At 36.4% G+C, this 60,948-nt stretch overlaps 1 protein-coding gene across 6 annotated transcripts; it reads right to left on the bottom strand.

Moving 5' to 3' along the window:
• Positions 1-4,219: 4,219 nt before the first annotated feature.
• On the bottom strand, positions 4,220-53,347 carry IL6ST (interleukin 6 cytokine family signal transducer). 6 transcript variants are annotated; one of them, XM_057743352.1, is made up of 18 exons: positions 53,143-53,347; positions 44,906-46,892; positions 41,197-41,284; positions 35,708-35,786; positions 30,701-31,006; positions 29,681-29,801; positions 26,251-26,417; positions 25,530-25,684; positions 23,559-23,718; positions 21,401-21,483; positions 20,502-20,712; positions 19,754-19,936; positions 17,881-17,982; positions 17,550-17,696; positions 17,128-17,268; positions 13,838-13,934; positions 10,580-10,661; positions 4,220-9,736 (listed from the first exon to the last, which is right to left on the bottom strand). In XM_057743352.1, exons 4-18 carry the CDS (start codon positions 35,769-35,771, stop codon positions 8,999-9,001), a joined length of 2,757 nt encoding a protein of 918 aa, XP_057599335.1. In that variant the 5' UTR covers positions 35,772-35,786; positions 41,197-41,284; positions 44,906-46,892; positions 53,143-53,347; the 3' UTR covers positions 4,220-8,998. The 6 variants fall into 6 exon arrangements, with proteins under 6 accessions (XP_057599335.1, XP_057599339.1, XP_057599349.1 ...); XM_057743356.1 differs by having other exon boundaries at positions 46,678-46,892; XM_057743366.1 differs by lacking the exon at positions 44,906-46,892 and adding an exon at positions 37,225-37,350.
• Between the last annotated feature and the right edge of the window lie 7,601 nt (positions 53,348-60,948).

Raw genomic sequence — 60,948 nt, 5'->3', positions numbered from 1 at the left:
TAAAATATGGACTGTAGGTTGACATCTGACTATGTAATCAACATCTCTGAAATTTAAACATTCTAGGTATCCACATTTTTTCTTTAGGATATTCTCATTGAGAAATTGGGGTATCACTCTATATTTGGGGCTGTCTCATTGTATAGCCTGGAGATGACTCAGAGCCTGGTGCATGGCTTGGGCTTATTTGCCTTTTCTGACATGTTCTTTTTTTAAGGCTAAGCCTGATCCTGAGCCTGTTTATTTCATTTTCCTTTTCAGGCAATGACTTCTGAGGGCAGCGCTGTCCTCTTTTTCTATTAGAACCCTCTGATTGAGTTTTTTCTTCCTGAAGTGTTGGAAAGTTCACTTGTTTGTTTTCTCATTTTCCTTGTCTGCAGGATGATAAGATTAAGATAGTTGTAAGGATCCATACTGACTTTACTTTTTTTCTTGAATTTTTGTTTTTTGATTCACTGAGTATACATGTTGCGTTAAAAAACCTTTTGCCTTTGGTGGAGGTGGAAGTGGGGTGGGGATGGGAATCAGGAGATGCTTTCATGTTGGAGATGAGAAGAAGGCAGATTCCTAACTTCCCATGGCACTGTACAACTCTGGGTAGAACAAAATCTGAGACACATGCTAAAAATTAAAAAAAAATTCACTAACAAATTAAAATGTCTGTTCTGTCTATTCATCCATCCAGCTCTTTCTATAAACAAGATTTATCAAGCACCTATGAATACCCAACACTGTGCTAGGTGCCAGGGACGCAGAGACGAATAAGACAGTGACCCTGCCTCCAGGGGGTTCAGCTCCTAAGTCAGAGAGAGACAAACACTAGTCTGGTCTCAGGACACAGAAGGCCCTTAACTCTGCAGGGAAGGACAGAGGAGGAGAATGGAAGGTCTCACCCAGGAGAATCTGTTGGAGGCTATTACTGGTGAATAGGTAAGAATTTTCCAGCTGAGCTACGGATTGGGGCCAGGAGGACATTTTAGGAGAGGAAGTCACATGCATGGGCTGGGAGGTAGGAAGAAACACAGTATGCTCTGGAAACTGGGGAATGTGTACCTGGAGAGGAGGCTAAATGAGGTTGGAAATACAGTACCAGGAAGGAAGATGGAGCCTGAAAAACATGTTGGCAGTTTGGTCAGAGCAGCAGGACCTCAGCAGGTCCTTCATGCTGCCAATGCTGCCCCCTAGTGGATTAGCAGGAGATGGGCAGAAGCAGCTGGAAAGCACGATGAAGAAAAGGCCCCAGAGGCAGACAGGCTGGGAGGTGGGTACCTGCACTCCGCAGCAGACCTGGCAAGTCTGTGGCAGAACCACCTGGGACAGGAGGAGTGTAATCTGAGCGCTCAGTAAAGATGCCCTGCCCCCAGATTCTTTTGTCACCGCCTGCAGTTGCCAGACTCCACCATTAGAGTTTTTGTTTTTTTCTCCCCAAAGTAGTGAGACTGTAGGAGTTGTGTTAACATGCGTTCTGCTCAGGGAAGAGTGACACCTTTACCTTTCTTTTAGGAGTTTCTATATGTGTTTGGAGCAAATGCATGTGCTGGCGGGAGGGGAGGGCAGGCTTCAGAGCGACCTCAGATAAGGGCATAAAGGGAGAGATTCTGATTAAGAAGCTACTCTGGGCTCAGGATGCTTTGAAGTGGTCAGTTGGGGATGGGGGAAGTGTGAGGTGCTGGGATGGGGAGGAAAGGATGAGGACAGGGTGAGAAACTCAGAAGTTAGCAAGATCTGGGAAACAGAAGTGCATCCCTGTACAAGCTGGCCTCCGGCATGCCCCTCATCCAGGTTTTTGCTAAGAGCGGTTGGGTACAATTGGGCAGAGAATATGGGCTTTGGAGTCAGGCTGGAGTTGGAGCCTTCTGGTCTCTGTCAACCATAAGACCCTGAGAGGGTTGTTCAACTTCTCTGAGCCTATGAGTCTGCAAAAGGTTCTGGTGTTTACCTCTTAAAGAGTTTTTCTAAAGGATTTAATGACCCACAGTGAACATTCCATAGATGATATGCATTTGTTAACCTGTGTACACCCTGCACCAGCATGGTCCCCAGTTGATCAGAAGCGTCTTGGACAGGGAAGGGTCCCTCACCCCAGCAACATGACAATTTCTAGTCACAGTTCCAAATGTGGAATATAGATGTTCTCAGAGGTCCCTTCCTGGGCTCTCATGCCTGCTGGTAACGCGGGTGTTTGTATGTCTAGTTTGAACATTGAGCAAAATCCACATTGCCTTTGACCTATAGTGAAGAGTGGCTGCCTTTTCATTCTTTAGATGCTCCTGCAGAGTTACTTTCTGTTGTCAGAATCTCAGGGCCTTCGACTACCTTTTTACTTAAATATTCTCTTTCAGGCCATTCATTTAAAACCATGATCCCCTTTCTGGAAGTGTACAGAACCAATTCCAGAGAGGTTTATATCAATCCATTTAAAAGCTATCACTAGTCACCAGGTTTTTTTCTGACTTTAGCCATACCTGTAGGGAAAACAATTTCTTATAGGGACAGCATCCAGGTGTGTACTTACTAGTTTTAACCATTAAGAGTCTTCTAGTAAAGGGAGCCTGGACTGAGTCAAGCGGTAGGATCTCATCCACTGTTTGAACAAGTGTGGGGGCGGGGGGGGGGGGGGGGGGGGAGACGCTTCTGATGCTTGGTTGCTCTGGCTACTCTGTATCAAAAGAACTGTTCACAGCACTAGCCGATGAGACAGCTGGAGTGAGAAATGCTTGATCTGAGTTTTCTTTTTCCACTTTTATTTTTGGCTGTGAGGATTCCCACTGTGTATCTCACCACATTTTTCCAGAAGGATTCTAATTTCAACAAATGCATAAATGTATAAACAAAAACCATTTAAGTGGGGGATAATTCTCACTAAAAAAATGTTCAAGAATTAGAAAAGATAATTCTAGTTATACTTTTCTGGCATGTAAAATGACACCATAGTCACAAGGGATAAATGTAAAAGAATTGGGTTTTAAACATCCACAGATTCCTAAAATTGAGCTACGCCTTCCCATCTGTTTAAAACCTTTAGCAGTTGGGAAAAAAATAACTATAATCTAAAAATAAATTTTGAACTTTGAATTTAAAGGTAGGTTTTTCTCGCTCAGTGGAGATAGAACTGTTTTAAGCTCTTAAGGAACCAAGTAGCCTTTCCAAGGTCTTTCTAGGTCGGCCAGCAGCCAACCTAAATGAGCAGCAATGGGGCATATGCTGTGGACCTGGGGCCAGTATCTGCTTCCCACTGCTTCTCCACTCTTCCTTCTCTTTCTACCTCAGGGCTCCTTTTCTCCTTCTCTTCTGTACTCTATTAAGCAGCCAGAGCACGTTTAATTAGACTTAAACGTGTATGTAAGAGCGCAGTTTTTTGTAATGCTTCTTGTTTATATTTTGAAAGCATGGAAGGAATGTTTTATATTAATTTAAAAGCAAAAAGTTAAAACCAGAAGTTAAAATTTTTTCTCTGTCTCTGAATGTTGAAGAAACTCTGTAATCTTTTGGCAGTAGGATGGAATGGATCCATAATATAAATTAGGGTAAGACAAGAGGTACCACAAAGAAGTCAGGCTGAACCTGTAAGAGCCACAGCCAAAGATTTTAAACAAACACACAGTCCAAAGCCAAGATGCTATTTCTACAACCTTCAGTATGTATGTGAAGGGATGAAGTTAACTTGCGTATTTGTGGATTTTTTCACTCACTGCATACTTAGATAAAATCACAATGTGAAGACACACAAATCTAGGAGTTCAGATGTCCTTGCAGGTGGAATTGTCACTTTCATACACTACTACTCAGCAGCCTCAGCGGGTAGCAGTGGGATGTTGTGGCTCAATTTGCTTCATGCCTTCCTGTGACAAGTCTCTCGTAGAGTGTGGGCAGACAGGCCACAAGGTGGCACCTCTGTACTTGGTTGGTCCCCTGGCAACCCAGCTGAAAAACATCCACTGGGAGGTAAGATTCTGGGATTCCAGAAATCATCTTAGTAAATGCAGAAAACTGGTAAATAATTTTGCCATCTTCAAGTCTATTCTATGTTTATTAAGGCCAAGATAGGGTATTGATTTTCTTCTAAATCCCAATCCATTATGCTAAATGAGCATTTAAAAAGCCACAGAACCCTCAAAAAAGCAACTCATTTACACAAAGCCCCAACGCCAGGAATGATACATACTGTTACCTTAAACATTATGTGTAATGACATCAAATGGTACTGACCACACCCAGAAAAATTTGAGTAAAAATTTATTAAATTTACTTAAAGGATTAGAGTGGATATATAAGAGAACATTAGAGTTATGTCAACATAAAAACAATAGCTGTGGTTACGATTCGCACATGCAATTCACTCTGCAAAAGTAAAAATACATACAATACTCTTTCTACACAAGCCTTCTATATGAAGTTAGATTAGGTCGGCGTAAAAGAGCAAGTGAACTTGAAAGGATTGCACTTACAATTAAATGGGATGCAGCTAGAGTATAAAGAGGAGACCTACCTAATGCTAATCACTGTATTGTAGTACTAGCAAATTGCACACTTATTTTTAGAATATACTATTCAATATACATATATACTAAGACTAAGGAATTCTCAAATATCCACCTTTAAATTATCCCTTTACTTCTGACACATCACATTTTAAGATTCATGTAACAGCATCTGAAACATAGTTATCATTGTCAAAGCTTATGTTTAAGAGATAAAAGGTCTGTAACATCTATCACCATTGGCCTTAAATGCACTTTCATCAGCATCTACCAACTTTAAAGAACTGGGTGGGGAAGTTAAACTAACCCGTAAAGGAACTACTGAGTACAAAAAGCCTTTAAAAATTTAGGAACAAATAGGTAACAAAAAAGAGCTCATCCAGAGCTGCCTTTTTATTTTTAATGCAATGTATATTTTAGAATATCATTGAACACACACATAAGTAGCCTATACAATGAAAAAAATAGATAAACCCCAAAGACAGTACATTTGGCTTTGGAAAGTTTTGTTTTGACATACACCTAAATTCTGTTTATAAGTAGCCTGAGAAGGAACTGCTATCAAGGACCAGTCTAAAGAATTAGGCTGTAGGTTTGCTAGTTTAAAGTTTCTTAAACCTAATTATCTTGCCATTTTATGGCTTCATGTTCTTTTAATTTACAAAAAGTGTAAAAGCATCTTTAATCTTACCTGGGCAAGAATCTAACACAACCTACAACAGAAAGCTATCCCAATATTTTTAAACAATCGAACTTTGTTTTATGTAGCTTATTATTTTGACATTTTACCCATTTCAACAAAAAACTACTAAAACAGAAGTGTGTGGTATAGAAATTTGTTCTTAACACCAAACCGAGGAGGAGACTGGTGTGGAATATAATGGAATAGACTAGGAAGAGCCCTCCTACTTGATTTGTAGTTGGTCAATACATGCCAGTTAACAGAAATATTTTAGGAAATTCTATAATAATTCTATTTCTAAATTTATGTCATGATTTTAACTACTTAACTATGTAAGTAGAAAAAAGACAGCTTTTAAAATTTGATTTCTATTTATAGAGCTATTTTAGATGTTCCACTTTAAATGCGAATTTTCATAAATAAATGTTTTAAAAGTATATTTCAACTTCATTAACCCTTAACTTCACAATAAACTAGGGTTGTTGGATGACTTCATGTGTAAAAAAAAAAAAAATCTTATCAAAGAAAAAGACTGAAATTAAACAACTAGGTAGAGAATAGATGTGAACACAAAACGTGAATGATTCTTTTTCCCTTGCTTCTGCTCCCAGTGCAGAATGATCCAGGTTAAAAAAGAATTAAACTTTCAGATTTTAGTGGGTTTGAAGTCCGACAGTTTTCCAACAGTTATCCAGCATCATGCCTTTATGGAGGAGGAGGGCAGGATACCAAAAACACCAGTAACAAATAATCAAATTACAATAACAATTCCGGTAACATATGCTTATTATTCTTCTAATCTTACAAGATTAGAATCAAATTTTTGGGTACTGGATATTTAATGAGTAAAAAACCCACAATCTTAAACAGTCTAATTTTCACATAAAATAGCTGGATTTGTTTCTGTGCCTACCAAAAATACAACTGACATGTATCAATACAGATTTATTCAAGACATGCCTTTTGAAAGTAATTTTGTACTTAAGTTTCATGACTACTTTTCTCTTTTAGGGCAAAGATGTATGTTACATAAATATATTTATTTCCTGAATGAATTTTTGCACAGTAACTATATATGTATTTAATATGCCTAAAGTGCTTTTGTGGCTGGGGGCATTCACTCACTGCACCATCTTTTATACAAGTTTCAACACACAAATCTGCTTCTATGATGTCCTTATTTGTTCTCATTCCCTTAGATCGTGAGTTCACATCTTAAAACTGCCCACCCCACAGACAATCTTCACACTGAAAATGTTCTTCACAACACTGCTATTTGTTAGGGGGAAGGTTAGCGCTAAACATGGTTATAACAACATGACTACTGATTCCGAGGAAATGAAAAATATAATACGAGGGTGAGTCAAAAATCATCTGTACTCTGGCTGTAGAATTTATTTAAATTTACTTTTAGAAAAGGCAAATACATCATTTTTTGACAACCTCCTTGTTTTTCAATACACCTTGTCCATCTGTCAACAAGCTTTCGTATTCCCTCATTAAAAACTATTTTAGACTGAGTTGCGAGCCACGAATGCACCGCTACCTTCATTTCTTCATTAGAAGTGAATCTTCATCCTCGTAGGGCTGCTTGATGGCTAACACTTGTGTGACTTTCCCTGAACTTCTCTATCCATCCATACACACTTCTTTGCAACAAAACACTTCTCTCCATACTGTGTGCAAAGTCTTCGATAAATAAGGGCACCAGGTACACCCTCAGACCACAGAAAACGAATCACTGCACGCTGCTCTTCTTTCATGCAAATCACAAGTGGGGCATCCATTTTTGCTTGCACCGCCCTTACAAATGAACTGATGTAACACGTTCACGCCTGCACAGCAGTCACTGGGAAGATAAGCCTTGAACAGAAAGCTCTGATAAGACAGTGTGGCCAACAGAAGTTTTAATATAACCGGAATTTGGATAGTTTTTGACTCACCCTCGTAGATATAAATTTGTTGACATTTAGCAAGATAAATCTTGTCCTGATTTGGACCAGCCTTTGATGACCAACTTAAATGGTGGTGATGCTATTACCTTGTAGTGTGTGTGAGCTTGGGGTCTCTCTGTCCCTACTTGACCTCTCTGTGCCTAGTCTTCCTCCTCTACTTCTAATTCTGACATTCTACCAATCTCATGTTGGTTTTGCCTAACATAGAACTTGATACATCAGAATAAAGCATCTGCTCTGTCTCACAAAGACCATATATGTGAAGGAACTCTGAAAAGTATTAGGCAAGAATACAAAGGATAAAGCATAAGAGGAAGTCAAATGTGAACAATATTAATGAGAGGGTGATGAGCTGAATTACATCCCAACTGTAAATGTGTACTAATTTTTCTCAGCCTTTTATTCTTCAATAACCTCTACAAACCATTTTAAATTGGCCTGGTTTCTGTAACTTAAATATGACAGAAAAACAGAAAACTTACTTGATACCAGTAGTCAACCACATGATTTATGACAATTTCTTCTTACTTACTCATCTCCTAACTTTAGCCCCTGCCTCCTTGTCAAACATGGTGGGCAGGGGATAACATAAATGCGGAAGTGAGTTTAGCACTAAGCTCTGGAGGCCTGACTCTCCATTCCCCTGAAGAAAAGAACATGTGGGAAGAGGTTTAAAATGTTCCTAAATCATCACGTAGCACTAAGTTCCACCGACCTCAGACAGACATTAAAATATGATCTCTTCATTAAGTGCCTCTACAATAAGGATATTTGCTAACTGTGATATTTACTAAGATCTGTGTGTGCATTTTGGGGGTGGTGCTTTGTTTATTTTGATAAGTATTGCCCAGGTCCTCTAACTTATTAGTCTGCTTCAAACACCTACTAGAAAAAAAAAAAAAAAAACTCGATCTTGGCCTACTTAAAAACAAAGCATATTAAACCAAAACACATTTTAAGGTGAAGACATATTGTATAAAGTGCTTCATCAACCAAATTCTCTGATGTCTTAACAAAAAGGGTCAATAATGTTTATATACATGTATAGAAAAGCGTTAACAATGTACGCCTTTCTAAATGGCAAAGAATTTTTTAAATTTGAGTTTGTTGCATTCATTCCTAGCTCTTATCTGGACACTCTGCTGAGTTTGTGAAATTGATCTCCAGAGGCTGTCAGTAATGACAGAAAGCAAATGTTTGAAAATTTACTTAATTATGGATTGTCTAATTTTCAGAAATTAATATTTTTAGTTTGCCAAGTTAAAACTCCAGAATTCCTTTCTTCCAGTAACTGGCAGCATCATTACCAATGGACGAGAACTAATACTTTATGTTGGTATGATTATAAATGAGCCCAATTTTTTTCTTTTTTCTTTTTGTCACACAACAAAAGCTGGGCTCATATTAGTTGTACCATCTGGACTCTTTTTAAATTTTGTTGTCAGCTGAAGTAGAGGGTCTAGACCTTGCTCCTCTTTTATATTAATTCTCCCTAAGAGTTGATATTTGATGACTATTCTCATTAAAATCAGTATAGCTGTGCTAAGTTTATCACTGCTTTTAATTTAAATACCCTCTGTTTTCTAAATAGCAAAACAAAAAGCTTCTCTTTATAAATTTTAGACAAGCTTTTTCTTCAGTGCAAACATCCTGAAACAGCACAAAGTCATTCAGCTATTCAGAGGATGGAGTCAGTTTCTGTAGTGCTTAAAGTCGAATCCCAGATATTCTGGAATGGAAATAGCCCATGCGGGAGGACAGTACATTCTTGTCCTTAAGGGCAAATGATCATCTTCAGTGAGTGAAGATCCGAAATCACAGATAAAATATCTTTAGCTTTACTTTACAGGTTCTTCGGAAACTGTAACAGGAGCTAGCTGTCACTGAGGCATGTAGCCGCCTCGTCTTACAGTCTGCGGTAAGTAACTTTTAGGCATTCCTTCATCAATTGCAGCCTCCATCCCAACTGTTTCAAATCTCTCTACTTGTCCCTCAATGCCTGGACTGAAAGCATTGGCTGCAGGAACTTCCTGAAACATTTTCATTTGCCCAGATCCATAGGGCTGTGAAATATGATCTGAAATCTGCTGCTGTTTAAGTCTAACAAAATCTTCTTCATTGACTGATGAAACTTGCTTTGACCTTTCAAAATGCGAAATATCTGGACTGGTTTCATGTTGACTGCAGTTTTGTTTGAAATACTGTTGCCTGGGCATAATGCCATCACTGCCATCTACATTATCTATCAGCTGTAGATCTTCTGGCCGCTCTTCAGAATCTAACAAGGGCTGGGTGGACTCGGATCTTGAGAAGACCTGGACCGACGGCACTTGGTGTCTGTACCCACTATGCACCACAGTGGAATACTGGACGGTGCTCGAAGTGTTCTGGGCAGACTCGTTTTCATCACTGCTAGAAATGCTTGGCCGAGAAGAAGACATGCATGAAGACCCTCCAATACCACTGCTGTGTCCTTCAGTATTAATTTTTTCCTTCTTGAATAGGTCCAACGATTTTAGATCTTCCGGGAAAGGCTTTTTGTCATTTGCTTCTATTTCTACAACACTTACATCAGTGAAATTGCCATCTGGATACATTTGATCTTTTGAATTAAAATGCTAAGAAAGAGAGAAAATGAATTACTACCTATGGTGCACATTCATTTAGAAACTGAAATAATTATATATGACATATTAGTTAAAGCCACAGAGCTAATGAGTCTCTGAAACTTCTCAGTAACTTTTAATGGTGCAGAGATAATCTATATCACTAACCAAATCACTTGAATCATGAATATTGTGAAATGATTCTAAAAAGTATGAACTAGGCTCTATTTCCTCAGGATTCTAAATCAATATTGTTGGTGTTACATTTTGATAAATTAAAGGTCTGGAAAGAAAATTTCATATTTCATGCCTAGTCTAGGCAGCCTAGGATTAACTGGATAGAAAAATGAGGAAAACATTAAGAAATCAAACTCAGATGACTGAAGTTTCATAGGATATAAAGTACACAACACATTTCAATCTGTTAATATAAAATTCAAGGACTGTCAGAAGGTAATAAATACAAATCACTTCCCCTTTAGGGAAGTTCAAGGAATTTACTATAGGTTTCTAGAAGTCATTTAGTCATGTTAAAATGGTAGGTTTTAAATTTGATTTTAATATACAATCTAAAATTCTTGTCTTACAACAGAATTATCACAAAACACTAGGTTTTCAACTTACAAGTTCAATCAAATATTTTTAATGTATACTAAATAGAATTAGGACTATAAGGACAAATATGCTATGGTAATAATAAACTCCTAGAATACAGTTTTAAATTTTGACTAAAATTCTCATTTATGTACTATTTTCATATACTTTTCGATTCAGTCTGATTATCTTTGCTTGAATGCTACAATATATCCTAGTATGCATGTGTATTACAAGTAAGTCAGAAACACTTTCTCTTACCCTTGGAGGTGTATGAGGTGACCACTGGGCAATATGACTCTTTGAAGGATCTGGAACATTAGGCCAGATGTGTTTTTTAATTCTGGAGATAAAAGAAATATTGCATATGTAGAACCACATGTAATAAATAATAGTCCCTATTTCTAAATATGATCATCTAAGAATCTTAAGAATCAAACCAATAAACAAAAAATACCTACTGTACCCCAAAGCTAACAAAAACATTATTTCTCTTGTAACCAGTAGAAAAAAAGTACCGTTAAAAATGCATAAGGATGTTAATCTTTATCCTTAAAGAAAAAGTGTTTGTTTATAAGACTAAAGCTGGTAATCAATATTCAATTTTTAAAAAATCCCTGAAATCAAATCCTGCAATTAAAACCACTTAAGAACTTTAGCCAGGGTCACAAAACGTTGTGGTACACACCTTCTCCCCAAAACAAAAACCTAAAAATGTTCAGTTTCCAACTAAAAGAATCTAGATAATGAATCAATGTTCACATGGGTACAAAATAAAATAAATTTGATTTTCACAAGGAAGAAAAGGCTAACAATATTAAAAATAACCAATTAATTCAGGCTACCCCCCATCATCAAAAACCTACTTAAATATGTTTACCTTAATATAGTCCCTGGCCCAACATCGGCGGTCTATAGGTGTACATAAGTATATAGGAAATGAGTCATTCTGAGAATAAGTTCAAATAAAAAAGATGACTAATAAGATCCTAACAGACTGTCTTGTAGGAACAACTATGAAATCTGGACATAATATAAAAAGCAATAAAGTTAGGGGCTTCCAAGGTGGCGCAGTGGTTAAGAATCCACCTGCCAATGCAGGGGACACGGGTTCAATCCCTGCTCCAGGAAGATCCCACATGCCGTGGAGCAACTAAGCCCGTGCGCCACAACTATTAAGCCTGAGCTTTAGAGCCCGTGCGCCACAACTATTGAGCCCATGTGCTACAACTACTGAAGCCCACGCACCTAGAGCCCGTGCTCCACAACAAGAGAAGCCATGGCAATGAGGAGTCCGCGCACCACAATGAAGAGTAGCCCCCACTCACTGCAACTAAAAGAAAGCCCGCACACAGCAAAAAAGACCCAACACAGCCAATAAAATAAATAAATTAATTAATTAAAAAAATTAAAAAAAAAAACTTCCTCAACTTACAGCTAACATAACATGCAATGGTATAAGACTGAATGCTTTCTCCCCTAAGATTGGGAATAATGGAAAGGTGTCGGCTCTTACCACTTCTATTCACCATTGTACTAAAGGTCTTAGCCAGTACAATAAGGAAAAGAACTAAAAGCATAAAGACTGGAATAACCATCTTTACTTGCAGGCAGCATGTCTGTGTATGTAGAAAATCCAAAAAGTGACTAGAGTAAATTAATTTATCAAGATCTCAGTATACAAGATCAGTATATTTAAAAGATCAATTGCATTTTTCTATATACTAGCAACAAACAATTAGAAAGTAAATTTTAAATTCCATTTATAGTAGCATTAAAAAAACACTTAGGAAGGAATAAATTTAACATAAGATGTGCAAGGCCCGAAAACTACAAAACATTGCAAAAGGAACCAAGATAAGTAAATATCATATTGAATCCATGTACCATGTTCATACTGAAAGATTAATGTGACTCATGAACATGTGAACTCGTGTTCAGACTGCATTTTCCCTGAACTGATGGACAGATTCAATAAAATTCCAATAAAAATTCTAACAGATTTTTAAAGGAAACTTACAAGCTGATATTAAAATTTATATGAAAAGGTAAAGAACCTAGCAAAAATAATTTTGAAAAAAAATATTGGAGGAATTCTACCACCTGGTCTCAAAATTTACTATAGAGCCATAATAAGACTATGTGTTAGCATGAATAGACATGTAGACCAATGGAACAGGACTGAGTCCACGAACAGATCCAGACTTATATAGATAATTGATTTTGGCAAAGGTTCAAGGCAATTCAACAGGAAAAGACAGTCTTTTCAATAAATGATGCTAGAATGACTAGATACGGAAAAAAACCTTTGACCCTGACTTCACACCATGCACAAAAATCTATTCTAAATAGATCACAGCACAGAACTAAAATGATGAAACTTCTAAAGGAAAATATAGGAGAACACATTTGTGACACTGGGTTAGGCAAAGATTTCTTAAACAGGACATAAAAAGCAAGAACCATTAAAAAAAAAAAAACTCTGATAAAATGAACTTGATCAAGATTAAACTTTTGCTTTTCTAAAGTCACAGTTAAGAAAATAAAAAGGCAAGTCACAGTCCAGAATTTGCAAAACATATATTTGACAAAAATTTTGTAACCAGGTATATAAAGAACTCTTAAAGCTCAATATTAACAAGACAAATCACCCAATTTAAAAATGGGCAAAATATTTCAAAAGACACCACAAAAGAAGATGTGTAACTAGCACATGAAAAGATCTATTACTAGTTATCAGGGAAACAGAAGTTACAACCACATTGAGATAGCACTACAAACCCAAGAGAAAGAATGGCTAAAATTAAAAACCTCGACAGTACCAAGAATTGGGGATGATATGGAACAAATGGAACTCTCACACTGCTGGTGGGAATACAAGATGGCACAGCCATTTTGAAAAACTGTTCGACAGTTTCTTATAAAGTTATGTACGCACTTATATGACGCAGCAATCCCACTACTAAGTATGTACTCAAGATAAATGATAATATATGACCATACAATGATCTGTATGTGAATGTTCATAGCAACATTATTTATAATAGCCAAAAATAAAAAAAAAAACCCTAAACTTTCATAACAGATGTACAGGTAAACAAATTTTGATATCTTCTATACTACAGAATATTCTTCAGCAATAAAAAGAAAAAATATCAGCATATGCAACATGGATGAATCTCAAAAATATGTCAAGTGGAAGACGTCATACACAAAAAATTAGATGCTGTTTGATTCTATATATGTGAAACCCCAGAAAAGGGAGAGTTACAACCAGAGAAAGTAGGTCAGTGATTGCTGGGGCCAGGGGCTGAGGGGGAGGACCGATTGCAAAACAGAATGAGGAAAGTTTCTAGTGATGGAAATGTTCTCTATCTTGAGTGTGGTGGTAGTTATATATCTATACACAGTTATAAAAATTCATCAAACTGTACAGTTAAGATGGATGAATTTCACTGCATGGAAATTACAGATCAATAAAGGTGGGGAAAATGCAAAAATATGAATAAGGGTACTTACAGGTCTCGCTTATTAAAGCAGAATAATACTCCCAAAAGGGTTGTCAATAGGAATGCTAAGCAAACAGGTACAACAATAGCTTCAATTTCTCCTTGAGCTAGAAAAAGCAGGCAGGGGAAAGAAGGAAAATAACTGTTGACACATATGCTAAAGAGAAATAATGTAACTTCTCAACCAGATTACTGCTGAAAAGATGAAATACCATCTTTTTTTTTTTTTTTACAATGTTTTCAAACTTAAAGGTGTTTCTCTTTCCCCAACCCTCCCTCTTGGTGAATCATAGCTACTCATGCTTTACAAAGTAACCTGACCACACAGTATGCATACAATATATGCTGGTTGGGGGAATAAACTGATTAGTTCAGTTTATTGGACAGATAATCTCCCTGGTAAGAGCTTTCAAACCTATTTATTACACTTACGGTCTCACAGCAGAATCTTAGCAAAAGCTTATCTCTGAGTTCTAGGAGTACTGGGTAGAACCGGAAAAGCTTTCAACAATATCAATAACTGAACTACAAATGTAATCTTCTATAAGAAATAAAAATGTAAAATTCAGGCAAAATTTTTAATAGTTATTTACTATTTTCAAAAAGATGATAAATCTGATATAGGGCTAATCATTTTAGGAGAATCTTAAAAGCCATAAGGAGCGGCAGAAGTAGAAATAATGTCATCTAAAAAAGCAGCAAGCCTAAGATTGCTAAATACCATATGAACCCCTATCCGCATTTAAAAAAGAGCTTATTAATCAAATGAATCATTTATTGGGACAATTTAAAATAGAGATATTTTTTAATGACTTACCTTATGGATGTTTCTGGTTAACTCTTCCAGCCCCCCTTTAATTAGTCTTTTATAGGAAAAATGTATGAAAGTAGTACTACAGTTATAAACTATCCACTTAGTCTTATCTTTCCACCACACATATCCCTTCGTAAGTAACTTTACATCCTACAAAAGCATAATAGGAACCAAGAAATCAGATAAATGCTCAGGAATAAACTACAGGTTGGAAAACATTAATTCCTGAATGCTAAGGTTCTCATACATACGCCAAATCAAATTCAGGCAGAACTTTTCCTTTATTGGTGCTGAACTTCTGCTTACTGTGTTTTCATGCCTTGGGCCTTTGCTCATGCTGTGCTAAGATGCCTTCTTCTTCCTATGTGTCTACATCTTAACTTCAAGGCTCAAGTATTGTCTTCTCCACAAAATCTTTGAAGGTAAAACTCTCCACTACAGATATCTTTAAATTCCTGCTCTATTTATTATCTATATGGCTCAAATGGCTCTTTGTTTTGTTTACTGAGACCGTATTTCTTCAACAAAGCTATATGATCCTTGGGAGCAAAGTCCGTGTCATGTGAAGTAGCCATGATGGATCCATAAGACAACAGATAGGTCAGAGCAAAAAGCAGATGATGAAGTAATATTAATAAGTATGATCTCATTTTTGGAAAATAAAATGTATGCATAGAAAAGACTAGAAGGATAATATAAATGTTAAGAGATTATTTTGGATGAGGGATCAGGAGTGCTTTTTCTTCCTCTTTGTATTTTACTGTATAGTCTAAATTCCCTATAATGAACACAACTTTTATAATCAGGATAATATTTTTAAAGTTTATTATTACTTTTTTAAAGACCATGGCACAAAGTTTTATTCCAAATATTACAGGTATCCCCCCACTTTTGGGAAATTCACATTACACCACTTCACTTTCAGGAAAGACCAGTATACTAACAAGCTTTTTTCACAAATTACATTAATGTCTGTTTTTGCTAAGGGAAATAAATTTATGAAAAAAGCTTGTTAGTGTACTAAAACAGATCTTTTGTGAAAGTGAAGTGGCATAATGTGAACTTTCCAAAAGTGGGGGATACCCTTTGCTCTACACCGTCTGGGCTTATGAAAGGCTTCGCAAGAATGCTCTACTTTTGGATAGCCAGGGAAACCTGTGTTTGTTACATATGTATTCTACAAACATGTCACCACAAGTTTTATCCCATAGACTATATTCGTTACTGGCCATCACAGCAAAGCTCAGGCTCTTTTACTATCTATCTTATGTAGTCACCTATCCACTTGTGTGGTCACCTAGCAATCATTCAACCAGCAAGGAACATGGAGCTTACTGTTTATCATTCACTGTGTTGGTGCTTGGGTGTGGGGGTTATAAACACAATTACAGTAAAATAAGGTAATTTCTATGATGATTCAAAATGTAGTAGTTACCGGAAAGAATGCAGTTTATGTCTGCTTCAGGGAGGCTATAGGAACAGCCAAAAGAAGAAAAGGTATAGGGCAACATACTGGGAAAAGACATAAAGATGGGGAAAATGTAAGTTTAGGGTCAAAGAAAGAGATTATGAAAGGGTATACACAAGCAGTGATTAGAAGGCGCGATCAACTGGACTTGATGCTTGGTTATGTGGGCGAAAAAGATGAAGACACTTACTACAACTGCACCTAAGTTTCTGGCTTTGGCAAAGAGCTGCGGCATGGAACAAAGAAAGAGAAATCTGGGAAGGGAAGAAAGTATGGCTGAAGTCAGAGACAGGGAATTTGAACAGGCAAATAAGAAAACAGTGCCAAGAACAGAGCTCTCGAGAATACAAAGCATTTAAAAGAGCAGAAAAGGAGACCAAGAAGAAAGTACTAGACTGGGAGGAGACTCTGGAGAGTGCTATTAGAAAAACAAACCCAGGGAAGAGACAGTTTCAAGGATGAACAGACCAACAGGGTCAAACACTGGGAAGCACAGAAAAAAAGATGACCAAAAAGCAGGCACTGGATAGGACAACGAAGGGGTCTTCTATGAATGACACGAGAGAGGTTTCAGTGGAGTGATGGGTTGGAAGCCTGGTTTCAGCAGGTTAAAGACTGAGCTAGGGGTATGGAAATGAGACTGCAAGGGTGGACTAATCATTATAGCAACCTGCCCATAAAAAGAAGAACAAGAGAAGAAAGAGACCATGTCCAAGTTCTGCCAGTGAAAAAATGAACCCATTTAGGAAGATAGATAAATTCTTTTGGGATTTACAGAATACAGGTGAAATTAGAAACAGTTGAAACAACAAAAAAGGAAAAAATTTTCTGTAGTTTACAGAAATAACCAAAACCAGATAAACAATAATAAAAAATCATAACTATGAACACTTCATTTATATGAATCCAAAGATGCACTTTAAACAAAATTTTAGCATATAAATTAAGCCCATTTTTAATCTGAATAGATTTTAAAAAGAAAAAAGAGAGAAAAGAAAGATCAAACATTATTTCTTACCAAACTTTGGTGTAGTAAAAGTGAATTCTGGACCATCCTTTCCACCTTCATCTGTATATGCTGCCATTCGTACCATATATAAAGTGTCACTAGTCAAAGAGGACAGTGTATATTCTGTGTGGGAAGAATCCACATTCACAGCTGGAAGAAATCAACGAGTGTGCTTTACTCAACTACTCTTGCTTGGTCTGGCCTATATTTGACATTGTGAGAGTATTAAAAAGGAATCAAAACATAGTTTACTAGAAAACAATGTTTCTTTAATAGGACCATGAAAGCAACCATAAAGCATATTCTCAGGTATCTCTTTTCTGAGGATAATATGCTATCCTAAGATGTATAACACAAGATGAGACTTAAATGAGTATTTAAAAGCTTAAGAAAAAACACCTGTTTTTTAATAACTGATAAAGTTTTATTACCAGTTTCATTTCCAATGATGGTTCTATAAAATATAGTATAATTTCTGATAAATCCATTCTGAACATCAACAGGAAGTTGGTCCCACTCTAAGACAGCTTCATTTTTCCCCACTTTTTTTGTCCGGACAGTAGGTCCTTTGGAAGGTGCTGAAACAGAATACGGCATTTACTAACGGAAAATCATTAGAATTTAGTAAATCATTAGAACTTGGTAAAATTTTATTATCATGAAATTATTTGAACATAATGAGACATAATCTTATTTAAAAGGGATAAAATGTTTTTGTTAATAACAAACAACATTTTTCAAAGACAGTCGGTCTGGACTTACGAGCTTGTTTAAGGTATGCCTTTATAGACTCGGGGCTTCCTGGTCCATCAGCATATACTGGAATGACTGTTATCAAATAACATTTGCTCTCTGCTAAGTTTCCTAAAGTAAAAATAGTAGATTAAACATTTTTTTCCCCTATAATGAAAAAAACTAATTCCACTACTGACTTTTTTACATTATAATTTCATGACCACTGCACTTTCCTTTATCTGTTTTCATTCATTTATTTTTTAAAATTGAAATATAGATGTACAATAGAATATTTCAGGTGTACTCAATAATGATTTGACATTTGTATACATTATGAAATGATTACCACTGAACTTTCCTTTCTTTTAAAATTGCAACTTTTAAAGTAAGCATTGTCTTTTGTATACCGGATTCAAGCTTAACAGAGTAAAACTGTTCATGAAAATAAAAGGTTACTTTTATTGCCAATACAGTGAATAAAAAATATTCCTACTGTCAATAAAAGTAATGATTGCATTTATATTCAGGATTTAGAAAACACTGACCTCAAATTATCCTGGGCCTTACTTATAGTTTGACATTTTTTGTACATTTAACCTAATTCTCTGAGAACTGCCTATGAGCAAGATGTCACTAATCAAAGCTAGGGAAAGCACGAATGGCTGTGGTTTGTAAGATGACTGGGAAAGAAAGAATTAGTGCTATTTCCACCAGAAAGTAACATAATTTTAAAATAAAAAATTATCTTAAATACTTCCTTTATTTATAACCTTTCCAAATTAATAAAGTAATCTATCTATCCCTTTAGCATGCAATAGCAAAAAATTTCTTTGTTATACTGAAGTATATACCTTCAATAAGAACTTATATTTCCTTAACTATTATTCATGAAGTTACATATGCTTCTTTGCCTTCTTAAAAAGAGTAATTTTCTTGATGATTCAATATTATCAAGAAGATAACTTTTATATTCTGCTGTAATACAGTGATGCTTTATAAGGCCTACTGAACTATGTGGAGATACCTGCACAACATGAAGGTCTCCAGAGCCTATGCTATGTTATATTAAAAGTTTCTATCTTCTCTCTAGCTCCACCTTGCTTTTATTTGGGTAAGATTGATAAACTAGACAACCAGGATTAGTAAAATTATATATTAAATAATAGGTTAATGAGGGTCAAACAGCCTATGTTATGAATAAAGCTCATTAACTTTATAGCTATATATAAAGATACATGGCATATTTTTGTTAACAGGTTTTTTCTGATTAATCATTATTTGCAGCTGAATTCTAATGGTTATCCTCCTTTACACACACACAAACTGAGTGCTTTGTTTTCTCTTTAAAATTGTTGTATCACTTGATAAGTAGTACCTTACAATGAGAGCGACTCATTTTGGAGCTCTGTAATATGCTATTTTCTGTCCTTCATTAGGACTTCCAGTTTAAAAGACAAGGAAACCTAAGTTCTAGTTCTGCTTCCCGTGTTCAACAAGGCATTCAGATGTTCAGGGAAAATATTTTCTCATTAAAGGATGAGGGAGTTCAATCAGGTACAGAGAACATACTAGTTAGCAGCAGAGGTTGGATTATCTTATATTTCTTACTTAAGAAGTTTTGTGAACATCTCTTTGATGATCAAAACAACAGTGGAGTATTACAAGAAGATACTATTAACCCCACTTAGTCCATAAACAGACCCTGCAGTTTAGAGAAGTTAAGTGTGACTTGCTGAGGGTCGCAAATCTAGTAAACAAGATGTAACTAGTAACTATGATAAACCTGAAGTCTTTTCAATGGACCACAAAACCTACAAAGCAGCAAAGAATATGTAAAAGAAAAATCTGTCTAAAGAGCTAGAAAAAGGACATCAACTTAAATGTTTCTAGCCAGGTATACCTCTTAAATAGGTGCGATGTACAGTACCGTCTTCTTGTTGCCAGTCTGGGATACAGGGCAATTTATCCGATAATACACACCACTCAAGTATGTATCTGTTTACAGATTCATTTGGAGCAGTCCATTCTACCCAAAGCATGTTATCTTTCGGAAATGCTTTAAGATCCGTTATGGGGTGAGAAGCTTTAAAACAAAGTTTGAATACGGATATGATAAATGAACATTTAAAAATTTGATATTCCAATATTTTACATTCATTTCCATAACCATGTGATCTACCTTGCTATCATGTTTTCGTAGCATATAATATCAACACGTATTTACATGAATAAAAGCACTTTATTATAATTTATATGTAAATAGTCCATTTTGGAACTTAAATTCTTCCTTTCCCAAAATTCTTCAAGTGTTTTGTTACATAGTTGCAATTTTTTCTTCTTTGAAAGCTACAGATGAAGCTATAGAAAAACAATATATTTAAGTCATATGCATATAAAGTTCCTAAAGCCTTAAAAATATATTTTTAAAAAAGATAAATAATCAGAAAATGTTTAAATGAATTAAGTAGCTTACTGCAAAGTTTAAGTGAGACACAAAATGATGGAACAGATTTGGCTGCTAACTGATTTCTAAAAATATGATCACTGTTGATACAGTCTTAGAATACTTATGTTTTTTACAGGAGCCTTGTCCATATCTAACTACCCTTTCCCATTCATAAGTCAGGCTCCATCTCAGGGACACAAACCTTGAAAGTCCCAGGCAGGGATAGTTAAAACAGATGCATCTGATTTGCCAACCAGATTTCTTGCTGTCAGAGTTGCTATATAGCGATCATTTGTGAGGTTTATGGTCAGTTTTGTGTCATTAACTGTGTAATTTTGTAAACGTGATTTCCATCTTGTGAGAGTCACTTCATAATCCAAGATTTTTCCATTGGCTTCAAAAGGAGGCAATGTCTGTAATAAAATAATTTATTTTAGAAATGTACTTCATAAATCTTGAATAATGTTAATCAGTTTTGCTTCATGTTCACAAATTCTGCTATTATGTCAAATCTCTAAATATTTAATTGGAAAGGACTGGCAACCTTACTTTGAACTCACTACTGAAGTAAAGCTAGTACACACTGAATGAAGAGTAAAAGCATGACTTTAACTAATAGGGAAAGTAGCACCATTCTGTTAGCTTTTAGTTTTCTATACAATTCTGCACTGAGGCTATGTTGGCCTAAATTATATTATGTCTGAGTATGTTTCTTTGTATTTTATTTTCTTTGTATCTTATTTTATCTTATTTATCTTATTTGCACTCATAAACATTTATGGAGTGCCAACAATTTTATTTCCTATTACCAGCATACATTCTGATTACCTAAAACATTTATTAATTATTTTCTGTGAGGCACTGAGGAAAGTTCGATAAAAAACAAGGCCCCTCTTCTCATAGAACTTTCACAGAACTATGCTGAAATATCTGAGGTGCCAATGAACCCGACTTCTTTATAGTATATATAAAGCTTTGTGTTTCTATTTATTAAAAAGTTATCAAATACTATTTGATACCAAAAATTAAGCTCCACTCATAATACCATATAAAATACAGTTATAAGAAATAAAAGAATATAAATAGGCAATTTTTTTTTACCTTCCATATGAGTTGTACAGATCTACAGCCATGAACATGGGATGGCTCTATCTTATACCAGAAACTTGGTGCCTTGGATGGTCCTAAAGAGATGATATAAACTTTTTAAAATAAAAGTTTTTATTATAGCCGTAAAATAAAATCCTAGAAATTATTCTCTTACTTTGTTCTTAATATTCTTGCCCTCCAATCATATGGTGTCTCTAACTCTTTCTTTATACCAGCATTTTCCCATCCCAGCATGATATGCCTGGGTCTTTCTTTAGTCAGGGTGATAGCTTGATGATTTAGATTGTATTGAAACTCTTTTGTAATCTTAAAATTTTAAAGGAACAAATACATCCTAAGCAATAACCAAAGCTGTGTCACTATTTCTTACTGCTAAAAATCAAACTGAAATATCATATTTAAATACATGCTTAAAACCCCTAAATGCATACATTTAAGAATATAAGGCAAATGAAAATAAACGGAGTTAAATGTAGTATAAGTTTATTACCTTATGCTGCGTGAGTCAATGTAATGGGATATTATGAACATAAATTCACAGGATTGTTGTAATAATCACCAACCATATGAAAAAGCACTTTACAAAACATCAAACGCTGATAATTATGTTTTAAGAATTCAAAATTTTTATAAATGTAACTGAAATATGGTATTCAACAGAATAAAAAAGGATCTGAATAAAATCTAAGCAGTGATGTGCTCACCATGAAGAGGCAATCACAGGTGACAACACAGAGAGAAGAGGAAAGGCAGACCAGGAAGGCTGGGGGAAAAGCAGCTGGTACAGGGGGTTCAAATAGATATACACCTGAGTGCAGTGCAGCACCCCGAGAGAATCAAGAGCATGAAGTTATAAAGGAAATTTTATGGGCTGGAAATGGTGCCTAATATAAAGAGGACCTAGAAGCGTCTTTCACTGATTTGAAGAAATGTATAATCCAATGATTCACAACTTTTTGGACACCAGATATCTCTTTGATTTGACAAAGGTTATGTACCATCTCTCCAGAAAATTCAAATACTAACTACAATATTTTGTCTACATTTTTTTTATAGTTGTAATAAGAATATAACTTTATTCTGCTTTCTCACTGAACATTACTTGATAATCTTTTGTGATTATAGACTTTATACACACAATTTAAAAGTCTGCCTTGTCTACATTTTAAAGTAGTTCAGGAACTCCCCCAAACTGACCCAAGTACTTTTAAAGGCCCCAAGAATATCAGTGTCAGAATTCCTGGCCAAGACAAAGGAATGTGATTAAGGACTCCCAAGCCAGCAATAGTAGGATTACTTTGTCTCCTGGCATGTATCAGAAGGAGAGAAAATTCTTCACGGAGAAGGGTACTTTACTTTTCTGCCTTCGACATTCTCAATTCACGTAACTCTCACAAAACCTCTGGTAGAGCTCCATGGAAGTGAAGGGATATAGGTGGTAGGGAAGGTTTTAAAGCCTTGGCTGCTGCCACTGACACCTAAAAAGGGTGACCAAGATAGGAAAATGTTCCCAAAAAACCCCAAAAACTATACGCCATAGGATTATTTCTTGATGGTTACAGAAGAAATTAGCAACGGCTGCGTTGGGGAAGGAATCTTACTTTAACATTGTGTATCCTTTTATGCCTTTTGGATTCTACACTATATACATTGTATTATCATGAGAGAAAAATGGAAAACGAAAATAAACCAACTGACCAAAATGCCAGGATGCTTTCTTTTCCAGGAGCTTATCAAGTACTGATAAAAAAGAAATGAATAAAAACTATAGTACAAATATCTTTTTGACAGTGGGGGTCTAAAGCACGTTTGCTAGATAGTGTGATTTTAATGATTCAGAATATGAACCATTAGAGATATTTCTGGACTTCTCTCTCTTAATAACATTTTCTGGGCTTATCAACCATTAAGTTACTGGTTTTTTCATGGCATCTAAGACACTAATCCATAATTTTCTTTAATTAGGTATCAGATTTATACTATCAATAATGCATATTAAATTTTATACCTTCATATATTTTAAAAAGTGTAAAATGTGAGTTTGAATAAAATGATTACAAAATAAGCAATGAGGTCTATATTATTAAAACCAGACATAATTAGTAATCAGAATTCCAATGTTTTTTTCTTCACATACTTATTTACTTACTATCTTCATATGTGATCCCACTTGCTTCTTCACTCCAGTCACTCCAAAATCCTTTACCATCTTCCTTCATACAACGAATACGAAACACATATTCTGTAAAAGGTTTAAGGTCCTGGACAGTGAATGAAGATCGGGTAGATGCTGTATCTTCAGGAGGAATCTGAAAACAAAGCAAATTGACCAACAAAAAACTCAAAAGTATTTATTATACATCTTCTAAACTGCCTAAGATTTTAAAAGCTAATTAACGAAACAAGACTAATAACTAATGAAAGAAGACTAATTTGACTCAAGCTCTGGACAGAAATAAATGCAAGTGAAAAAGCAGTCAAAATCAGCAAAGTTAATAGGTTTGGGAAATATGGAGGCATCTATTATTAATCCTTTCTTTTCTTTATTTCTTCTATGTCCCTGTAACACTCAGGGTCTCAGCAGGAAAAGGATGGAAATTGCAATGAGAATTTAGTTCGAGGAGGGTTTACTAAAGGAAACATGGGCAGAGTGTAGGGAAACCTTAGATAGTACAGGAAGTACTCTGGGGCTTGTAGATGCTACCACCTTTAGACCCAAAGGGATGAGGGGCAGTACTAGAACCTGGAAGAACAGGGTCACAAAGGGTTAACTTTAGAGAAGCAGTGACCTTAGGTTGAGACAGGAAAGCTCCAGGGAGGAAGCAGGGAAAATGAATATGCTGACCTCACTTCTCTCTCTCCTCTCTCTGCCAGGACCCCTCCTCCCATCAACTAGGAACCCACTAGGAAACTAGAGAGAACCAACAGATAAATCCATACAGATCAGCATCCCAAGACAAAGAGTAGGGTGGAGAAGGGTAGAGTGTAGATCTAGGCAAAAGGAAGATAACCAGCCCAATTAAGAAAAACAAAAGCTATCTTTGTAGATAAACTTGGTTTTGAGGAAATAAAGAGTAGACTAAACATAGATAAATAACAGGTTCTTTCTACCACTCTGAGATTTCAATATTGAATACAAAATAGGTGTCAGTCTTTTGTACCAATGAATTAAGATTCTATGATATTAAAAAATATTTTGAAGAACTTCTGGTATGTACCCTCTCTGTACAATCCTCATGTACAACATGAAGCATTAATCCATTTTGGTTTGTCGCTTTTTCTTATTATATCCTGAGCCCTTTAGATAAGTGGAATGGACGACAGAAGCAGGAAGGTCATGGGCTCAATTTCCTTCTAAGCTCAGTTTTTGCAACCAGAGAAGCAAAGCAAAAGCATACTGTTAAGTGGTAAATGGAGTTACAACAATGAATAGTATGCGGAGCTCAATGCTATGATGATAGCCTTTCAAAAAGCTCCAAGTTTTTCTTTTGCTGATATCATCTTTGGGTAGATGTCTTTTCCCTTTTCAGTGTCTTTTTCCTTTTCAGTCTTACAATCCCCTCCTCTAACTCATGGGTTGGCAAACTTTCTATACAGGGCTAGACTGTAAATATTTTAGACTGTGGGTCAGACGTTCTCTGTTGCAACTACTCAACACTTTCTATGTAGCACAAAAAAAGTCAGAGAATATGTAAACAAATGTGTGTGGCTGCGTTCCAATAAAACTTTATTTACAAAAACAGGTGACAGGCTGAATTTGGCCTGCAGGTGTGGTCTGCTAATCCCTGCTCTACCTTACCCATATAATCTCTTAATTTTTATTCCTCTACTTAATCTGCTTCCTGTTATTTGTGGTCCTTTCACCTCTTGTCAAAAATGCTATTCCCTATCATCCTGCATCACTTTTATATTTCACTTAAAAGCTACTGTATTGAGCAAAACTGTATCTTCTATCTGGATGGCTTCCTGTTGGTCCTTGCTTGAAATACAGATCTAGAAGAGGTGTCAAGCAAAATACTTCACATAACCAGAAACTTAAGACATTCAGAAAATGATTGAGACTTTTAGGTTAGTGGGTTGCAAGAAAGACTGTTTGAATAAATAGTAACTTTCAATTTACCTGGTTCCAAGTTGAAGCATCTTTGGTCCTATATTGAATGTTATATTTCAGTCTTATAAAACTCTTAATACTTGAGTTGATCCATGTCAATTTTAAAATACTAGATAGTTCCTCTGAGTTGCTGACTGATAAATTATGTGGTGGATTGGGTTTCACTGAAGAATAAAATAGATTCTAATGTTTATCCTGTTTTACTTTTACAACTTCTTATACAAAGGCAAGTATACTCTTTATATTTTACTTCCCAGTATTCATTTACTCTCACCAAATGAGCTCCTTTCTCTAAAAGCAATGCTATGCCGTACTGTCTTAAGGGAAAGGAAAGGTTCATAAAGAACCTCTCGTTTTCTTTCCCTGTCAGTGTATTACATCTGTCAATCTTTTCAGGTTCAGATATTGAAAGACAGTTAAATATTTATGATATAAGAAATTAAAAAAAACAAAAATGGAGCAGGTATACCAAGATTACAATGCTACAAAATGTTTGATATTTAGACAAATACCAGAAGATAATATTCAAAGTGAAAACAGCTGTGAGTGTGGTTGGATTAGAGATATTTTTCTTTTTCCAAATTATTTTTAATTAATGTTGATGAAGTGAATTTGTAAAAGTCACTAAGACAATAAAATAAATGCTTATTTCTACATTAAACTTAAAACTACTTTAATTTATAAACCACTGTATATTCTAATAAATTCTCAAATTTAGGTTTATAACTACCTTTATCTACAGGGTCAAAATTGATATGATCTGAGGTAACCTTCCCAAGGGCATTCTCTGCTTCTACCCAGACTTCAATGTTGACAAAATACACAGGAGAATAATCAACAGTGCATGAGGTGGGGGTGTCACGTTTTGCTTTACAATCATCAAACTTCTCTGTTGCCCTAAATACAAAAATGGTAGAATCAGTCATTAAAAATAGATTTGAAAAAATTAGAGTGAAAAAGGTTACTTCAAAAGAGTTTGATGAGACCCAGATTATTATAGTTTAGAATAAAAAAGTTAATTCCAATAAGTTTAGAATAAACCGTTGAACAATAAAAACAACTTGTTAAATATTCACCCGTTTTTCTTTAAAACTGAGTTTGATCTATATCTTAAAATACAAAATTATTTTCAAAATTTTACTCCAAGAATATCACATTTAGAATGTTATGCTCCATCCCCATTGACAGTTCTCCAAAAATTATTCATTTCCTGTGATATCAGTACTGAAACAGAATTTCCTTCCTTTTCTTTCCTGAAACAGAATCCTTACTGTACCAGCAATGTCTTTCTTTAAGCACAGTATGCTTTTTCAAAGCACAATACGCTAGGAGGTGATAGGGTAGGGATAAGAATTTCTGTCACCCCAGAAAATTCCTTCAGCCCCTTTCCAGTCAAACCCAGGCAACCACTTTCTGATTTCTATCACCATAAAAATTTCAAGTGACATGACCATATTTACTCACATATGTTTAAATTATGCATCAATTAGGAATATATATATATATATATATATATATATATATATATATATATATGCTACTTTTTAAAATAGAAGGATAAATCAAAACCAAACCAAAACAGGTAAGCTCTAGAGGGAGGGAGGAAATAATGTAAAGGAGACAGAGAACAGAGACTTCTGTGAACATATCTTGTCTTAGAAATTTGTGTGGATTAATTTATTATTTTATACAATGAAGAAAATTCTTAAAAACCAAAAGCAAAAATATGAATTCTTGTACTGAGTTGGTGGTATAACACATAGGAAGGAACTATTTCAAGTAACTTAATTATGTCCTTAGTGAGAGAAAGAACAATCTTAACATTCTTTTTAGTAATCACATTGTTGGTGCTAATATTGGAATTGTTACTCTTTCGCTGTTGTGTTTACTGTGGAATAAAGCAAATGAATAATTACGTTGGTATTGCTGGGAACTAAGGTTTTCAGCATAGATGAAAGGAGATATAGATGTTAGATAGATGAATTAAAAACCCTGGAAATACCAGCATGAGTTCATGATGTATTTTATCTTAAAAACATTCTTAGCTCCTTCCACTGAAGAAGCCTAGAAATAACAACCCAGTAGCAATGAGATCCCCAACACCCAGACTGCAGTCTCTAAATAGTATTTCACACTAAGTGGAACCACGACTACTCACGAAATGGTTGAGTCTAGGTCTGGGGCAGAAAACATATTAAGATGAACCTGGAACATCATGTCACTTCAGAAATCAGGAAGCTATCAAAGACTAATGAAGCTGTGTTGAAAGGATGAGCCAATCTGAAAAGTTCCCACTCATCAAAGATGGGACAATTTAAGTACTAAGAATAATAACTGTAATGGATTAAAACACATCAAATATGTTTAAATATGAATTCATAATGAGGAGAAAAACCCTTTATATCTACCATTGGAGGATGGATGCTAGGGAACCAACTTATAAAACTGATTAATAAAGAGAAAATATTAACACCATTTTGCTTCTCTTATATGAACTGTACCTCAGGGTAACCAATAGTTGATGGAGAAAAGCTTTCTTTAAGTAATTTAGGTGAAAAAAAAAAAGAAAAAGAATACCATTATTTTGTACCTCATATATAAATAATGATCATTGATGACTGCTTGAACATTTAAGTGAAAAACTAATGGGAAACAACATGGTTAAATTCCAAAACCATTCTGCTGAGTAGTAAGTCCTTTCACAAAAAGAGCACATACTTTATGATTACATTTATGACATTCTGGAATAAGCAAAAATCTATAGGGAAGAAATGAGACAAGTAATTGCCTTGTGGAATGGGGTGAAATAGGGTGGTGGTTGCGATTGACTGGGAAGGGGCATGAGGGTGTAATAGTATACAAACGTTCTATATCTTAATAGGGGTTTGAGTTATACACTAGTCAAAACTCACTGAATAACACACTTAAGATATGTAAGTATATCTTGAGAAATACATAAATTTTCTTTTTTTTGGCCACACCATGCAAGCATGCAGAATCTTAGTTCCCCAACCAGGGATCAAACCCACACCCCCTGCAGTGGAAGCGCAGAGTTTTAACCACTGGATCGCCAAGGAAGTCCCAAGGGATACTGATAAATTTTTACCTAAAAACAAAAACATACCTGTTTTTGTAAACATCTAGTTAATGAATCTAATTAATGGTATAAATGCTGAAGTGATTAAGGATGAAGTATATGAATGTCTGTAACTCACTTTGAAATGCATTAAAAAAAAGATGGATTGGTAGATGGAGGCAAGGATGCTCAGATAAATAAGTATGTGACAAAGCACATATAGTAAAATGTTAACTGCAGAATCTAGGTAATGAGTATGTATAAATGTTCACTGTAAAATTCTTTCAACTTTTCTTTATGTTTGAAAAAAAAAACTAACGGGGAACTTTATAATACCCAAAACCACTGCTCAAACTTAGTATAAGAAAAACAATCAAACATATGGTCGTTCCTAATGGATGTACATATTACTCCTATGAATAATTTTTGGGAAAAAAAAAATTAAACCCAAATCTGATTAAGTGTCTAGATCTAATGGCAAGTTTTAGGAAATAAAAGGACTGAGAAATGTGTTAAATAATGCATAGCCATTATTTTAACAACTATATTGCAAAGAGAAAGAAGAGAGAAGGAGGTGGAACCTATGGTTAAGAGAGACAAGACATACGAACTGGCAATATATAGTGATTATTTAAATCTTGATTTGAACAAATGTAAAAAAATATACATGTATTTATGAGACAACTGGGAAAATTTGAACACCAGTTAAAAATATGATGATATGAAAGTATTATATTTGGGTATGTAGTCATGTTTTTAAAAAAAGTGTCATCTTTTAGACAGATGTACTAAAATATTTATGGATGAGATGAGATGATGTCTAGATTTTCTTTAAAATAATCTGGGGTGGGGTATATATAAAATAAGACTGGTCATGAGTGGATCATTACTAAAGCTGGATGATGAGCACATGAGGATTTCTTATACTAGTCTTTCTACTTTCATGTTTCAGATGTTCTAAAATAAAAAGTTAAATAAAATGTTTAAAACTTTGCATTTAATATTACTACTTGACAAAATAAAAATTCTAGCACAAAAGGCTAACCTGATAAATTCAATGTATAACAAATATAAAATAACTTGCCATTCAGATTTTAAAGTGTAGTTTGTTTCCAGGTGTGTTTCCTTTCCAGGGTCCCACTGACACATCATTTTCTTTCCTTCATTCACAATACAACCCAAATTTTTAGGTTTCTCTGGAGGCACTAAAAGGGAGAAATCAGCAATTTTCAAAAAGCTTTATATTCACAAGTAACATGAATTTATATACTACTTTATAAATTTAAAACAACCTAAATCAGATAGAAAAAAACAAACCCAAGAAAAAAGAAAATAATGAAAGACTGGTGATTAAAAATTAATTTATTTTCTATTTAAATTCAAACCTTTTAGATAGAACATACATTTTCTATCATAATTATCATTAATAGGTATGTTTCAAATTAATTTTCTACACAAAATCAACTTTCATTTATAGCTGGACAGCATTATAGACTGACTTCTCCATTAAGTGTATCTTAAAATAATATTTGAATGTTAGTGAGAGGCAATTAAATAGAAGCAAAAATGATTCATTTATATTTCTCTCCCTATTGCCTTCCCAAACTCTGCTGGAAAAAGCAAATGCCAAAATTGTAGTTTTGGGTGATCCACAAATTTGGTAATCCACTCTTAGATCACACTAAGTTTACTTATTTACTTCAACACAGAAGAAGGACTCTCTCCAGTGTTTATTCACCTTCCTCAGGCAGTTGCTTTATACTACATTTTCTCAGCAACCAAGGGATATTGAAAGTTACTATGAATATAGTCACAGATTTCAATTCAACATTTTCTAGGGGTGTTTCATGTCAGAATATTTTTCTAGAAAACTGACAGATGCTTGACTTTCAGGGACAATATAAAACCTATGTTACTCTTTAGGCTTTTTGTATATTTGTAATGCAAACTCAGTTTACTTCTAAGCTCATTTAAAAAAAAAAATGTCCAAAACTCACTGAGCTGAGAGTTACTGCATTTCATAAAGACCAAAAGACAACAGACATTAAAGACGTAATTCAACAGTCATGACAAAGTCTGAAATAAGAAAAAAGTAAAAACTTACGGCCTGAAATTATTCTGATTCCATAAACATTCTGATCAATCTGTCCAAATGTACGAATGTTGCAAGTGAGTTGAATATTTAATAAAGATATATTTGTAAATGTGACACTAGATGTTGTTCTGTTTATGACAGTATATTGTTCATAAGGAACAATAACATGGTTTGTTTTCCAGAAAACGTAATTAGCATTCACGTGAAAATAATCCATACATTTCTCCTTTAGCACACAAACTGCCGTGAAATTAGAACCAAGTTGTACAATTGGAGATTCAGGGTGGATACGACCACATGGATCTAGAAGTTCTCCTGAAAAGAACAATAACAGAAAACATAAAAATGGACTGAACTTTTCTGGTACAAAATGATATTCTGTATCAATGCAGTTTCTCAATCTTCATTAAAATATCTCTAAAGACACTGAAAAAGAAGAAACACAGTGAAAGTTAATATGGTCGGAATTTAATGTCCAAACTTGTAAAGAAGTATACAAATTATATGGCAGATGGAGCTGGATTAAAAAAAACAAAAACAAACCTATGCAAGTTTCAGCCCTTGTATGATATTCTAACTTTGCTTTATTTTAGGAAACAGTTTGCCTGCAGCATGATTCATACTTGCTCCGCCACCAATCCTGTTTCTTGATTCAGACCCAGCGTCTAAATTAGACCCTCCAGAAGACAGGCAGTGGTCTCTGCTCCTTGCCAGTCCTGAATGCCTTTGGGTGCGAAGTGGGGCATGGAAAGACAGTATACATTGTTCATATATCAAAATCAGACAAAAACGAAAGAGCAAGGAAGCAGTAAAAAACAGAAAAGAATAAGATGGCCAAATACACTGGTTTTCACAATAGGTATACAGGATAAAATCACATATTAAAAAAACAGAGAATCAAATAGTATAAAAAAATAAAAACAACTATATGCTTTACCTATCACCTACTCCATGTTGATGACATCTAAACCCCTGTCTCTGGCTCTAACTTCCTAAGTTCTCAATGGCTTACAAGACATCCACCTGAGATAGTCCGTAAGTACTTTAAAATGAACATGTCTAAAACGATATGCATCACTGTCCCTTCCAAATTTATTCTTATTCTTATCTCTCTATCTCTGCTAACAACATCACTCCCATCCAGTCATCTAGGCCTGATAACCTTGTAGTCCTCTCTCTCTAATTAGCCGCCTCCAATACTCTGTGAGTCTTTTTTGTTCTCGTATGTGTATCAACCTCTTCTCAACAACCCTATTTTGGCTGCTGGCACTTACGCCATCATATTATACCACAATCTGACCTCCTTCTAGTTTATCCTACATACAGCTGCCAGAGTTACTGTTCAAAAATGAATATGCCATTTCCCTATCTATTTTAAATTATTTAATGGCTACCTATTACCATCAAGATAAAATTCTCAAATATTTGGCATGACTCTATTTCTCTTTCTCTATTCTCACGGTATAGAAACTTAAGGCAGCTTTCTCCAGTCAATCACATTTGCCAATGGAATCTAAAGTTCTATCTTAGCTTCAATTTCTTCACTTGGAAAATGAAGTTAATAATGGCTATCGTGGAAAGCTTTCTGAGATTAGAAGTTAGTTCCGTAAAGAACCTACTGCAATGGCAGTAGGTAGGTATTCAGTAGGCCTCCAATAAATGCTAGTCTATAACCATTACTACTACTCTCCAGAGACAAGTAATCTAGTCACAGTGAGGGGGTCTGGAAGGGTCTCTTAGAGGTAACTGGGTCTAGCAGTTAAGGTAAAAGACATACAGAATCAGAGAATAACGAAACTGAGAAAAAACTTGGAGATCATTTGCTTCAATCCTTTATTTTATAAAAAACACTGAGATACTTCTACTGGGTCAACCTCAAGTAACAGGCAGATTCTTCCAATCCCAACTTGGTCCCAAGTTAGACTGCACAAAGGATAAAACTACTTTAAAAAGCTAAAGAATTATCTTTATTCCATATCTCATAAAGCCCATAAGGCCCAGAGTCAGAATGTTTATTTCTTTGCCTCAAAACTTATGATGTAGCCTATTTACATGACCTTGCCATTATTTATACATCTGTGGCAAGTCCCAGTGCACAAACTACTCTGTTTCCATCTCGTAGCATACTAATAAGTTACCTTGTGATACTGAGCCAGTACTTAAAACTGCCTTGACCTTACTTTATTCCTTGGTAAAATCATTCCTGTCTTACTTTCTCCATAATAATTAGAGGGAACAGTACCTATGAAATATACTTCAGAGTACTAAAGAACATAAGATATAACCAGAGACTAAATAACAATCTTTAGTCACACAGAATAAGAGAAATACTAGAAATGGGCAAATGTTCCAGTTTTTCAAAGTGAAACACAAGCTCACTGAAACTACCCCATGCCAAACAAAACCCATTTTTATAGAACTACTATGCTATTTGAGATCAAATTTTAAAAAGAGTATTTTAATTTAAAAAAAGGTATTTGATAAAACTAGTTGGGATATTCATGTAGACAAGATGAAGAATTGCAGATTAGAATATACTATAACAGATATTAGAATGAACATTATGAAATGCTGATATTTCGTTCTTCTTTATCTACAAAAACAGAAATTTCATAGCTTCAAACTAATACATTTTTAATTGGTTGATTAGTCATACACAAAAATATCACTGACTAAAAAAGTCAATGAGAGGGAGACTTAGGTAGTATGCTAAAGGGCCTGGTCTCAGTCTTTGGCTCAGACTGTATTTTCCAAAGAAGGTCAGACCTATATATGTATTCCATCCCACATGCTCATCTTACAAAGTGACTGATACTCCTTCTACAAAGAAATGGGGGTCTATATTCCTCTCCTGCCCTCAGATCTTTAAGGGTGTTTATGCCTGCTGCAGCCAACAGAGTGTGCTAAGTGACTTCCAAGGCTAGATCATCAAAAAAACACAACTTATGACTAGCTCTCTTTTTCTCTTGGGCCATTTGCCCTTGGAACCCAGCCACATGCAAGGAAGCCAAGGCCACATGGAGAGACCACGTGTGCTGCTCTGGCCAACAGCCCCAGCAAAGCCCCCAGTCTACAGCCTGCATCAACATCAGACATGTAAGTGAGTGAGCCTTCCGATGATTCCAGTCCCCAATCTTTGAATATTCTAGCTGAGGCCCCAGACATCATAGAGCAAAGAAGAATCAGTCTGACTGTGCCCGTCTGTATTCCTGACCCACAGAAACCATGAGAAATAATAAGTAATATCATTTCAAGGCCTGAAGTTTTAGTGTCATCTGTGTGGCAGCAATAGATAATATAGTCTTGTTATTTTCAACATTTTTATCAACTTGGGGGAAAACAGACAGACAGACAGACAGACAGACAGACACACACACACACACTCTTCTCAAATCAGCAAAGGACAAGACTAAAATGGATTGCCAACAATCTGGATGATAATGTTAGGATTCAAAATTATGTTGAAAGATTAGACTGATAGGCTAATGAATTTTGCAAGAGAGAAAATTAGCTCCTATTTAGGCTGATAAGAAATAAATATAGAGTGAGGGAGAAATGGCTTAAAAGTAATTTATGTGAAAATGAGCTGGAAATTTTCACTGACTGGTAGCTTAACATGAAACTATGGTGTATCTTAGCGAGTAAAAAACTATGTTGCTTTAATAAAAATGATGTTCAGATCAAAGTAAGTAATAAAATCACTATATTCAGACCATGTCTAGTTCTGACACACACATATATTTTTTCTTAAGTGCATTTTATTCAATAATAATAATAAAATAATAATAAATATATTATTATTATTCTTTTTATAATTTTTACTGTGGGCCAGGCATTGCCCAAATGCCCTCTATTATTAACTCACTTAAATCTCACAGTAACCCTAGGAATTAGGGACCGTTATTATCCCCATCTTACAGATCAGGAAACTGAGACACAGATTAAGTGACTGGCTAAAGCTTCACAGTTGGTAAGTAGGAGAGGTGGAAGAGTATTGTATTTTAAATATGATATGGGAAACCAAGAGAAGAGTCAGGAGGGGAATCAGCATATATAGATCAGAAGCCACGTCCTATAAAGAATGATTAGGATAACTAGGTAAATTTAGTTTGGGGAAGAGAGGGGTTATAGATGTAGGAAAGTAGTCCTTCAATACTTGAAGAGTTGAACAGTGGGAAAGGAAAGTGTGCCTACTATAGAAGGATTTCTAGGATTAATGAGAATAAGTTACAAGGAAGAAAATTTGGGTTCAAGACTGAGGAAAGACTTTTAAATAAGGAAAAATTTCAAAATAAGGTTTATATCATTTCAATTGTTTAAAAAGAGGGTGCATTCTTGAATTTGAAGAGGGTTTGACTTAGAGCAGCGCTTCTCAAATTATCTGTGGTGAAGGATCAGTTTAGGTTTTCTTCTCCCAATTTTTCACAGACTTATACTTTTGTTTTATATTAATGTTCAGTGAGACAAGTCCACTGATCACATGCTTGGATGTCACGGCTCTGTCAACTGTTAAGAGTTTGTAAACATTCATTCTTAATTTCTGTACTCATCTCATTGTGGACCAATAACAACCAGTTCTCAGACAGGCTGTGGACCAGTATGAGCAGTACTGCTCCAGGTGACCTCTTTATTCTGTTATCACAATCACACTGCTGCTCAGTCACATCTTTGGCTACTAAGAAGTGAAGTGCTAAAAAGTTAACAAATCTTCTATTTATTCAAAAAAACGAACAAATAAAAGAACTTTTTCCCTTCTCTACGTTAAAGTTACTGTTAGTACAGCTAAACAGCACATAGGATTACTGAGTGATTGTTTCAACTCAAATTACATAAATTATAATTTATTAAGAATATTTTTACTTAAATTCATTTTTAAGACATCATTCTCTCAATAATTATCCTAGAAAGAATATATAAGCATAATGATATAATTAGTCAGCATAAGCTTAATTATATAATTATACAAAAATACACAAGTCTAATTTGTGGGAGGCAGGATTATTTTATGAACCTTACCTATGGATTCAGTGGTGAGGAAAATAAACAAGGCTTGCACTATCCAAGTTTGCAATGTCAACATCTTGCATAGATATTTCTGTAAAAGACACATGCAATACTATATGAAATATTTGTACTCTTACTACACATAATAAATTCAGACAATTTCTAAAGCTCTTTTGTTTCCATTGTATAGCTGTTTTCTAAAAGGCGGTAAAATTCTTATGAGAATGCAGAAAACAACTTAAAGTCTTCAGAATATTTTTCTTTATTCCCACTAAAGTTATGGCTACATAAAATATTACTGGGAAACATATTTTATATTTTAAGGTTAAATAAATGAGCAATTCTGTTTCTGTATTATGAAGCCTTGCAGTATTAGTAAACACTGTGAGACTGAGAGCTTCAGAGACAAATTTCTACATGGCAAAACCCAGCATTAACAACTTCAAAAGATAATTGACAAAATGGGGGAAAAACATGTAATTCATAGCTTGACAAAAAAATATCCCCTGATATATGAAGAATGCCTACAAATCACTAAAAAATTCCAACACCTCATCTTGCCTGTTTACAAAAAAAACAGGCAAGATGCGCTGAACAAGGCAATTAATAGAGAAGGAAATACAAGTAACTCAAATGTATAAGATGATACTTTCAACCTCACTCATAGTGAGATACAAATTAAAACAACCCAGATAGGAATGCAAGACGATACAGACACTTTGGAAAATAATTTGGCAGTTCTTTACCAAGTTAAAAGCACACCATAAGACTCAGCATTTCCACTCCTAGGAATGTACCCAAGAGAAATAAAAATATATGTCTACAGGAAGACTTATACTCAAACATTCATAGCAGTTTCATTCATAATAGTCCCAAACTAGAAACAATCCAAAGGTCAGTTAACTGGTGAATGGACAGACAAATATTTAAACAATGGTATATCATATAATAGAATACTAGTCAGCAATAAAAGGGAAGGAACTAGTGGTACACGCAATAGCATGAATGAAGCTCCACAGCGTTACGCTGAATGAAAGAAGCCAGACACAACAGGCTATATACTGTAAAATTCTATGTATGGGAAAGTCAACAAATGGCAAAACTAGGGTGACAGAAAGCAGATCAGGCGTTGGCTGGGGCTCAAGTGGGGAAGGGGAATAGATGTAAAGGGGCACAAAGGAACTTTTTGGGATGATAGAAATGTGCTGATGTGATTGTGGTGGTGACAAGATTCTATACATTTGTCAAAATTCACAGAATTGTGTCAAGAATTGTGAAGGCTCTGCGATTTGATCCTACTCGCAACCTAACAAGTTAGCCTGCCAGTTTCATGGATACTGGCAGAAGACAAGAGACCCTGGAGTCAGGGACAAATGACTTTATTACTCATACCAGGAACAGTAGTCAGAGTTAGCAGCATTTTCTTGCACTAGTTGCCTAAGCCCCAATTCACAGAGCATTGTGAAAAGAGTCATGTAACACCTGTACATGCAGAGGATTGTGTTACAGGAGAGGAAGACTAAGCTTACTGGAAATGCGAATCTCTTAAAATGGCAGTAAGCACACCTGCCGTTTACTTTGGAAGGAAATATTATATCTATTTTCCAAGGCTGTAAGCTACCATTTCTATCTTCCAATATTCTTGAAAAGATAGTCTGGAAAAAAAAAAAAAAGGCAGTTAGGGCTTCTGCTCATAAGACATGCAGAAATATGAGAGACCCATGAGAAACTTTTCTAACAAACTGTACACTACAAGTTGGTGAATTTTGTTTATCAATTAGACCTCAATTAAAGACAAACAAAACCTACCCAGATAAGGTGTACAGTCAAAAGAAATGAGTGTTAAACTCCTTCAAGGAATGTATAAGAATGTTCTGAAGTTGTATTTATAAAAGCTGAAAAGTAGCAGCAACCAAAAATCCATAAGCAGTACAATAAATTGTGGTATATACTTGAATAAGTAACTGAATCACAGCAATGAAAAAGAATAAATTACAGGGGCTTCCCAGGTGGCGCAGTGGTTAAGAATCTGCCTACCAATGCAGGGGACACGGGTTTGATCGCTGCTCCAGGAAGACTGCACATGCTGCGGAGCAACTAAGCCCGTTCGCCACAACTATTGAGCCCGTGCTTTAGAGCCTGTGAGCCACAGCTATTGAGCCCTCGTGCTGCAACTACTGAAGCCCACGCACCTAGAGCCCGTGCTCTGCAACAAGAGAAGCCACTGCAATGAGGAGCCCGCGCACCACAATGAAGAGTAGCCCCCATTCACCGCAACTAAAGAAAGCCTGTGCACAGCAAAAAAGACCCAACACAGCCAATAAAATAAATAAATCAAAAAAAAAAAAAAAAAAGAATTACAGGTACTCACAACATGACTGAATCTCACATATAACACAGAAGAAACCAAACACAAAAAAAGTATAGTCTACATGATTCCCTTTATATGAAGTTCAAAAACAGGCTAACAATCTATGGGAATAGCTCAGAACAGTGGTTATCTTTTGCAGGGAGGGTGGGGGGAAGACAGAAGGGAGCATTCTGGAGTGCTGAACAGGAGCTGTACACTTAGGATTTGTGGACTTTATTGTATATAAGTTGTAGTTAGTAAAAATAGTAAACAAACAAAATATTACAATATCATTCTCACCTTGAATACCAGCAAAAATATAAAAACTAAAAAGTTATCAGCAGTGTTGTGAGAATATGACATAAAGGCATTCTCATACGCTGCCAGTTATAGTGTAAACTGGCATAACCTTCTCATCAAATTGTACACCTAAAACTGTGAATTTTATTGTTTGTAAATTAGACCTCGGTTAAAAACGAAAACCCTACACAGACAAGGTGTATGGCCAATTTTGCACTATCAATTGAAATTAAAGTACACACACCTTTGAATCTAATGATTCTACTCCTAGTATGTTACCCTATGGATATGAGCAAAACAGTACATGTACAAGGTTATTCACTACAGCATTCTTTTTAATAGTAAAAGGCTGAAGCAACCTAAATGTTCATGAACAGGGGACTGGATAAATTACAGCATAACCAAACATAGTATACACGTAGTCATTAAAAAAAGGTGCAAATATAGAATCATATCTAAAATACACTGCTAAGGTACAGAACAGTGTGTTTGTTATTTATGGGCAAAGACATGACAAAAAAGATAAAACATATACTTATTTCTCTATATGTGCATAAAATATCTCCAGAAGGATAAAAATTCAAATATTGGCTGCCACGGGCTATTTGAGACACTAGAGTGGAAGTGAGACTCTCTACAGTACACTCTTTGTACTTTTCCCATGTTGTACCCTGTGGCTTCAGTACTTAGAAAGTAAACATAACTTAAAAGATATGCGTCTCTCTAAAACTACTAACTTCTTGATGTGGGCTTCATAGTACTACATTTGAAACCTAGTATCATTTTACAAAATATAAATACTAACTTGACTTTTATATTCCCTAACCAGGTAACAATCACTCTACAACAAAATAATTTGATAATGAGTTGTTTAGATTGTCTCAGGTAAAGCTATAACAGAACTAAGTTGCAGGATCCATTTTCCTCCACCTGTTTTATTCCTTACTCCCCACCTTTAAGTAGTCCCATAGTAGAAAAATCTACCAGGTCATTCAACTGTTCATCAAAACAACAGAACAGAAAAAAATCTGAGCTTGCTGGTAGAGTAGTATGTGTGCATGTCATCCTGATCAGCTACTCTACCAAGTACCTTGTTCACAATATAGAGAGATTTCTTTACAGTTCTGAAGACTGGCAATCTTTCTATTTACATCCTAAAGTCTTATAACAAAACTCTGAAACAAGAAGTCCTATGAAAGTATTTACGATTACTTCAAAGCAATTAGATATATGTGAGCAGTGCCATGAAACACAAGTAAAAGGAAAACAGGCAAAGGTAGGTTTCGCATTTTAACAGTTAGAAAGTAATGTTTCCTAATTTCTAAAGGATTGTCATTGAAATGTAATAAAGGAACATCTATTAAGTAACTTGATTTCATAGTCCAAACCTAAGAGATGGAGACACAATACTATTGATACTATCTAAAATATTATATGCAACATAGTCTACTTCATTTGGGGGCTTACCTCGCTTTAAAATTGATAGAATTGATAGTACTCTGATTATTTTTCCCCTTTCATTTTGTTGACAGCAGATATTCAGTTTAAAATTCTATTATTAGCACTATGCTTTCTCCTCATCTCTTGCAGAATATTCTATGCATATATTATAAGCACACATTGTATATACTGATTTTCCTTGAAATCTGCATGTTACTTTGGAAGCTTCTATGAAGCCAAAACATGACTACTATCCATACAGGAAAGGATTTTCCCAAGAACCACGTGGTTGCTCTACAGCAACAATTCCTCACCTATGGTGGTTTCAATATTGTAATGTGTTGAAAGGAGGTATAAAGTGCATCATAAGTAATTCACTACTATTAATGTTAAAGTAACAAAGTTAATGGATGATTTAGTTAAAAAATTAGAACAAATCCAAAACTATCCTTATAGCTGTTTGTTCTTATTCACTTTAATTCCCATGGATTTTTGGAGTGGGAGAAAAAGCAGTGGCATTATAATTGATAAATATTGAATAGTTTAGCCCTTCATAAATTATTTTTATTCTTATGGATTGTGATTTTTTGAGTTTCTTTTTTCCTTTTGAGTTTCTTTTCCTTTCCTTTTTCATATTCATGAAAAAGCATGAATATAAATTTAGATTTACACTGCATGTGAGAAGGACTGTCAGTATAAACCTTGTTACTATAGAAACATTACTACTATAACCGTAGAATAGCAGACGAATTACAACTGCCAAATAGAAGGCAAAGTCATATTTGTTGTAAATAAGCTGAGCAGGGATCAGGATGAGGAAATTTCAATATGATATCTTTTACATCATGTCATACACAGTAGTGTTATCATGGATAAATTTGCAAAAAGTCAGTCATGCCTACATTATATTAACTATCAAATTAATTATTTAAAAAGTTATCCAACTCATTTCATTAATACTAATTACAAATTTATAATAACACTTGTATACTATTTCACATTATACAAACTGCTTTCCTGTAAATTATTTCACTTGATTCTCCTTATATCCTAGAGAAGCAGGTGGATAGGGCAGGGATTATTATTTTATTGTTTTTTTAAAGTTTACTATTTTTTTTTTACAGCAGTTCTAAGTTTACAACAAAACTGAAATGAAAGTAAAGAGATTTCCCACAGACCCTCTGCCCCCAACACATGTGTAGCCTCATATGTATTAACATCATTACTCACCAGAATGGTACATTTCACCAAGGATCAACCTACATTGACACACTATAGTCACCCAAAACCTCTAGCTTACTTTAGGGTTCACTCTTGGAATTGTACATTCTGTGGGTCTGGAAAGGCAGGGATTAACTATTCGAACTTTACAAAAGAAAAAACAAAAATTCAGAAAGGGTAAGTTACTTACCCAAATCACAAAATTAGTAAGTGAAAGAGCAGGGATTTGAAACTAAGTCTTCTGCTTCCAAGTGTCATGCTCTTTTCATTGGGTCTCACTGTAGAGAGAGAAGAGTCTTGCTTAGAAAGATGGCTTTGACAATATTTTTTATACTTAAATTTTTGTACTTAAGTTCCTGCCCCCACTAGCCTTTTAGGTTTTGAGAAAGTATCTCATTTTAGATATCTTCTGAGTTTCTGTATAAAACAATCCCATAAACACTTTGTATTAGAGTATTCAAGGACCTCCTAGATAGTGCAGTGGTTAAGAATCCATCTGCCAGTGCAGGGGACATGGGTTCGATCCTTGCTCCAGGAAGATCCCACATGCTGCAGAGCAACTAAGCCTGTGCACCACAACTATTGAGCCTGTGTGCCACAACTACTAAAGCCTGCGTGCCTAGAGCTCATACTCCACAACAGGAGGAGCCACTGCAGTGAGGAGCCCGTGCACCACAATGAAGAGTAGCTCCTGCTCACTGCAACTAGAGAAAGCCTCTGTGTAGCATCGAAGACCCAATGCAGCCATAAATAAATAAATAATATTAAAAAAAAAAAAGAATATTCAAGTATCCTAGTGTTGTTTTGCTACATACTTGGAGACATTATTGGCTCCCCCACGCTTAATCCAAACCTCCTGGATATCCATGTAATGTCATAGAAATGTGAAAGGAATGTTTTGTTGAATTTGACAAAAGCAGTTAAGGAAAATCTTATACAAAATCATACCTTTTGTTTTCCACTAGTAGTAAATTAAGGCTACTGACTCCTCAACTGCCAAACTATTATATGCACCCAGATGTAAAAATTCATTTTAAAATCTGCTTAGTATTAGGTTAAATTCTAGTATAAGTAGTGGTGGTTCCTCTTTGAAATGTAACAAGATAACTTCAAACTCAGGCAAGGAGTTGAATCCTCCACTATGGTTTCACACACATTAAACCTCTGATATAATTTAATAACATACTAGAAATTAAATTTATAACACTGATATTTTAAATGCAAAGAAAATACATAATTATTTCAAAACTTTCAAATGAATAGGAATTGACGACATGTCACGTGAAAATCCCCTATAATCCCACCAAGATAACTGTGAACAATTTAGTGTATAATCTTATGAAAATTTCTATGTGTACAATTTTATATTGTATGGAAATATATTTCATTAGTCTGCAAAAATGGGATCACAATAACCTTCTGTAATTTTTTTCACTTAACACTACATATTGGACATCTTTCTAAATCAGTACATAAAGATTAATTCCTTGTAGCCTTTGCTCAAATTCATCTTTTCATACAGTCTTTTCTGACTAGCCTATATTGCTTATCCTCCCCTTTCCTGTTTTTTTCTCACTAGCACTTAACCTTCTAAAATAGGTTGGCAAATATTTCTTGGAAAGGGCCAGATAATGAATGCTTAAGGCATTTTTGGACCTTCAGCTCTGTGACAACTAGTAAACTCTGTTTTTGGAGTGCAAAAGCAGTTGGTAACAATATGTAAACAAAATGCCATGGCTGAGTTCCAATAAAACTTTATTTATAAAAATAGAACGCATGCTACATTTGGTTTGCAGACCACAGTTTGCCAACCCTTGTTCTAAAATACTATTTAATCAACTTATTTTGCTTATAGTCTGTTATGGGCTGAGTTGTGTCCCCCCAGAAGATATGTTGAAGTCCTAACCACCAGTTCCTCAAAATGTGACCCTGTTTGGAAATAAAGCTGTTGCAGATGTAATTAGATGATCATATATCATACTGGAGTAGGGTGGGCCTTTACTACAATATGACTAGTGTCTGTTATGAGCCAGAAATACACAGGAAGAATGCCATGTGACAACAGAGGTAGAGATTAGAGTGATGCAGCTGTAAGCTAAGGTATGTCAAGGACTATCAGCTACTTGCAGAAGTTATGAAGAGGCAAAGAAGGATTCTATCCAGTCTCAGAAGGATTTTTGGTCTCTAAAACCTTAAAAGAATAAATTTGTTTCAAAGTTTGTGGTACTTTGTTACAGCAGTCCTAGGAAACTAATACATTGTTTGTGTCCTGAAAATAGAATGTAGCAAATGAGGTAGGACATTTTGCATGCTTTGTTCCTTGCTATATATTCCCAGTATCTAGAATCATACCCAGCATAGTAAATACTTAATATTTATTTGTTGGATGAATAAACTGACTTATTTGGGAGCAGGTGCATAACATATTAGTGTATACATATACTTTAATTTAACCAGTCCCAAATCTCTGCATGGACATTAGCTTTCATTTCTCTTGGGAAATTACCTAGGAGTGGAATAGCTAGGTCATATGGTAGATGCATGTTTAGATATATTCTTTGGTGATGTGTCTATTCAAATATTTTGCTCACTTTTTTAACTGGGTTTGTTGTTTTCTCATTATTATGTTTTGAAAGTTTTAAAAATAAATTTTAGATATAAGGCATTTATTAGAAAATTGATTTCTAAGTATTTTCTTCCAATCTGTGGCTTGGCTTTTCATTCTCTTAACAGTGTTATGCAAAGAGCAGAAGTTTTCATTTTCATGAAGTCCAATTTATCAGTTAGTGCTTTTGGTATTATATCTAAGAAATATTTACCTAACCCAAAGTCTCAGAGTTCTTCTCCAACGTTTTCTAGATAAAACTTTTACAGTTTTAGGTTTTACATTTAATTTATAAACCACTTTGAGTTAAATTTTATACATGGTGTGAAGTAGAGATTCAAGTTCATTTTGTTACATATGGATAGTCAACTGTTTCAAAACTATTAGTTGAAAAACTATCTTTTCTCAAGTAAACTTCCTTTACACTTTTGTCAAAAATCAATTGTCCATATATGTGTGGGTTTATTTATGCACTTTCTATTCCAGAAGTGGACAAACTTTTTATATACAGAGCCACAGAGCAAATATTTTAGACTTCACTGGAACTACATGTATCTTTCCCCATCCTTTTATGTTTAGCCTGTTCGTTTCTTCATATTTAAAGAGTTTGTTCTTTTTGTTGTTGGTGGTATTTTGTTTTGTTTTTTTGTGGGCAGCATATAGTTGTATATAATGTGACAACCTCTGCTTTTCAATTGGGTATTTAGACCAGTTACCTTTAATATTATTACTGACATAGGTTTAAAGCTATCATCTCCGTATTTGTTTTCCGTTCTTTGTTCTCCTTTTCTTGTTTTCCTGTCTTTTTTTTTTTTTTTTTTTTTTTGCTGCACAGCGCAGCATGTGGGATCTCAGTTCCCCTACGAGGGAGCAAACCTGAGCCCCCTGCAGTGAAAGCACAGAAACCACTGGACTGAAACCAGGGAAGTCCTGTCCTTATTTTTGTTAAGTGAGTATTTTTTTATGATTTCCACTCGTCGCCCTTGTTAGCTTATAATCTACAATTCTTTGTTTTGTTATTTTAGTGGTTGCTTTATGGTTTATGATATACATCTTTAACTTATCACAATCTATCGTCAAGTGATACTGTATCACCTCATGCAAAGTAAACCGGAGTATACATCCATTTCTCCCCTCTTGAACTTTGTGGTATTTTTGGCAAATAACTTACTTTTATATGTTATAAACTTCACATGTAGCTTACATGTTATAAACTATATTTTGTTTAAATAGTCAATTATTTTAAGAGAGACTTAAATAATATGAAATTTTATGTATTTACCCATGTACTTACCATTCCCAGAGCTTCTCACTTCTTTGTAGAGATCCACATTTCCATCTGATATTTTCCTTCTTTCTGAAGGACTCCTTTGGAGTATGGGTCTATTGGTGGTAACTTTTTAAAATTTTTGTATATCTAAAATGTCTTTAGTTCAGTATTATTTTTTATAGATATTTTCATTGGGTATAAATTTTCAATTGATCTTTCAGCACTTTAAAAATGTAGCTCCGTTAACTTCTGGCTTGCATTGTTCCTAATGAGAAATCTGATATTATCCTTATTTTTGTTCTTTTGTATAAAAGGTCTACTTTTCCCTCTGGATGCATAAGGGTTTTTTTTGTTTATTTTTGTTTTCTTGTTTCTTTTTTTAAATCATTAGTTTTACGAAATCTCAAGACTTCCCTGATGGCACAGTGGTTAAGAATCAGCCTACCAATGCAGGGGACACGGGTTCGAGCCCTGGTCTGGGGAAGATTCCACATGCCGCAAGAAAGAAAGAAAGAAAGAGAAAGGAAGAAAAAGGAAAAGAAAAAGAAGGAAAGAAAGTCTGATTGTAGTGCGTCTTGGTGTAGTTTTCATCATGTTTCTTATGCTTAGAGTTTGTTGAATTTCTTGGATCTACTGGTTTATAGTTTTTTTATCAAATCTGGAAAAGTTCTGGCCATTATTTCTTTAAATCTATTTCTGTTTGCCCTTCCTAGTCCTATCCTTCTTTGAGGCTTCTAGTAACATGTACATCAGGATGCTTAATGTAGTCCCACAGCTCGCTGATTATCAGGTTTTTTTTTCTTTTTCCCTTGGTTTTGTTTATAATTCCCATGCCTGTGTCTTTAAGTTTACTAACCTTTTCCTCTGCAATGTCTAATTTGCCATTAACCCTAACTAGTGTATTTTTCATCTCACACATTGTATTTTTCATCTCTAGAAGTTTAATTTGGGTCTTTTTCATATATTCTATAATTACTTTTTGAACATACAGAACACAGTTATAGCAATTGCTTTAGTGTCTTTGATCATTATAACATGTGTCAGCTTTCAGTTAGTTTTGATTAACTGAATTTTCTCCAATACAATCATATACATATTTTCATGCTTCTTTGCATACCTAGTAATTTCTGATTAAATGTCAGACATTGTGAATTTTACCTTGTTGTGTGTCAGATACTTCTGTATTCCTGTTAAAGATTCTTGAACTCTGCTCCAGGACACAGTAAAGTTACTTGAAAACTGTCTGATCCTTTCAGGTCTTGCTTTTAAAGATAAGTTGGGTGGGACTGGAGCAGTGCCTATTCTAGGACTAATTATTCCATACTACTGACACAAGACCCTTCTGTGTAGTCTACCCAATGTCTCATGAATCAAGATGGTTTCCAATCTGCTGGTGAGGACAGGCACAATCCTAACCCCATGGAATCACTGAGCACTGCCACCTTTAATCCTTTCATCAGCTACTTTCTCTGGCCTTCAGTGGTTTCTTTTTTGTTGTTGTTGTGTTTTTTGTTTGTTCGTTTGTTTTCTTTTCACCGAACCGAATGGTATGTGGGATCTTAGTTCCCTGAACAGGGATCGAACCCGCACCCCTCGCAATGAAAGTGAGCAGTCTTAGTCACTGGACTGGCAGGGAAGTCCCAGCAGTATTCTTTATATGCATACACTCAGCTAAATAGCTGCAGGGGACTCTGAAACTTTCAAGAATTCTCTCATTTCAAAAGGTTTAAGAGTTCTCCAGTATTCTGTTCTATGAACTTCAGCCACCTTCTTCAACTCACAGAGTATCCACTGACCTTAGCCCTATATTTCCCCAACCTCTGACGTGGTCTGGAAACTCTCTCAAGGCAGTAGGCTAGTTTAATCACAGGATCCATCTCACTTGTTTTCCAGCTCACAAGATCACTGCCTTTCACCACCCAGTGTCCAGTGTCTTGATTATCACTGTTCTATGTATTTTTTCCATTTTATGGTTGTTTCAGACAGGAGGGTAAATCTTATCCTTGTTACCCTGTTTTGGCCAGAAGTTGCATAGTCATTTCGATACCAAATCAAACAAGGATTACACAATAAAACTATTGTCAAACTATTATAAATTGGTGTGAAAAAGCCTAAATAAAGCATTTGCAAATTTGTTCTAGCAATGTATTTGAAAGAAAAAAACCCCATAAATACTAACCAGTATTTTGCCTAAAAACACAAGTATGGTTCAAAATAAGAAAAGATACCAATGTTATCCACTATATTTACTAATAGATTAAAGAAGAAAACAACACAGTCATTCCGCTAGATGCTTGAAAAGCATCTGATAATGTTCAACAGCTGTTCACTCAAAAATTTTAAATAACAACAAAGTATCAAAAAACTGGACTGAAAGAGACCATCTTTATCTTGATGAAGTAAATAAGAGGATGGACTCCATAATCAGACTGCCTATGTTCAAATCCCAGCTCCTCTACTTTCTGTAAAACATCTTAGGCAAGTTATTTAATATCCCTAATTTTCATTTTCCTTATCTATAAAAATGAGGATAACACCACCACATACTTACGTAGAACTTTTGTCAAGATTAAATAAGTCAGTACACACAGAGTGCCTAAAATCCATCTGCCTCATATTACATACTCAATAAATGGTAACAGCTGTTATTAGTGCAGCCCCTGCTGTTGTTCCCACAGTACTTTAACAGAAACCTACAGTAAACAACATATTTAAAGATAAAAATTAGAAGTATTCCTATTAAGGTCAGGATTTAAACAAGATGCTTGGAGTCATCACTTACTCAACATTGTTCTAGAAGGCTTAAACAAAAATATAATAAACAAATAAGATATAAAAATGGAAAAAGAAAAACTTGTAGATGATATGAAAACAAAGAGAATCAAATAACGAGCCACTGAGAGTTTAACATAATAGCTGAACAAAAGATCACCAAAAACCCCTCTCCCATACACCAGCAATAACCATTTAGAAAATGTAATAGAAAAAAATCCTATTGACAACAGCATCAAAACCTAAACTATATCTAGGAAAAACAATAAAATCAGAACAATGCAAAAAGTTTATGGAGAAAACTATAAAACTTTACCAAAAAGTTCATTAGTAAGACTTAAATATCATGGAACAAATACACACACACACAGACATCAGTTCTTCATAAATTAATATATTAATGCAATACAATTTTAATCCAAATTGCAAAGAGGTTTACTTTACACACCAATTTAAAATTTCACATAGAATACTAGAAAATAGCCCAAAGCCAATTTTCAAAAAGAATAAACAGAATACTTGATGTACCACCTACTAAGATATACTATAAAGTTATAATAATTAAAACACAGCATTGCCATAAGAATAGACAATTAAATCAAGTACAAAACAAAAAGTCCAGAAACAGACCCAAGTATATATAAGAATTTACTATCTTGTGGGAAAAAAACCTACTGATATCACCGGGGAAATAAAGGACTATTTAATAAACAGTACTGAGACAACTGGCTCCACAAGCAAAAAAAATAAAGAGCCCCACTTCATCACAGATACAAACACTCCAGATTGATTGAGAACCTAAATGCAAAAGTAAAATTGTAGGACTACTAAAAGAAAATACAGAGTGTGCTTATGCCCTTAGAGTTAGAGAAGGTCTTTTACCAATTATCATTGACTGAGGCATATGAAAAGGTTTAAAGAGTACTCTGATGACCATCCATGTTCTCACCATAGCTTAAGAAATAAAACATTACAATATAGTTGAAGCCAAATAAACAGTTCTTGCCCTTAAGAAGTTCAGTTTAGAGAGGTGGAATATGCATAGAGTGCTACAGGAGCATAAAGAATACCCAATTCAGAGAGCCCATCACGAAATAAGAGTAAAGGTTTTCTGGACAGAGAAAGTAGCATATACAGTAACTATACACCAGCTTTGACTCTATAACTGTAGGTTACCAATGGCAAAATCCCAGAGCATGCCAGTCTACAAACCAGAGCTGTGAAATACTTTGTATTAGGCGGAGTGGGTAGGGGAACATACACAACAGAACATCCAAACAAAGACTGTAGGGAAGCCTGATATGAAATGCATTGTTCAGAAGTAATGATACAACCACTCTACTTTAGCGCAAAGGACGAACTGATTAACTTGGGTCAAGAGCAAATGACAATTTGGAGGCAGATTATTCAAATTTTAACACGGCAACAGATTTTATTGTGCTGAAAGCAATGAAGCTCCTGCTATGAGTATGTACACATTCAGCTTTAAAGCAATAATCTAGACTACAGCCACATTTCAAGAGATGTAGCTCTCCTATTCATGTCAATTGGCTAACATTTCTCATTAAATCTCACTAAGATACACTAGACAGAATACAAAAGAGACTGTAGCCAATGTAGCAATATCACAACCATTTCTGAAGCATTTCACATTGTTGACCATCTCTGAATTTCTCATATCTCCTGGTTTCTATGTAACCATATAATGTGGTTACATTCTTTCTTTTATTCACTTTACTGTCTCCACCGAATTCTCTGCTAGGTTTTATCTTCTGGCTATGAATGTACCAAAAGTATTTGACATCTACTATTCTTTTAAAGTACCAACTTCTTTGAAAATGTGTAACTTCAACTACTACCTTCACATAAAATCATTTCAAATATTGCGACTGAGATCTTCTAATTTCAGTTATATATCATCATCTTGGATATTCCGCCTCTGACTCAAATAAGTTTAACAGGTCTAAAAACAATATACACATATACTCATGAACACATAAATACATAAATGCACACACTTTAAAGAAAAATCACAGTACTGTTTTTTTTCCTCATCGAAAAACACCCTTCTTGCATTTCCTATGACAATGGGGTCTATCATTGTCTCTTGCCTATCCATTACACTCTAGCTTTTCTCAGTTACAAATCTTATTCAGTCTTCTTTCATAATCTTTCCCACTTGTTTTTTCTTTCTACCCTCTACCATGACCAACCTCAATACTCATAACTGCCTTCCTGCTTCTGGTCTCTTTCTTCCTTCCAAATCATTCTGAACATTATTACTGATGGATGAAATCTCTCTAAACATACTTTAAACTTGTCACTCTTCTCCTCAAAAGCTTTTTTAAAGGGTGAATAATAATGCCAAATCTTCTAGCTACTTAAGAACCTAAAAATTTGATTTCAGTGTGCCTGCCCAACCTATCTGCTTCAATATTTAAGTCTATTCTAAAAAAACCAAAACCCTCTACTCAGATTTTGCCCTCAAGCTCTAGAGAAAACAGCAAGCAATCTGGTTTCTTCTCTGATCATGCTGAAATTATTTTTGTAGTTTCCCAAATGCAAAGCAAATATTTAAGCTCTTCATTTTACTTGACTTCACCGTGCCATACACAATTTGGTCTTACCTTTTATCATGCCCTACTAGCTACCCCTACAGACTTTAAGCTCAAGTCACAGCAAACTACTAGACTTTCTCTAACATACTTTATGTTAGAGCTTGTGCTTCTACAAATGCTATTCCTTGGCTCTAGAATGTTTTTCTCCAAACTCTGCTTTGCACTAACTGTTTATATCTCAGATGAAACATCATCTCTTCTGTGGAATCCCCCTCCGCCCCACAAACATCTTTGCCCCCAATACACTTGCATACAGTTCCCTAACAGGATCCATAACACTGTATTGTAATTTTTGTTTATATGTCTTGATATCCTGAGACTCTAACATACTTTGAAGCACACAGCAGACAATTAAGAGTGGGTTTTAAAAGACCTTCTGGAATGGCCATATTATTCTAGTTAACTGTCACTCAAATATACTACATGAAGAGGTAGTATATTTATCATTATTAAGAGCTCAGATTCTGAAGCCAGGCTGTCTGGGTATAAATTCTGGATCTGCCACTTAACAGCCAAGTGGCACAGGGAGAGTTAATTAAGCTCTCTATGCCTCGGTTTTCTTCTTTAAAAAAAGAGGATAATAAGATCTACTTCATAAAGTTATGAGGATTTAATGAATTAATATAAGCAAAGTGTTCAAAACTGACACAAAATAAGCATTACAAATATATTGACTATTATAATTACTATAACTTGATTATTTCTGACCTTCTCCACAATACCTCTATTGGAATGGGCTCCTTTCATTTTTCCCTTTATCCAAATCTTACCCAGGTTTCAAGGCTTATCTCTGGTAAATCCTTTATTCAACTCTTAAAAGGTTACTCCCTAATTTAAATAACTATAGCATCTCCTGTATCACTCTGCATTTAATTAAAAAAACTTCCTTGCATCCTTGTAATTTTCCACAAAATGTTTGTCTACCCAATTTCTGTAAAGTCTTTGAAGGTCCTAAGGACGACTCATGCATCTTTGTGAGTTCCTACAGCAAGTACTAAGTGCTCGGTACTTGTTATGTAAAATAATAAAGCTCAGTAGAAACTTCAGCTGTGATCAAAATGTCTTTGCAATCAAAGAAATGGAGAAGACTGTGAGAACATTCCATGCTTCTCTAAGAGCCAAGCTGCGAATGTATTAGCGCCAGGGAATTCTGACTCCCATTAAAATAAGCTGCTCTGAAATAGCTTCTGGGAGAAAAAAACCTTCCCTGCAGAGGAGTTTTGGGGAGTTCTTAAGTTCCCAAACCAAATTGTAGCAGTGGATCCTCCATGAGAAAAATACGAGTATGACAAAATGACTGAGAGTACAGGATTTGGAATTACATAGATCTAGGTATCACAGAGACCCTGAGCTTCAGTTTCCTTCTCTATAAAGTGGGTATTGCAACACCTACTTCACAGGTATATGATGATCGACATCCACCCTAACATTTAACTGAAATGCAAATTCCCCTGGAAAAATTTAAAAAACCTGAAAACATGGCAATTCATAAATAACTGAACACATCTTGCATTACATAAGAAAATGTATTAAATTATCTCTGTATTTATAATATTTTAAATTATCTACAAGAAAATTAAACATTTGTCAATAATACAGAATTGGGATGAAAGAAGAAGGAAAAATTCTACTACAAAATTTATCCTCCTTTTCTGACACTTTCTCCATCCTGTAATTTTTTTCTTCCACTTGTGATTAAAAACAAGTGTTCAAAACTGTCCCCAAAGAGAATATTTGGAAAGCACAATTTAACTTAAGAACAAGTTGGTTCTATAAAAGTACTATTCCAGTTTACAGTTCAAAAATACTTCCAAATAGGAATTAACATGAATTTAAGAAATTATGATAATGGCGAATAGCTCATATGATGATCTGAGTCAGTAATTTCAAATTAAGAGTTGTTCCAACTTGAAGCTGGCAGTCACACAGTCTAAAGGGTTTGTTTACAGCACTGACTAAACCAAACACTCCAATCTTTTAGAATATTCATCCTGGCATTCTAACAAATAATTATTTTTAAAGCAGTATAATCGCTGAAATGCCCAATACTACACAAATTAAACTGAAATGGATTTCCTTCTGAAGAAAAAAAGGAAAGACCAAAAGTGGCAGGTCTTATTTTTAAGCTTTTTTTTTTTTTTTCCAGTTTGAAAAACTACTGAAAAACAGAAACTTGCTGCTTGGAATAATCTTTAAACTTGGCGGAGGGGGTGACAGAGTTTAAAAAGACAGAACTCGGCGCCTTTAGGATACAATGGTATGTGGGGTTCATCAGGGCCAGCACAAGCGAGCAATCCAAAGAAGAAGAGAGACGTTAGTCTGGAATTTTTATAAGTATGGTGTAACTTTCAGCAACGTTGAAACGTTACAATTTAAGGATGAGAAGATGGCTTTGGGGAAAGAAAAGGAACCGCCGAGCTGAAAATGAAGGGTCAAGTGCGGGGCTAGTGGAATTTAAGGGGGGGATGGAAAGAAGACTAGGGGAAAAGTGGGGATTTGTTAGCCAAAAAGGGGTACGGTGCAGGAGGGCGTTTGGGGGCGGGGGTTTAAGAGGGTGTGTGTGTGTGTGTGTGTGTGTGTGTGTGTGTGTGTGTGGTGTGCTGGAAGTGAGGCTGGAACCTCGGGTTGGGAAATCTAGGTGATCAAGTTGTGGGGATCAAATTCGGAGGTGTGGGAACAGGGAGAGGAAGGAATGCGGGGATTTCCAGGCTGGGGCAACAAGACGTTCGGGGCGCGCGCTGTCGGGGCGCCCCTCTCCCGGAGCAGGGCAGCGCCCCCCCCCCCGAGTACCAGCCCCCGGCCCGCCCGACCCGACGCGGCCCTCCCCCGCCCGCGACACGGCCCTTCGGCTCGGCCACGGCGCCTCCTCACCTAAGGCCGCGGCGGCTCGCTCCCCCGCGTCTCCACAGCGCAACGTCGCCCTCGGCGCCCGGCCGCGCGGGGCCCGTCGGCCGACAGCCGCGACGCCCAGCTCCGCTGCGCCCGGGCGTCCCCCACGCGGCTCCGCGGGCCCGCCGGCGCCTCTCCCGGGCTGCGGCTTGCTCCCGGCTCCTTCCCGCAGACGCGGCACGCGGCCCTCCTCCCACAGCGGGGCGACGCGCCCCCGACCCCGCCCCGCGGCGCCCCGGAACGCCCCGCCCCCGGGCTGGGGACCTGCGAGCTGATTGGCGCCCGCACGGCCCGGCGCGCGCGGGCATTGGCTCAGCGGCTGCCCGGAGGCGAGGGGGCGGCGCTCCGGGCGGCCCGGATTCCCGTAACGCGGTTCCAGGCTCCGGGATTCGGGTGGCTGCGCCCGCGTCGTCGCTCCCAGACGAGATCGAAGGGTTCCCCCGCCTCCCCTCTGCGGGCGGAGGGAGCGGAACGTTCCATTTTTCCGCGGAATAACGGGGTCGTGAACCGGTGCCCGGGAGCTGCCCGCGCCCGCCGTGCTCCCTTCTCGCCGCGGCCCTTTCGGCCTCCCCGCGAGGCCTCCCCCGGGGGACGCAGAGCCGCTGGGGACCGCGGGGGCGCTTAGGGGCCGGGCAGGCGCGGAGCTCCTGCGGGACAGCGAAGGGCCCGGGGGCCGTGGCTCGGCGCGGGACTGCCGCAGGTTGTGGCGGCTTCGGTCCGAGCCTTTTGTAAACGAGCCTTGCCACGATACATATTTTTGAGTTAGTACATGAGTTTAGGTGTGACTGATCGCTGAACCCTAGCGTAGGTGACACGCCAAGAAACTCGTTTTTCTTGCGCTTTGTACCTCCCAATCTGTAACAAAAATACCGAGTAAAAATCAGTTTCATGCAAACCCCCCTCTTCCCCGCTCGTGGTCTGAAAAATGAACCTTCAAGGCTCACTTTGACATATTTTTTTTCCAAAGCAAGATGAGAAGCTTAAAGGATAAACGGGTGTGTGTGTGTGTGTGTGTGTGTGTGTGTGTGTGTGTGTGTGTGTGTGTGTGTGTGTGTGTGTGTGTGTGTGTGTGTGTGTGTGTGTGTGTGTGTGTGTGTGTGTGTGTGTGTGTGTAAAGAAAGACACCCAAGGCCAGGGCCTTTTGTGGAAGAATGGAAGAATGGCAGGCTATAGGAGGGCAATAATGGTGTAATGGACTTGAACAAATGATACCCATGAATTAACAGACAATTATAAGGTTCTTCATTATCCTGGGGATTGAGATAGAGTAAAAGAGACCAAATCATGATCTCTTAGTTGATCAGGGAATTATTTAAAAGACACACAAAGTGGGCCTGCTGTGTGTCTAGTGCTAAGGGAGTCCTGGGCAAGCTTGGGGGTGGTGCTGCAGGAGAGACAAAGCTCCATTGTGTTGAACTCTTGCTGCTGTCTGTCGTCGTCCCATATCTAACCTGCAGACAGTGACTGGATTGTATTTTAGCTCTACCGTTTATGGAGGTGTTTATTTTAAAACAAACTTATAAAATGTTAAATTGAGGAGGAGATAAATTAGGAGTTTGGGAGTAACATATACACACTATTACCTGTATATAAAATAGATAACCAACAGGGACCTAGTGTATAGCACAGGAAACTATATTCAGTATTTTGTGATAACGTATGGGGGAATAGAATCTGAAAAGAATGTATATAACTGAATCACTTTGCTTTACACCTGAAACTAACACAACATTGTAAATCAACTACACTTAAAATTAAAATAAAAAATGTTAAATTAAACATTTTATTTAGATCTGTTGGACATTTATTAGGGACAATGTATAGAGGTTAAGTGTACCTTCTGTATCCAAATTGCCTGGGTTTGAGTCCTGCTGCTGCTACTTCTCATGTCTGTGACCTTGGGCAGTTCTTCTCAGATTTTTCATCATCCAAATGAGAATAATGGTATCAACCTAACAGGACTGTTACAAGCGTTAAATGAGTTAAAGTACATGAAGTGCTTGGCACATAGTAGGTGCTCAGTAAATGTCAATTGTTACCATCATTGAATGTCTATTACGACAGCGCTTTCTCAACCTTTTTGTATTGCAGTATATACTGAAAATGATGATACTTCTCTGGCATAAGGAGTAGATCCAGGAGAACAATATCTCACAGCACACTAGCCTGCCTTGTACCCTGGTCAGGAAAGCAAAGGACTGAGTTAGTTCTTTTGTGGATACCTTTGTATTGGCTAATGCTGACTCGTAAGAAACTTACATTTCGTGGGGAATGGTTAAAGTGCTAGGCTAAAACAATGAATCGATATTGGAGAAATATTTTTCAGGACAGCAAGAGCCCATTTCCCCTTGGCTGGAATTACATGACTTTGCAGATACCTCTGTAGGGTACTGGTCCTGAAACAACCACTTTCAGGATAAAGATTTATCATTAGCATGCCCTATCAAAATGCAAAGATAAGTGGGGAAAAGTGACATATCAATTGAGAGTTTTCCATTTGTGCTTTGGGACTTGTTTGGGATTTTAGATGTGTCAGAAGCAGAGGGGGAGCCTGTACAGTGAGAGGGCAAATGAGGACACTGAGGTTACTTGAGAGTGGATGAACAAAATTCGACAGAACGAAGGTGATAAATTTTGAAGACAAACTCCGCCTGCCTTGCTATTTGCATAAACCTGGCCCTGCATAGGATGGCCATTTACTTCCGTGCCTGTGCAGAGTTGTGTTTCTGAAACTCTGTCCGTCTTGAACTATCCTCATGTCCTGCATCAACCTAATGATTTCAGCATCCACATAATGACTCAGTTAGCACCCTGACCTCACAATTTCTCATCCTTCTCTTTTTCAGTCATCTTCAACTTCACTCTGTATCAGGAACCCACAGATGTAGCCACACCTTGAAGCCAGTCATAAGATGAAATTACTCCATCTGTAAAATTCTGAATTGTGAGTTTCCCTCTTCACTCACAGCTACCCACCCTCTACCTCTTACTTACTCCCACTGAGTCTGTAGTTTGTCCTCAGTGTGACCTCCAGTCTTTGTTCTCATAGTTTATCAGTTTTTTCCCCACCTTCTCTTATCTTCCTGAACTCTGAGAACCCTTTTATCAACCATTTTAGCTGCACTGTCACTAGTGTCTTTAATTCCCTTGACCTTCATCCATGTTTACCTTGTCAATGTTATTTCCTAACTATTTCCCTTTTTCTTGAACTAGCAGTCCTATCCCAACATTTATCCTTAGTGCAGAACCTTATTTCATTATTCCCTGGAAAAACCAAGACCATCATTTGTGAATGTCCTTTTCCTCTTTTCTCAATGCCTAAGAGGAAGAATGATCTTATTCTTCTCAAAGCTTCTCTCCTTAAGTTCTTGGTCCTGCTTTTACCAGGTTCAGTCCCCTAGTTTTATATTTTTCATTATTAGCATAAAATACCTTAGAAAATTAAAAAAATTAAATATTAACTCCAAGAGTTGGGGACAGCTTTTCTGTATGTGTTAAAATCTTTGTAACCTAATAATGTCTAATTCACCAGACAGAATTTAAAAGTAATTAATTCAATATATGTTTCAAAATGAAGCAGTTTAAGGCACATTATAATCCACTTAATAAAATAAGTTTGGAATGAAATATGAACTTACATCAAGTTGTAACTAAATTTCCAAGCTAGAAAACAGGAAAAATTTGTTTCATAGCAATAAAACTTAGCAACATTATGACTCCAGTTCAAAAATATTACTGAATACAAAACTACAGTAATCAAAACAGTGTGGTATTGGCACAAAAACAGACATATAGATCACTGGAACAGAATAGAGAGCCCAGAAATAAACCCATACACCTATGGTCAATTAAGCTTCGACAAAGGAGGCAAAAATATACAATGGAGAAAAGACAGTCTCTCTAGCAAGTGGTGTTGGGAAAGTTGGACAGCTACATATAAATCAATGAAGTTAGAACACACCCTCACACCATATACAGAAATAAACTCAAAATGGCTTAAAGGTTTAAATAAAAATATTACTGAAGAATAATATATATTCAGAAAAATGAGTATACTATAAGAGTACAACTTGAAAATTTTTCACAAACTGAACACAGCCACATAACTTGCATCTAGATCAAGAACCAGAACATGACCAGAACCTCAAAAAGCCCCTCTTCCTCGCTTCTAATTATTGGAAGGCTACTTATAGTTATTGGTGACCATTATTCAGACTTGTAATACCATAGTTTTATGACTATCACTTTCAAATTGAGAAGTTAGCAGAAACATCTTAATGTTATTTCTTATTTTATTTCATTTTTTTAATGAATAGCTATAATAGAGTAATGAAATAAATACTAGTCTGTTGAAAAGTTAAACAATGCAAATTGAAGCAGAGGGAGTCTAGCTTCTCGTTACTCTGGACCTCTGGGAAGCCCTGTCAAATGGCCCTGGGCTGATCGATAATTTTGGATACCTCTTTCACAGGGAGCTTGGTTTCAGAGAAGGAAAGGCCAGTACAGGAATGAGCAGCAGTTAGGTTCATCCTGCTCCCAGACACTTATCTAGGATAAAGAAGCCAGGTATTGGGACCACAGCTTTGGAATGGTCCAGACTAGCTTTTAGAACACCATCCCGAGGAGTTAGAGCATACTTTGCTTTTGTTTACTCTGACACAACTCGTGCAGAAGCAAGGGCTTTCCTTCACTGACCCTCATTTGAAAGAATCCTCCTCAGTTACAAAATACATTCCTTGACTCCAGATCTGATACTTATACTAAAACAAGATAGGTGAGAAAGTAGCAATGTGAATTTTTAAAAATATTTACTTTGTGGGCTTGTATGGCCAAGATTCCCAGCCCCTTGCCTAGGATTTGGATACAGATATAGTACTAATTGTACTAAATGGTGGCTTAGGCAAATGCATGTCTGTCTCCTCAAGGGAAGATAGCAGTGCCTAATGAAAAGGCAAAAATTAAATGAGATAGGTGGAATTTTCTGAAAATTGTCCTTTCTGATTTTTTTAGAATTTTAGGGGTTGATCATTTTCCATGATCAATAAATAATAAGTGGAATTTAGTGTCAGAGTCAAATGAAACTGTAAAGAAAGCTAATCTAGGAACTTCCCTGGTGGTACAGTCGTTAAGACTCTGAGCTCCCAAAACAGGGGGACCAGGTTCTATCCCTGGTCAAGGAACTAGATCCCACATGCATGCCGCAACTAAGAGTTCACATGCCATAACTAAGGAGCCCAAGAGCTGCAATTAAGGAGCTGGTGAGCCGCAACTAATGAGCCCATATGCTGCAATTAAGACCCAGCAGAACCAAATAAATAAATATTGAAAGAAAAAAAAAAAGAAAGCTAATCTAGCTTTTCTGAGAATTCATTTTCATTTTATGAGAATCATTGTGTTATTATTAGCAGGCAGGTAGGCAGACTCTTAGGGTGAATTCTATGACCTCTTGCTTTCTGGTGTTTTTTGTGTGATTTCCTCCCCATAAGTGTGGAGGGATGTGTGTGACTATGTTACACAGATTGTAGTGCCATCTTACTAGTGTCTCTTCTTGTGACTTTGAAAAGTCAAATTGCCGTGTTGTGGCCTCTATGTGACACGAGAGTATAATGCTCATCTTGTGAGGAGACTCTCTCTGCCTTGCCAGCTTTGATGGAGCAAGCTACTATATGGAGAAATCTGTGTGTCAAGGAACAGAGGATGGCTTCTGGCCAAAAGCTAGTACAAAACTGAAGCGTTCAGTCTTAAAACCTCATGGAACTGAATTCTGCCAACAAAAGCAGATCCTGCCCCAGTCAAACCTCAAATGAGACAGCACCCCCAGCCAAGAACTTGACTACAGCGTTGTGAGACCCAAAGCAGAGAAGCCAGTCAAGCTGGGCTCAGCATCCTGACCCACAGAAATTGTGAGATAAGTGTGTGTTGTTTTAAGAGGCTAAGTTTGTAGTAGTTTGTTATGCAGCACAGAAGACTAACACAGCAGGCCAAAATTGAAAGCTATCTATGTAAATGTGCATCATGAATATTATTTTTACATATTCAAACCAAGCAGTTCTTAAGTCAATAAGCTCTGCATCTGGTGAAGGAAATTATAACAAACAGGAGGCTGCTCTGGTGTCCTGAAGACCCAGGAATTAAGGGGCTCTCAACCATTCCAATTTACTCAGTTTAATTTTTCCATAAACACTTATTGAGTATCAACTATGTGCCAGACACTGAGATTTGGATCTAAGTAAGACTCACATGTTGTTCTTTCCTCAAAGTCTAATGAGAGAAAGGGAGAGATGAATAGACCAGCAATTACAGTAAAGTCATAGAGCGCTCTCTGTTAGAGCATTCTGGGAGTGCTCCTGCAGGAACACGTCAGAAACTGGGGACTGTAAGAACTCTGTGCTTCTCTCTACCTCCAATCGCACATCCTCAGACCTTGTGGTGGATTAAAGATGGGCACAAATTCTTTAATCCTCCTCTGTGGAAGATGAGGTCTATTTCCCCTCCTCTTTAACTTGGGTAGGCTTGAGTACTGCACTGATTATTCGATAGAGTATAGAAAAAGTGATGCTATGCCAGTCAGGGGGCTAGCCCTTCAGAGGAGCTTTTGCCTTGGTCTCTAGAAGTCCTGAGCGATCATGTAAGAAGTCTCACTACTTTGTTAGACCATATGGAGAGGGCTGAGGTGTCATGGAGAGGGACAGAGGCCCAACTGTTCTGGTACCAGGCATGTGAATAAAGCCATCTTTTTGTTTGTTTTTTTTGTTTGTTTGTTTTTTGTTTTTTTTGGGGGGGTTACACCAAGTTCAATCATCTGTTTTTATACACATATCCCCGTATTCCCTCCCTCGGAATAAAGCCATCTTAAGCCTCCTGATTGTACCAGCTGCCAGGTGAATCAATCAGGGCCACAGAGAGCAGAAGAACTGCCTTGCTGAGCTCTGCTCAAATTCCTGACCCACGGAATTGTGAGATAGAGTAAAATATTTGTTGTCTTAAGTCACTAAGTTTTGTTAGAGAGCAGTAAATAACCAGAATGAAACCCTCAAATCCATCATGCACAGTGCTGAAAATCTGACCATCTTATTCTTTGAAGGTCTGTCAGTGCCTTTCTATCACCTTAGCCCCTTTTGTATGTCATAAAAGTCCTCCTTCACCTGACCTCTATTCACTTCTCCAGCCTTATCTCTAACATAACCTCTAACTCCTGGCTGTCACATCCAATTTGCTAATGGTTCCTGGGCCAGCCTCCGGTATGTGGTTTCCTGCTTCCATGCCAAGGAAAGGTAGCTGATGCTGCTCCCTTGGCCTGTCATTGCTTTCCTCATTTTCTTCATCTAACTTGATCATCTTTCTTCAGTATTTTGGGAATTATGTCCTCCTTCCAGAAGTCTTTTCTGACTTCTTCCTGCTTTAGGCCCTGAGAAACTCACAGTAAAACAATGCAAATGATTCCAGGTGATCTTCTCTACCTCCTTTTTTTCAGAGAGAGCTAACTTCTGGGTCAGCAGGAGAGGGCCTCTGTCCTCAGTCTTGACCTGCCCTGGCATCTGTTGAGATGAACAATAGCCCTGTGTGGCTCTTAGATGTCATTACCCCCACATTAGGCACCTAGGGAGATGGCTTTGGCCCACCTGGACTCTGGACGTACATTCCATGCCACTTTCCACTTTCACGACTCATTGTCTTGACTGTGTAGGCTTTTGCCTTTCTTGGGGGCTGAGGGGGCAATTTAGCTCTTTACCTATGCCTCTCTGGAGCTGCTAGAGATTCAGAGGGGCTTCCTCAAGCTTCCCTTAC

This window comes from Hippopotamus amphibius, chromosome 1 (genome assembly GCF_030028045.1).
Source record: "Hippopotamus amphibius kiboko isolate mHipAmp2 chromosome 1, mHipAmp2.hap2, whole genome shotgun sequence".
NCBI lineage: Eukaryota > Metazoa > Chordata > Mammalia > Artiodactyla > Hippopotamidae > Hippopotamus > Hippopotamus amphibius.
The sequence above is the reverse complement of the archived record's forward strand: the minus strand, read 5'-3'. Positions and strand labels throughout refer to the sequence as shown.

Bases quoted from the DNA above. Each gene is read 5' to 3' on its own strand.
- IL6ST (XM_057743352.1), bottom strand. From the start codon at position 35,771: ATGTTGACATTGCAAACTTGGATAGTGCAAGCCTTGTTTATTTTCCTC. The intron at 23,719-25,529 runs GTAAATTGAAAG...CTTTGTTTTCAG, and splicing joins ATGCTTCAACTTGGAACCAG to ATTCCTCCTGAAGATACAGC. The intron at 17,983-19,753 runs GTATACCTGGCT...TTTTTACTTTAG, and splicing joins ACATCGCACCTATTTAAGAG to GAAACTTAGCAGAGAGCAAA.